Below are 62216 nucleotides of genomic sequence, written 5' to 3'. Positions count from 1 at the left end.
TGGAGTGTTTATGGAATGTTTAGATAATTTTATGGAGTGTTTATGCAAGTATTATGTATATTGATTATGCCCAATTTTAAGTAGAGGTCATGCCGAATTTTATACGAGTATTATATATATAGATTATGCTCAATTTTAAGTAGAGGTTATGCCCAATCTTATACATGTATATTATATATATATATATATATATATATATATATATATATATATAGAGAGAGAGAGAGAGGTTATGCCCAATTTTATGCAAAATGTATGCATAATTTTATATACATTTTATTCGATATATATTTTTTTTAAATTTGAAATGTATGTTGAGGCTTGAGCTCGGTTCGAAGCTTGGCTCGAACTCGTTGGGCTCGACCTCGATAACAATTTTAGGTTTGAGATGAGGCTCGGCTCGAAGCTCGACTCGAACATAAGCACGTTCGGGCTCGACTCGGCTCGATGCCACCCCTACCTACACCCTAATTCCAAACCCTAAACCCAAAAAACCCTAGAGCTTAAAAACACAAAACCCCCCAAAACCTCAAAAACCCTAATCCCTAAAATACCCTAAATCCTTAACCATAAACCCTAAACCCTAATTACAGGACCCTTAAATACCGAGCAGCAAACCCTAAAAATAATCCATACACGAATCAAGAATTTAGACTATAAACCGTAACCCTAAATCCCATAATAATGCACAAATAACCCCCAATTAGGCACTAAAAATAAATTTAAATCAAATAAAACACTAATTTAATGAAAAAAATTAGGGTTTAGGCATACCTTCTGAAATTTGGGGAAAACCGAAGCCAAAGGGTGAAATCGATACCTAGTTGAAGTAGAAATTAAGCAATCGATGCCCAAACGTCCAAAATCGAAGAAAATGGAAATGGAAATAGGGAAATCGAACGAAATCGGAAGGTATTTTTCGGGGAAAGGAGAATAGCTAGAGAGAGAAGGGAGTGGGAGGCCGAAAGGGAGAAGAGAGGGTGAAGACAGAGAAGAAAGAGAGGTCGGGAGGGATAAGAGAGAGAGAAGTGTGAGAGAGCGAGTCTGAGAGAAGAGAGAGAGTCACGGAGACGGGGGGGGGGGCGTGCGAGAGAGAGGGCGAGGCCGAGAGAAGACCAAGAGATGAGGCCGGAGACGAGAGGGAGCTGAGACGGTGGCTGGAGACAAAAATCTGATCGATTTTATGGCAGCAGCGACATCGGGGGAGTAGGGAGACGAGAGAGGGAGTGCGGGAGAGAGGAAGAAAAAAGAAGAAATAACGACGCGCGAGGGGGGGGGGGGATGCGAGGAGAGAGAGGAGAAAAAGCCAGCATTGCACGTCCTTCAACTCAAAGAAGATCAAACAAGGCCTTCTTCGAGATGATTGAAATTAAACCGTGGAGATGAAGGACCCCTTCATCCCTTGCATTGAGATGAAGCTTCATCTGCGCTCCACTAACGACTTCAAGTGTTGAAGGGCGTTATGCGGTTGAAGATCATCTCGTCCTTCAAGTTGACTAACAACCCCTAAGGAGCATTATGAGATACCATATATTTTAAAATTATTTCATGCTATGGTACTCACACAATTTGGTCAGAAAATAAAAATTCTCCGGTCTGATAATGCCAAAGAATACATTTCCAAAGATCTTGACTCTTTTTGTCAAGAAAAATGGCATTATTCGTCAAACATCATGCACCTACACTCCTCAACAAAATGGTGTAGCCGAACGGAAAAATCATCATATTCTTGAGGTAGCTCGAGGTTTGTTAAATGCCATGAAAGTTTCATACTTTTATTGGCCTCATGTCGTGCTTACGGCTTGCTTTCTTATTAATTGTCTACCATCTACTGTTCTTGGTAATAAATCTCCCTACTCTAGGTTATTACCGAATGATGATCTGTTTTCATTGCTGTTGAAAGTCTTTGGATGTCAATGTTTTGTTCATAACTCGTTGCTTTGACACAACAAACTTGATCCTAAATCTATCAAGTGTATTTTTTTGTGATACTCTCACACACAAAAAGGTTATGTTTGTTATAGTCCTTCTCTTCAACGTTTATATGTGTCTAGGGATGTCACATTTTTTTACGACTACTCATATTATTCTGATAGTGCTCCTTCTGGTCTATCCTCCGTACCAAGGTCCCCTAGACCAGTTGTGCCTCGTGATACAAAGATCATTTCACCCCCAGAGCAATTGGCCAACACCACACCTGCCGAGTTAACAGATCCACCAGAGGTAAGTCCTTCATCTCCAGTTATTTTTGGCCCTCAATATGATACTCACCCTATTGCTATTCGGAAAGAACCTCGATCATGCACTCAACCTTTACTTCTCATTCTATTTCCAATTTTGTGTCTCATCATCGCCTCTCACCTTTATGTTGTCAGTTTTTTTCTTCTATTTCCTCCATATCTGTTCCACAGTCATATCAGGAGGCTCTACAACATCCAAGATGGAAGGCAGCAACGGATGAGGAAATGAAGGCACTTAATGACAATCATACTTGGTCATTGATTCCTCTTCCCACAAATAAAAAACCCGTTGGTTTCAAGTGGGTTTATACTATCAAACATAATCCGGATGGGTACATTGCCCACCTGATGGCTTGACTGGTGGCTAAAGGTTATACTCAATGTTATCGAATTGATTATGAAGAAACTCTCTGTTATGGAATTGAGTCATTGGCAGGCACTTGAAAGAATACTACTATATCTAAAAGGAGCTCCTGGAAGGGGGCTTCTGTATAAAAACCATGGTCACTTCAACAACGAGGGATTCTTAGATGCAGACTGGGCCAGATCTCCAGATGATAGAAAATCTACTTCGGGATTTTGTACAATGGTTGGAGGGAATCTGGTTACATGGAAAAGAAAAAAAAAATATAGTAGCACGGTCAAGTGCAAAAGCAGAATACAGAGCTATGGGACACACTGTCAGTGAACTCATATGGATAAGATCCTTTCTCACTGAATTGGGATTCTACAGAGAAACTCCAATTGATTTGTACTATGACAATCAAGCAGCTATACATATTACATCAAATCCAGTTTTCCATGAAAGGACAAAGCATATTGAGGTGGACTACCATTTTATACGAGAAAAGTTCCTAAGTTGGTTTCTTATCTTTGTAGCATATTTCATCACAAAATCAAGTTGCACACATTCTAACCAAACCGGTCACTCACAAGATTATGTCTACCATATGCAGCAAGCTGGGCATTTATGATGTCTTCTCACCCCCAGCTTGAGGGGGAGTGTTACAATATGGGACCCACCATGGTACTCGAGCTGGTGGGATCCACCATAAGGACGTAGGACATCAAGAAGAGTCCTAGAGGACGTAGGACACCAAGAAGAGTCCTTGCCCAAAGCAAGCACGAGTTAAGGAATCAAGAAGCACAAGCTGAATTGATTTAGAAGACTTGAAGATCAAGTGGGACCCACAAATATCTCACGAGCTGGCACTCTTATCAAGATGCACTGGGAGATCATGAGGGAACCACAAGGATAAGGCTGCGAGCTAGCTTATCCTTTATATTCATGTGAATGAAGAAGGACTCCTAGTTCAACTCAAGTTAGTCTTCTAGTAGTTTAGTTTGAATAGACTTATATTAAAGAGTTAGAGTTGGAATGTAATTAGGATTAAAAGACAAGTTGTATAAGGATTTTACCTCCCCCTCTACTATAAATAGAGGTATTGTAATTCGGAATTAATCAAGTTACACATCTCATTCTCAAGTTACTCTCTCTCTCTCTCTCTCTCTCTCTCTCTCTCTCTCTTTGCTCTTTTATTTTTTCTTCTCTCTACCCGAGAGCTCTTCTTCCCTTTTCTCTTTTTTCTTTCTTCTTTCTCTTGCTCCGAATTATAGAAAAGGGTTCCTAAATCCAACATGTTGCTCGTCTCAAAACCCAACAAGTTGCCAAAGGGTATACTCAATGGTATGGAGTGGATTATGAGGAAATTTTTTCCCAAGTGGCTAAATTAAACTCGGTACTTATCTTATTATCTCCAACTGCTAATTCCTCTTGGCTAGTATTTCAATAGGATGTCAAAAATTATTTTTTGAATGAGGACATAAAAGAAGAGATATATATACATCAACCTCCTGGTTTTGTCGTTGAGGAGTCTGTATGCAAATTGAGAAAATTTCTATATGGGCTTAAACAGTCTCCTTGGACTTGGTTTGACAAATTTAGCCAAGTAATGCTACAGTTTGGATTCAGTCGGTGCTCAATAGATAATTCTATTTTTATCAAGAATACTTTAAAGGGATAGGTATTACTAGCAGTTTATGTGGATGATATCATTTTAACTGGTAGTGACAACATAAAAGAAATAAAAAAAAATATATGCCAAAAATTTTAAACAAAAGATCTTGGACTTCTAAAATATTTTTTGGGAATTGAGGTATTCTAGTCAAAACATGAGACTATATTATCTCAAAGAAAGTATTTCTTGGATCTACTAGAGGACACATAGATGATGAGGAGTCGACCTACAAATACTCTTATGGATGCTAATGTAAAGCTATGTGCAAGCTCTAGAGAAGATGTTGATATAGGTAAATATCATATGATCATGGGAAAAAAGAGAGGATACTAAGATATTTAAAAGGAGCTCCGGGAAAAAAATACTTCTCTATAAGAATCATGGCCACTACAACATAGAAGGTTCCTTAGATGCAGATTGGGCAGGATCATCTAATGACAGGAAGTCCACTTTAGGGTATTGTACCGTAGTTGGAGGTAACCTAGTTGCATGGAGAAGCAAAAAACAAAATGTTGTTGCAAGGTCCAGTGCTGAAGCAGAGTATAGAGCTATGACATACACAGTCAGTGAACTTCTATGGTTCTGATTCCTTCTTAATGTATTGGGATTCTATTAAGGAGCGTCTATGGAATTATATCACGACAATCAGGCGGCCATTCATATCACTTCATATCTAGTCTTCTCTGAGATGACAAACACATTGAGGTAGATTGCCACTTTATACAAGAGAAATTCTAGGCTGGTATCTTATCTCTCAGTCATGTTTCATCACAAGGGCAGGTAACAAATATTCCTACAAAACCAATCACTTTCAAGATCTTAACCACTATATGTGGCAAATTGGGTATCTACAATGTTTTCTTCCCACCAGCTTGTTGGGGAGTGTTGGAAGACACCTCAAGTGGCACAAAGGGTAATTAAGTGTTTTTCTCATAGGTGTAATTACTTAAGATAATGTATGTCTACTTATGTTTTTTCCTTTTGCAAGTTTGTAACCCTAAGGGTATTGTAGTCATTGTAACCTTCCTTCATAAACTATAAAATATAGGCTTAAGGTAAGGGGTATATCATTAAGTCTCCCATCTTCTCTCAAATTCGTCCATTGTTTCTCTCTTCTCCCAAGCTCTCTCAAGTTCCATCTCTCTTTAGTCGTCTCTCTCTTTCTCTCTTTTCTTCTTTATTCCTCTCCTTTTCTTCTCCTCTTCTTCTTCCTCTCCTCCTCCTCAACCTCTGCTGGAGGACCTTATCATAGGATCCTAAATCCAACACATAGGAACTATTTGTGCCACCATAGGAATACAAAACGATGGAAAGGTCATTTTCCTTTTGACTAATTGAAAAACTTTCTTACAGAAAAAAATTCCCTTTGATTGGTTTTCTTGTGTTTATGACACCATTGGAATCAATGAGAGAATTAGCTATGATGTTTGTATATACATTATAAATAAATTATTTTTTTATAAATAATAAAAAATAAGCTTAAAAGCAAAAGGTAGGTGATTAAGAATCACTTTAATACTTCTTGGTTTATTTTCCTGTTGGAGTAGTAAGAAGTGTTAAGGAATAGTTTCACATGGATTAGTAAGTACAAAGATCTTGAGTTTATTAATTGGAAAAGAGGTTTCTTAAGTTGGCTAATCATTTTGGTATGAGCCTTGGACTCAACTTCATATAATATTAGAACATGTACACATACGTGGGCTTCTACCTAAATTATCCACTTGTAGAACCATAAAAGTGGACCTACACGTGAGGGAAAGTGTTAAGGAATAGTACTACATAGATTAGTGAGTAGAAATATCTTGAGTTTATTAGTTAGATCTTTCCTAAGTTGGCTAGTCATTTTGGGATTGGCCCTGGACCCAACTTTATAAGAAGTTTATTTTCTTATCCTTTATAGAGTTTCTTAAAAGTAAGAAGAATCAAGAAGAAATTTTTTTTTGTTTCCAAAAATGACACAAATACTTGAATACAAGAAAATTTTGGTCAATGTAAAATTTTTCCTATATAACACACCCTTATAGTTTCCTATTGGCACTAACACACCCTTATAATCATGGTTTCTCTTCCGGATCCAATTATGAAGGTGGCCAATACAAAATTCGAATGTTATCTAGTCTCAAGTATTGCTTAGCCATACAACATGGTGGGGTTGGACTTGGGTTGGGTTAAATAAGGAACCTGACCCAACCCAACTTGATTTTTGTTGTGATAGAGTTTTCCCTTTGAGAAAAAAGCCAATGCAAATATGGGGTAAAACTATATTTTCTCATCCTTGCTTGAACTTGACTCGTGGGTTTACTTACATAGTGTATTTAAAAATGATATAATTTTAATAAAAAAATTATTATTTATTTATAAAAGCTAATTTAATAATATAGACTAAATGTTACAACAAATTATCATAGGTTTTATATAATTTTTAATTTATTATTTTCGTTGTTTACCCATAAACTTTGACTTGAAAGCCATCCATAAAGCCTAACAATACATGTAAGTTTACGAATCCGTGATGGATTGCCACGTCAACAGATTTTAGATCCACCTGACAGGTTTTGGTACTCTTAACCCGGAATTGAACTGCACCCGCCCGAATGTACACCGCGGTGTACGCTCGCACCTGTATTAGAGGAATTAGGCTATTTTCCATTTCAATGTTACGGGTCACCGTGATCTGTTGGCTAACCCTCGAAACCAGATAGTCCTCCTTCTGTAGCGTTTTTTTGCTTTCGCTACTGCTTTCATGGCTGCCAGTTCCATTGGAGGAGCTGCAGGTATTTCGCCTTTATCTAATTTTCTCTCGTTCTAGTTAGGCAGTTACTACATTGTAAAACCAACTCCGTTTGCTCTGAGGCCAAGCATCTCTTTGCTTCTCCAGTGGGCTGTTCGTATTCATAAACCAATTAATTTCATCTCGATTTCAACAGTTCTGGAGTTGAACCTAAATTTTCATTTTTTTTTCCTTTCTATTTTAGTATTTCTCAACTTTTGAGCAGGTACTTTTAACTTGTGAGTTTGTGTGTTCAATTGTATGCAAATTCCTAAATTTGCTAATGGCCACTGGATTATGGTGTCTCAGTCTCGTCGCTGAACATGGCGGCCCCTAGCATTAGAGCTTATGGATCAAGTGGAAGTCTTTCTTCGAATGTACTCCAGCCTTTTGTTTATGAGGCGGCTTCTTACCACAGAGTGAGTTACTTCTTCTTCGCTCTTATTGACATATTCTTACCTTCTCCACCTCTTCGTCTGCTGATATAATTCAAATAGGACCCCTTGATCTGTTGGTTCTCTGGTGTTTTAATGTTGAACATGTTAGTTTTAACCGGAATTGCATACCTTCTGATTCATAAGGAATCACATGATCCATGTCAACACAGAAGACATTTACTTCTGTTGAAATTCTTTGCATCGTGTCATAGATGATGGAATGTACTGGTGATTTAACGACATTTTGACAAGACTGGGCAATTCTCGAATCCCCGGTCAAAGGCCCTACCTATTCTTGGGAAAATCATGTGGAAGGCTTGCCTTATTTGCTGCATCATTTAAGAGGCAGCTTTATTGCTCGTGTGATTCCACCATGGCAAAAATCTGCGTGGTACTTCAAGGGCATAAGCTATCACTTTGCCAAGGCCCCTTCAAGTGGAAGGTGACTCCAAGGCTGTTATAAGTTGGTGCAAATCATCTCTCAAGCTTCCATGGAGACATTGGAGGTAACCTATCAAGAAATTTTATTGGTAATTGGTCGTACATCAACAGGTCTGCTAATGGCCTTGCTGATAATCTGGCCAAAGAAGGGGTTGACTGCCAATCTCTCGTTGTTCTGGTCCGCCCCTCTTAGTGCCTGCTTTGTAGGTTGTTTTTCTGTTCTGCCTGTGCCTCTTAACGAAATTTACCCTTTTTCAAGAACAAATGACAACAAGAAGGATCACACATCTTTATGAATAGTGGCTTCTGTCTTAATATAATGGACAGTACTGCAGTGTTTGACTCCCAAAAGATAAATCTGCTAAAGTATTTGAAAAACATCAAGAAGTAGAGAAGTAGGTGAAGGAAGAAGGAGAAAAGAAGAAGAGGCAAGAGGGAGAGAAAAGAGTGCATTGGAGCAGCACTCTGTTATGGCTGAAAATCAAGTCTTATCTATTTAAATATAACACTGAAGTGAAAAAGTTTCAAAAGTACAATAATGCCCCTCCAACTTGTCACAGTATGAAGAATGTTCATGCCTTTCAAGTGGTTTGGTAAATATATGACCAAGTTGGTTAGATAATTTCACATACGTTGTAACAACCTTCCCTTGCATTACAACATCTTTGATGAAATGACAATCTACTTCAATGAGTTTGGTTTTTTCGTGAAAAACTCGATTACTTTCTATAAAGAATGTTACTTGATTGTCATACTTCATAACCATAGGTTTAGTGAGGTGAAAACCTAACTCAATCAAAATTGATTTAACCCATGTTACAAGGTGGGACCCACCATGATCACACGAGCTGGTGGGACCCACCACGATCATGTGAGGTGGCATGATGAGTCATCACATGAGCTGACATCCTTATCATATGAGTTGAAGGATGTGGCAATCTTCCTTGATTAATGTAATCGATTTATTTTGCCTTGATCTATGTAGATTTGGATAATCATGATTGATGTAATTAAGGATCCTATCTTATCTCTAAATATGTAATGAAAATAGTATAAATAGGGCTCTTGGTTGAAGTGTTCAATCAAACTCTCCACTTTTCAACTCGTAAAGAATCTCTCTCTAGCCTAAACTCTTTTTCTCTCTTTTCTCTTCTCTCCTTTCTACCTGACCTCTCTCTCTCTCTCTCTCTTTGTTCTTTTTCTTCCCCCTCTCTCATCTTGCTCGAGGTTTCAATCATGGGGTCCTAAATTCAACGTGGTATCAGAGCATCAAATTTAAGATCCCCACGTCAAAAGAATACGCTAAGAAGTTATAATCAAAGCTACTCATAGAAGGCTCTTTGTGAAACATGATTGAAGTTTGTGAGATAAGTTTTTCATTCTTGTTATTATTACTTCACGCTCTTGGTTTTGGAATATTTAGAAGATGGTTCAGAGATGATTTTATTGTTGTCTTCATCTTATGAAATTATTGAAATTTATGCATCTCAGATTAGAAGAAGTTTACCAATGTAGTTTTGTCAGTTTGCAAGTTCTTGGCTGAAAATCAGTTTGTGTTGAGATTTTTTGCATAAAAGGTTGTAATTTTGTGGGAACAAGATTTTCCTGATGAAGAAAATTGTTCTTGAGCCTATTATGAGTGCTTTTTTATCTATTGGATTTCAGAAATCTAATTACTTAGCTTCTAGGCTAAGTTTCTCCATTAACTGAGTTGTTTGAAGAACTCTACTCGGTTTTGTGATTTTTTGGAGAATTTTTTGAGAGCCACGAGGTGGTTGATTCTTCTTGAAAAATCAAGTATCAAATATTGTGTTTTACATAAAAGGAATCAAGCACAAAATATGGTTAGTTGACGCGAATCCATTTGAAGCAAGATTGCTGTTTTTGAAGATCTTACAATATCTTCTTGATTAGGCCTGATTTTGTTTTATTTTTGATCAATTATATCTTGCCTAATTCATGAGGAACTGAATATATACTGGTTTATCCCAAGCTGGAGTCAAATATATTTTTGGAATGATCTTGGAAAGATCTAATTCGGAATTGCTACCTTACTTTACTTGATCTCATGCTTACTGATTGATTTTTGTTATTCTCTACAAGGAAGACTAGAGAATTAATTATATAAATTTTTGGCCAGCAAGTTGACTGGCCTAAGAGGGTTCCCTTCTTGCCTAAAGACTTGATAAGCTTGGGTTCTCCTCCCATTTACCCGAGCTAGCCTTGGCTGGTCTTGAATCTCCAAGCAGCTTACTTAGGCTACTTCAAATTTGAGTACATTATTATGTCAGAGTGGTTTTGTCCACTCTTGTAGGCTGTAGCTTTCCGCACCTAACAGATCGGTCTGTTGGGTTGTATTGGCTAACCGCTGCATGGTATCAAAGCTGGGCACGCCACGTCCCGCGTTCGAATCCCGTGAGAGGTGGTCAAGAATGGGCGAGGTGGGTGTTAGAGTGGTTCCGTCCACTCTTGTATTGGCTAGCCGCTATCATATTACCCTTGAATTGCCTCTTATGGCTGATAAATATATGGGTAACAAGAATGATATTCTCAAGATTGCTATCATACCCTTGCAAGGGATATCAAATTTCTTGAGCTGGTCCATATCGGTTCGACGGTTCTTATAACAAGGGATCTTCTTGGTCACCTCACCAAACTTGGGCCACCCATTGATGAAGATGATAGTGCTTATGCTAAGTGGTTAGAAAATGACACTTTGGTAATTAGTTGGCTCATCAACAACATGGAAGAATCTGTCTTTAACAATGTTATTCATCTCGACACTGCCAAACAAATTTGGGAGACATGTGCTAAGTTGTACTCTTGCTCTGATAACTTACATAGGCCATATGATATTCTCTAAAGAATGTTTAACACTAAACAAGGAGAAAATATCCATGAATATTTGACTTGTTTTGAAGGCCTTATTCAAGAATGGAAGCTAGCTCAGCCTGCCTCCACCGATGTCTCTGTCCAAGACAAGCAGAAGGAAGCCTTTGCCCCTGCTATTTGTCTAGCAAACATTAATCCATATCTCAAAGTTGCTAAAAGTCAACTCCTTAGTGCCTCTGCTATTCCCACCTTTGATGATGTATGTGCCACATTACTCCGCATTCCATACTCTTCTTCTCTTTCTACCACTAAAGTGTCATCCGCTATGTACTCCGGGCATAGGGTAACATCAACCAACCACGGTTGAGGTTGTGGAAGAAATTATAGAGGAGGATGAGGAAGAGGTTGAGGAATGGTTTTGTCAGAATAGATGGCAGGGAATGCACCCATTGTAGAAAATATGGCCACACTATGGATTAGTGTTCTAAAATCCATGGCATACCGGATTGGGTTAAGGCTAATCAAGCCTCAATACGTGATACAAAGGAGGACCAATCTACCCTATCAACAAAAAAGAAAACCCTTACCGATGATGAGTGTGACTTATTCCAGAAAATGAAAACACTGATGGTCTCTCCTCCAAGTTCCTCCTCAACTGCTACTACCATCACTGCTTTAGGTATGTCCTCTGCCACTTCCTCCTCTTCATCCTGGATAATTGACTCAGGGGCCTTCGAGCATCGCACAGGTAACAAAAATCTACTCCACTCAGTTTTTCTTTGTCTCTCGAATAAACTTGTTACCATAGCTGACAACTCCCAAACTAAAGTTCTCGGGAAAGGATCCACCTCTGTTACACTATCACTTCTGCTCACAGATATTCATTTTGTTCCTACCTTTCCCTTGAATCTTTTATCTGTTAGTTAGCTAACACAATATTTTAATTGCTCAATTACCTTGTCAACCATTTCTTGTGTGCTCCAGGATCTTATAACAAAGCAGGTGATTGGTGGAGGCCATGAACTAGGGGGGACTCTACTGCTTGGACGTCCCACAAATAAATGCCGTCTCAACCAAGGAAACTGAAACAAATCTATGGCACAATCGGTTGGGACATTCATCTGCACAATCTCTTCATCTTCTTTTCCCTACCTTTAAGGATAAATCAAATTTAAATTGTGAAGTGTGTCAATTGAGCAAACACCAGAGGACCACATACTCACCTTGTCCATAACTTAAAATTGTTGTTCATTTTTCATTGATCCACATAGATGTATGGGGACCCTTGAGCGTCTCAAACATTTCCCGAGTCAAGTACTTTATTACCTTTATTGATGATTTTACTCGTACCACATGGCTATTTCTTTTTAAAGAGCGATCTGAAATACCATTCATATTTAAATCCTTTCATGCTATGATTGTCACTCAATTTGGTAAGAAAATCGAAGTACTTCGGTTTGATAATGCCAAATAATATACTTCCAGAGATCTTTACTATTTTTGTCAAAAGAATGACATTATCTATCAAATATCTTGTGCCTATACGCCCCAACAGAATGATGTAGCAGAACGGAAGAACTGTCACCTTCTTGAGATATCTAACAACTTATTGTATACTATGAAAGTCCCATACTTTTATTGGCCGCATGCCATCCTTACTGCATGCTTTCTTATAAATAGGCTACCCTCTTCCGTTCTTGGTCATAAATCCCTATATTCCTTATTGTTTCCACACGGTGATCCTTTTTCGCTTGCCTTGAAAGTCTTCGGGTGTACATACTTTATTCATATTACCTCCCCACAACATAATAAACTTGATACAAAATTTGTCTAGTGTATCTTCTTAGGATACTCTCGCACATAGAAAAGTTATATTTGCTACAATCCCACTCTCCAAAGGTTACTTGTGTCCAGGGATGTGACTCTATTTGAAAACTCTTTGTACTACTCTGACAATACTCCTTCAGGTCTCTCTTCTGTACCAGCCTCTCCTTGACCGGTTGTGCCCCATGCTACGGAAACTGTTCAATCCCCTGAAGCATTGACTGACACCACACCTGCGGAGTTTACGGATCCCATCAAGGTAAGTCCATCTTCTCTTGTTCCTTTTGGACCACAATATGATACTCAACCCATTGCCTTAAGAAAAGAACCCAAAACATGCACTAAGCCCTCTAATTCTCACCCTATATCCAATTTTGTGTCTTACCATCGTTTAGCCTCTTCATGTTGTCAATTTCTTGCGTCTATCTCTTCCATCTCAGTCCCACAGTCCTATCAGGAGGCTTTGAAACATCTAGGGTGGAAGACAGCAATGGACGAAGAAATACGAAAAGAACCCAAAACATGCACTAAGCCCTCTAATTCTCACCCCATATCCAATTTTGTGTCTTACCATCGTTTATTCTCTTCATGTTGTCAATTTCTTGCGTCTATCTCTTCCATCTCAGTCCCACAGTCCTATCAGGAGGCTTTGAAACATCCAGGGTGGAAGACAACCATGGACGAAGAAATGCAGGCACTCTATGAGAATCAGACATGAGCTCTAGTTCCTCTGCCATCAGATAAAAAACTTGTCGCCTGTAAGTGGGTTTTTACTGTTAAACACAATCCGGATGGGTCAGTTGCTCGCCTTAAGGCCTGCCTCGTTGCTAAAGGCTATACCCAGTGTTATGAGATCAATTATGTGGAAACATTCTCTTCGGTGGCTAAAATGAACTCGGTTCGTATTTTATTATCTCTTGCTGTTAATTTTTCCTGGTCGGTCTATTAACTTGATGTGAAAAATGCTTTTCTCAATGGGGATATAAAGGAAGAAATTTATATGCAACAACCACCTGGATTTGTGGTTGAGGGGGAGTCGGTATGTCGATTGAAGAAATCCCTTTATGGTCTATAACAATCTCCTCGTGCATGGTTTGATAAATTTGGCCAAACACTCATACGGGCCGGATTTCACAGATGTTCCGTAGATCATTTCGTATTTCTTAAAGACACACCTAAAGGCAAAGTGATTTTAGCCGTATATATTGATGATATTGTCTTAACCGGTAGTAATCCCGAGGGCATTCAGGAAACCAAGGAAATGATATGCGAAGAATTCTAGACAAGATCTTGGACTATTTAAGTACTTTCTGGGTATTGAAGTACTACAGTCCAAACATGAGATTATACTATCTCAAAGGAAGTATGTCTTTGATCTATTGGAAGAGACAAGAGTGATGGGGTGTAGACTAGTAGAAACCCCTATGGATTCCAATACAAAATTATTTGCAGGCACTGGAGAAGATGTGGATATCGAAAAATATCAAAGACTTGTGGGGAAACTCATTTATCTTTGTATAACAAGGCTGGAATTATCATATGCAGTAAGTGTTGTGAGTCAATACATGCACAAACCACAACTTACTCACTGGTAAGCACTAGAAAGAATATTGCGATATTTGAAAGGAATTCTAGGAAGAGGGCTTCTCTATAAGAACCATGGTCACTTCAACATAGAAGGGTTCTCATGTGCAAATTGGGCCGAACGGCAGTAAATCTACTTCAGGATATTGTACAATGGTTGGAGGGAACTTTGTTTTATGAAGAAGTAAGAAGCAGAATGTAGTTGCAAGGTCTAGTACAGAAGTAGAATACATGGCCATGGCACACACAGTTAGTGAATTTATATGAATCAGATCCCTTCTCATTGAACTAGGATTCTATAAAGAAGCCCCTATAGATCTACATTGCGATAATTAGGAGGCAATACATATCACCTCAAATCCGGTCTTCCATGAGAGAACAAAGCACATTGATGTAGACTGCCATTTCATACGAAAAGAATTCCAAGCCGGCATATTATCTCTCAAACATATCTCCTCACAAAGACAAGTTGCAGACATTCTCACCAAACCAATCACTATAAGATCTTGTCCAACATCTACAACAAGTTGGGCATTTATGATGTTTTCTCACCCCCAGCTTGAGGGGGAGTGTTACAAGGTGGGACCCACCATGATCACGTGAGATGGCATGATGAGTTATCACATGAGCTAGCATCCTTATCACATGAGTTGGTAGATTTGACAATCTTTCTTAATTAATGTAATCGATTTATCTTTCCCTTGATTTATGTAGATTTGGATAATCATGATTGATGTAATTAGGGATATTAGGGATCCTATCTTATCTCTAAATATGTAATAAAAATTGTATAAATAGGGGTCTTGGGTGAAGGGTTCAATCAAACTCTCCAGTTCTCAACTCGTGAAGAATTTCTCTCTAGCCTAAACTCTTTTTCTCTCTTTTCTCTTCCCTCCTCTCTACCCGAGCTCTCTCTCTCTCTCTCTTTGCTCTTTTTCTTCGCCCTCTCTCATCTTGCTCGAGGTTTCAGTCATGGGGTTTTAAATACAACCCATATGAGCTTACTCACGATATGAACCATTGCTCTAAACTTGGCTTTTAGCAACATTTTCTTACTCATCCAATTGACCAGATTACCTCTAATAAAGCAACAATTATCTTTTGTGGATCTCCTATCCATCTTGCACCTTGCGTAATCTGCATTAGAATAGCCTAACATATCTATATTTTGTTTCTTACTCCAACTAACCAGATTACTTCCAACAAAGCAACAATAACCCGTTGTATATCTTATCCATCTTGCACCCTGCGTAATCTGCTTTAGACTAGCTAAACACATCAATTTTCTCATGAGAGGTATATAACAAACTTTTTCTTGGAGCACTTTTAAGATATTTTAGGATTCTACGCACAGCCTCCAAGTGTACTCGAAATGTACTTTGTGAGGTTGCTACATAAATTGGCTTATTACTCCCACTGCAAAAGATATATTTGGTCTTTTGATAGTGGCATAAATTAATTTATCCACTAAGCATCTGTACTGAGTTTATCCTTAAACTCAAGTTTGATCATTTGCGAAGACTAACATTGACTTCCATAGGAATATCCATTGGATGTGCGCTTAGAAGCCCATACTCATGTACAATGTCTAGAACTTACTTCCTTTGAGAGAGAACAACTTCCTTCTTGCTTCTTGCCACCTCAATACCAAAAAAATATTTTAATTGTCCTAAATCCTTCGTCTGAAATTGCTGTGCCAGATAACCTTTGACCTCACCAATTTCTTTCAAATCACTTTCCATCAACACTTTATTGTCCACATACATTACCAGAACCACAACTCTCGACTATCTTTCTAATACAAACATGGAATGGTCACAATGGCTTCATATAAACCCAAACTTCAGAACAATTGTATTGAACTTTTCAAACCAAACGCTAGGGCTCTGTTTTAGACCATAAATTACCTTTCACAACTTGCATTCCTTTCCCATTCTCCCCCTAAGCAGCATATATAGGAGATTACTTCAGATACATCTCTTCTTGTAAATCACCATATCAAAGACATTTTTTTATGTCTAATTGATGTAGAGGCCGACCCTTAATCACTGCCACAAACAATAGAATGTGAACTAAAAGTAAGACCAACAAGAGAAAATATTTCAAAAACATCAATTCTATAGGTGGTTTGGGTGTATCCCTTGGCTACTAACAGAGCCTTGTACCTTTCAATACTATCATCTGATTGATATTTTATGGTATATACCCGTCAGGTTCCAACAATAGCTTCTCCTTCAGGTGGGTGACAAAGTGTCCATGTACCCCGAGAAATCAAGGCATCCATTTATGCACCCATAGCTTGCCACTAGGGCCTCTTGCACTGTCCAAGGAATAGAATAAGTAGATAGGGCAAAGGTTTTATAGGAGGGAGATAAAAAATCAAGGGACACATTTAGTGCACGACCTTTTTTCTTTCTGGAGCGCAATAGCTAGAGTAGAATCTGAAGGTTGAGAGTCTACTGATGAAGAATCCGATGGTTGAACTTGAGGAGGCTCTTGTTGTTGTATGTGGCAACGTTGATACAGTTGGGGTGGCTTTAAGGGTGAAGATAGTGGTGGAGTAGGTTGAAGTGTACTTGCACTGGAGTCATCCATAACAAGTATAGGAATTGGATTGTCAACAACTAGATTATCACTAACAGAATGCAAAGGATGTGAGGACACATCTAACGAGGGAAAATCAAGTGGATTCTCAAAAAATGTGACATCTATAGATATATAAGTTTTCCTCGTAAGAAGATTATATGACGTAACCTTTTTGATACCAAGAATAACCTAGAAAAACACGTCTAATGGACCTAGGGGACAATTTATGGCTATTGGTATAAAGAGAATGAACAAAACAAGTGGACTCAAAAACTTGTGGACAAACATCAAATATCTTGCGTTGAGATTTTAGGGCTACAATAGGAACACGTCCTTGGAGAAGAGAGGATAGTATATGGTTAATCAAATAACACGACGTGAGAGGTGCATTGCCCCAAAATTACAAAGGGACATTCATTTGAAATAACAAAGTATGTTTGATTTCAAGTAGATGTTTATTTTTTGCCTTTAACCACCTGATTTTGTTGAGGGTGTAAGGACATGAAGCTTGATGTATAATACCGTGTAATGCGCAAAATGATTTGAATTTTTTATTAAGAAATTTGAAACCATTATTAGTATGGAAAGTGAGAATAGATGTCTCAATTTGGATTTTTATTTCATTAAAAAACTTGATAAATGCATCAAATACTTCTAATTTTTCCTGAAGGAGAAACTCCCAAGTCACTCTACTAAAGTCATCTATAAAGGACACTTAAAATTTGAAACCAAAGACACTTGGGAATCTACATGGTCCCCATACATCTGAATGAGCAATTCAAAAATACTAGTACTTCGACTCGAACTAACTAGAAAATGTGATCTATGATACTTTCCAAGCTAATAGGATTCACACTCAAAAGATAGATCATACAACAATGAAGGAAGGAAGTGACGAAGCTTAGTTGCAAATGGATGCCCCAAGCAAGTGCCACAAATATGAGGAAGTATGTGTTGATAAGGCCGTAGCTTTTGAATTATTTTTGTCATCCAGCAAATAGAACCCACATTTCTCGTGTCCAAAACCAATCATCTTCTTCGTCTACAAATCCTAAAAGAACATAGAAAGTAGGATAAAAAGTTACAAAATAGTTCAAAGATTTAGTAATGTTGCTAACAGACAAGAGATTAATCGGAAATTTTAGGGAAAAAAGACATTTGAAAGGGACAAATGTGGAGTGGTTTGCACTACACACTCACCATGGACCTATGAGGTGGACCCATCAGCTAGAGTGACAGTGTGGTAAGTGTGTGAAGGAAGAACTAATGAGAACAAGGTGGACACACCTGACATATGTATGGATGCTCTAGAATCAATTATCATGATGGACTAAAAAACACATGTAGTGCAGTCATACTTGAGTTTACCGTCGTGGCACTTGCAATGGATGAAGATTCGGTGTCTTGACTCGTAGAGGAGGATGACGTGGACGTCAACCGACTTTAAGTGCTGAAGCAATTGCTGAATTTCCTCTCGAGTTTAGTTGTTGGAACTTTCTCATCCGTAGCTGAATTAGAGTTTGCCCATGTTGGTTTTCCAAACTTATCCCAACATTTGTTTGAGAAAGATTACTTCTCTCACTGTGAATACATCTTTTGTCACCCCTATCACCACAACCACGACCACAATTTGAACTCTCACGACCTCAACCTTGACCTCGTCCATCCCCTCTACAACCTCTTGGGGTGTCTGATCTGGTATGGGTAGAATTGAGATTTAAGTGTTGATTCTTCAGTTGGTGCCATTTCTTTATCACCTTTACTTGCAATCACACTTTTTTCTTGAATTACATGGTTAAAGGCTTTCTCAAGGGTAGTTACTTCATCATCAGCTAACACCTGTGCTCGGGTTGCATCTTATTCTGGTCAGAGTCCTTCTAAGAACCAAACTACTTGAATTTGCTTCTTTTCTTTTCTAAGCTGCTATGCATTTGTGATCAACGGATGACAAACATTGATTTGTTTTAGTATACTCCACTTCTCGGTAAAATAATCGGTGACAGACCTAGTACCTTGTTGCATACTGAAAGATCTAGAATATAGATCATATTCCTTGCACAAATTACTCTCCTAAGACAAAATATTCTTAGAGGTATCACAACTCATCACCTGATTACTGAATCTTGTTCCATACTATTAAAACAGGCCAAGTCATGACTTGGCTGTCTTCTGCTTCTCAGTCCTCCATATAGGCCTAGGTGGATCTTCCTTAAGGTACTTTGCTTTCTTTTTTGCCTTTAAGAACATACAAATGATCAGATAATTTTCCCATTTAATTTAACCAAGGTAATCTGAATTGAATGAGAATCCTTATCTTCAGAGCTTCCAGAATGGTTAATTGGAATAATAACCTCAGCCAAGCAATAAACTAACCAATATTAATCACCACCAATTACAATTCAAAAAGCACAACAAGAGCAACACAAAATTGGCTTGGATAATTCACAGATGCAAGTGGATCCCATACACACAAAAAATTGAATTAGGGCAATCTATAGTATTTCAAACTAGCACCTTCAACTTCATTCAACATCAGTTAGGCATCAACTCTAAGCCAAATCCACAAAATATGCAACTGTCCATATAAGGCATAGATTGTGCAAGTCCGCGTAGGTATATGTCTGACCCAAATTCAGGTCTAGGTAGTAATAAACCCTCTTGGGGTATAAACAAACATAGGAACTGCTCAAAAGACCAGCACAAACCATCAAAAGGCAGCACAAGCCCTCAACCAAGTAGTTATGGCACAAAAAAGGAGGAAAAGATTTGAACCTTTACTCACTCAGATAGGGAAGATTGATTGACTTGAGAGAGGAGGAATATGACTGAAGAAGGCTTCCCACGCTTGCAATTCATTGCTATGATACCATGAAAAACATCAAGTAGAGAAGTAGGAGAAGGAAGGAAAAAAGAAGAAGAGGCAAGAGGGAGAGAAAAGAGTGCATTGTTGGAGCACTCTATTAGGGCTGACAATCAAGCCTATCTGTTTAAATATATCATAAGTGAAAAAGGTACAAAAGCACAACAATGCCCCTCATTACATTAAACTCAATTACTCTCTAAATACTTATCAGACTAACTCAAAACATGGAACATAAACTCCTATCATGATGCCAAACATACTGCAACACTTAGAGAGACACTCCTACAAGTAGGAAATGACAAAAATGCCCTTATACATGTATTTCAACGGTATTACTATTCATTGAATCATCGAATCATCATTACATTCAAGGGCCTTGGCCCCACAAGGTGGATCAGGTGCATGAATCCTTACAATTTTTGCAAGGGAGGGAGGGTGGTTAATCTAGTCAATATCTGGCCACCAAGACTTGTATTTCAGTAAGCAAATAAGACTTTGTGTCAGGCCTTTGCTTTGAAACTGTGATTCTAAAATGAGTGTTTTCTTTGGAAGGGGTCTTTTTTGACATAAGTGCACCTTTTCGGATCACAAAATTTTGGAGTTGGTATGCCCAATGGAGTGGTTTTTCTTTCAGAAGTCCATGTTCTGTGTTTGAAGACGAAAATAGTATTCTGCAAGGGTAGGAAATAGCTTCAATTGTTACTGCGGTTTCCCTCATTACCTAGTACAAGTATTGAGTTTTACAGTTTCTATGCAAAACACATTAAAGGTCCACTCCGTTGCCTGTCCAGCACTGCAACCCACCCACACACCAAAAATAAATTCAAAGCAATTGATGAGAAACCGTAGAGATAGCTATTCTTGCCTTATTTTTTGTAGTTACCAGAAACTATTCACCTTGTCCTTTTACTAGTTAAGCCCCTTATAGGGGCACTGCTGCAACTGCAAGGGCATTCAACTTGTGGACTTAAGACCATGTATGGGGGCTGATGCCTGCCCAATGCGGGAAGGTCAAGGAAGTCGGTAACCTGATGACAGCTGAGCCAGTGACCGAAGCCCTGGTGAACGGTGGCCGTAACTATAACAATTCTAACAATCGTTTTTGGAGATAGGCCCAGCTTCCCAACCATAAGAAAATAAATTGAAACTAATCGATGACGAGCCAAAGAAATAGCTCTACGGGTAACATATTCTTGCCTTAGTTTTTGCAGTTTCCAGAATTTAGTCACTAATGCTGGGCCTCTTCCTTGTCCTATTAATAGTAAACAAAACCTTATAGGAGATAGCACCAGTCACCTTTTGGACACCAAACATTCAATAAAAGAAAAAACATCTTCTATTACTTCAGCAAATTGCCTTTACTGCACGTGCTTTTCTGTTATCAATTGTTTTAACTCGGTGCTTCAGAGGATTCAATCCCTGTTTATATGCAAGATTTTGATATTAATGTAGTTCAGGGGTTTTTCTCTGGAGTGTTATTTGCATTTGAGATAACAATAATAGATTTTTCGAATGCACAGGGGGATCTACATAAGCCATGGAAGCTTGACTCCAGCTTGTGCATAAATCATCTTCAGTTGGACTTTTGGCTCTCATCATATATACTACCCAAAAAAAGTCTTCTAAGGAAGTCTTTGGAGCTGTCATGGAATGAAAGAATTGTACAAGCGTTATCTCATTCTTCTCATACAAAAACTTTGGTATCTAGTGAGTGCTTGCCAACTTAATTTTTAGAATTATGTCACTTTTGATGGTTGAATTTGACATAATATTCTTGCATGTTGACACTAATTAAGATGCCTTCCTGACGGATTTATAAAACCAGTGGGATGGAGCTTTAAAGTTGTTAGACTTCTCCTTAGTACTTGCTGATTCTAATTTGGTATTTATTCAGTATAGGTCCTTGTATTCTATCTTCACACCTTCGATCTTGGAGACCTGCAAAAGTGAAAAGTGAAGACACTGATGGTATTGCCAACAGTAAAGAAGACATGATCTGGGATGAGCAGGCCTTGAAGCAGGCCCTACATGTAGCCATCAAAGAGGAGAATTACACTCGAGCTGCAGAAATCAGAGATAGTCTTAGAAATCTTTATGAGGACAGTAAAATTTCAGTCCTCTCCGCTAACAACCGGTTCTATAATGCTTTCAGAAATGGAGACCTGGCAACTATGCAGTCTTTGTGGGCAAATCAGAAAAATGTGTACTGTATCCACCCTGGTGCAGGTAGAATTTTAGGTTATGATCTTGTAATTCAGAGCTGGGAAGTTGTCCTTGGTTTTGATTATGAGTTCCCTCTAGAGATTGAACTTCAGAATGTTGAAGCTCATGTTAGAGGTGATGTGGGGTATGTAACATGCATTGAATCCGTTAGGACCAAAGGAAGCAGTTGGGGAAAACAGATAGCTACAAATGTGTTCGAGAGGATTGACGGTGAGTGGTTTATTAGCATCCATCATGCCTCACATGTTGAACTGTGAACCTGGTTCTTGTGATCTGAACCAAGTCAATATCTTCCCAGAACTTCCGATTGATGTCTTCTTTCCTAGGAGCTGGGTATGAGTTCAATATGAATTGGTTTTTGAAAGTGCACAGTTGTGCGTCAGTGTTGGCTGTTTGCATCGAGTCAATTGGGTCTATTTTAGAGTCTCTGGTAAATTATAGTCCGGATAAGAGAGAGGTAAATGCATCTGAGAAACACCTACATTTTACATTGATATGGTATACCTCGTTCTACACTCTAGACGCAGGCACTGATTTGTTACTTATTACAAAAACGGGGAAGATTAATCGATTGTGTTCAAAATCATCTCTCTCGTAGTCATTAGACCCTTCCAAGAGGAGAAAGAGGTCGGTATGGGACAAACGTTTAGGAGCTTCTTCTCCTAGAGATTGGGGTGTTTTTTCTGTGTTCTGCTGTTACAGCCTCAACTGGAATTTTTCTCAACCAGGTGACAAACCTGAGGAAGACTCACTGGTTTTTTATCATGGAGGATTGCCACACAAATGGAGAAAGCTTGCACAGGAGAAATCAATGCACTGAACTCCGCTGAATAGAGACCCTCTTTGAGGGCTGCAAAGCTGAAGGCACGCCTGGTTGCTGGTGGTTTTCCCTGCAAATGAAAATTACAAGCAATGAATCAACTCTTAACTATCATTGCTTAATTGGAATAGACCATCGATAATAACCAATTTGCATAAATTCATGTCATGCACCTTTACGTAAAGATCAACCAGACTAGTGTCTTCAGAGGTTAAAGAAGCTTGAGGTAAACGCGAGCTTCGGCACCCGTCGTTGGTAAGAGCTGCTAATGTGCAACCCAGGTCCCAACCTCCACAATCACAAGATCCACCTGATCTCCATCGATCGATGAGAGGCGCTGGTACTCCTTCTGAAGCTGGCAAGCTATGAACACCACTTGGAATAAAAGCAGTGATACTCGAGGATTTTTTACACTCAGAAGTTGGCCCATTCTGTAAAATTTTCACCTCAGTTGCATCGCTTTCGTGGGCATTCTGTGGTTGCGGTTTTTCACTACTGATAACAATGGCTGCGAGCTCATTGTTAGGTAAGAAATCTAGAGCTTCATGAGCAGCCTCGCCGAGCTCAGCACCAAATAGCACAAATTCTTTCGTCCAAACCACAGCCTGAGAATCTTTTCCCTTCACCTTCGGGCATTGAAAAGACGAAATTTTCATCTGGCCAACAATGGTAGGAACATATTTTCTTTCTTTCCTGCCTTGGTTAATCCACCCCACGACTTTCTTCTTAACTTTGCGAACAGAATAAAACATGTAAATCCACTCAAGATCGTCGTCCTTTCCAGATGCGAGTATTTTATTCATTTTGGCTGCAAGAATATCGGCTCCTTCTTCTGGAGTGAACGTAAACAAAGGAAGCCCGCCATTATCCGTAATTTCCAAAAGAGCGTTCGTGGAGTGATTCTTATCCTTCTCGTCCTGAATCCCAGTTGAGAAGTTCAAGTTTCTCTTCAATGATTGAGAGGAGGTAAACGACTTGCGCAACCCGAGAGCAGGCACGGGTGGATCCTCTGGTCGTGGTTCTTGGGCATCACCGAATTTACTACAATTGGTAGGTGTCTCATCAAGTCGGCTCGTCTTGGGCTTCAGAACTTGTTCAATTATCCTTCTCAAAGGACTCTGCCTGGACCTCCCTGTACCATTAGCTTTGCTTCTGTTTGAATCAAAGGAAGCTAAGTCATTCTTATAGCAGTGGGTAGTCGAGTTAGAAGATCGTACAGAAGAAGCCTCTTGAGAATTGAAACTTTCACTCAGTCGATCGCAGCCTGCTGTTAATTTCGCCAATGGACCAATAGCAGACTCAGAGATCCGTTGCTTCAGAGACTCTGAAGAGGTTTTGTTCTGTTGTTCATCTTCATCTTTGGGTTGCACGGTCTGTTTTTTGTCAATATTTGAGAATGAGTAACGATCGTTGGAAAAAAATTTCAGAACCTCAACGCCAACGGGTGTTGCTAGGTCAATATCTGGCCATTTACTGCTTTGAAATTCGCAAGGGAGCAGACAAGAGTAAGGAATATCAGAACACAGAGCTGCACTCAGAAAATCAACGTCATCTGTAAAGCTATGGCATTTAGCTTCTACATCCCTTCCGTAGTCAGCTGTAGAGCATTCTAGCCTCGCTGCCCCACTACTTCTAGCTAGAATAGAACTACGAGAATCATGTCTGCCCTCGAAACCACAGTCAGGGGAGGATCTGCTCGGCTCTACCAACGGCCCTGCCCTGCTTTTGAAGTCACCACCTCGAGTCTTCCTTTTTTCCTTGACAGGATCCTCTGAATTTGGAGATGGTCTTGACTTCGAAGGTTTTTTTTCATTACTTGAAACAAAGTTCGAATTTAAAGTTTCCTTGGCACCATTCTCAAGTTTGATCTCCAAATGATCTTTGCCGGAAGATTTCATAACAGCTTTAGGCGGCATACTTCTTCTATCCGATACTGGAGCACGGCCTTCTTTTGCAGGCTTTTTCAGATGATTTTTCAAAGTAGAAGTTTTCCTCCTCTGACTTGATGAGCTAGTCGTTTCATCTTTGACTCCAGCAGTTGCAGTCGTGGATGATGGAGAGGAGTGGCTGCTTGATGCGGAATTTGCATTGCCACCTCTCACCGAGGCCTGACTGCTTGACGCAGAACTCCCACTTCCACTTCTCAGCAGGCCGCTTCTCTTCACGTTTTTCCACTTTTCCAAATGTCCCCAATCAAGAACTCCAAAATTCAAAGCCTTACCCTGGATATTGTCTCCTACCTCTGCTCGTTGGAGAAATGTGGGCAAGTTAGACATGTATTTCACAAGTTCTTCGGATTTAGCACCGTTATTGGCATCAGCAACGGTTGCGCTTTCTCGTAGCTTCAGGCTACTACTGTCTATAGAGGGAAAACTAGTCTTGTCTCTCTCTATTCTCAGACTTCGCTGCCGTGATGTCTTCATTATCTCAGCAGAGGACGCCATTCCCGAAATCGCTTTTGTTCGATCCGCATTATTTGCCTTATTCATCCTGGAGGCCATAATTGATATCACGCGCACGGAAACCAGCCAACGGAGTTCCAGTTCGCCATCGGATCGTTTTCACATTCCGGTGACCTGTGAATGCCTGACACAAGTAAACTGTGATAAAAAATGTGAACATGATAAAATATCCCAAAGAGAAAAACTGAAGAAACCAACTAACGATACGAGGGGAATCGCTCCAGATTCCGCGTTCTGTCTGATAGTGTAATGTGTTTCTCGAAAAAAATGAGTGAAAAACCAACAAGTGGATTCCCAATAGGAAGGGCACAGAAACCAGACAAACTAAGAGACAAAAAGACGCGGGTGAGGATGGAGATGGGATAAGATTTTGCGGACTTAAAATTCTACTTTCCCTTTCACACAAGGGACAACTTCCAATTGTACATTCAAAACCATTAATTCAGAAAGATCTTCCTCCAACGAAGAGAAATCGGCGGGATTTGGCAAAGGAAGAAGAACCCCATATCCCAATTTCCAATTGTCGTCGCCTCGTTCTCACACTTACCAACACCAGACGCGCATATCATAGAGCAGAGACGAATAGCCAAACGGCAACAGGAAGCAGACGACAGCCCACAAAACAACCACCTTACAATATGCAACTAAAAGCGAAAGCATTCGCGCAGGGAAAACAAAAAAGGGTCACGAAATTAAGAGAAGTGGATATACCGGACAGGCGTTGATCGACAATGTTGCGGATCTCGTGCGGCCGAGATGCTTTGGCAGCGAATGCGTGCGCTGTTGGGGCAAGAGTACACTGAAAGAAAAGAAAGGAACTGCAGGAGGAAGAGATGTTCAGGCGAGTCTCAGGGAGGCAGGCAGGCAGACAGACAGATAAAAGCACGACGATCCCCTCGGAATTCGTTCTGGGCTGCCCGCAGAGAAAGAGATGGAGGAGACGAAATTGCTGAGGTCCGTCTCTGATGCAGCCTAGTAGTGACAGGCAGAGACTTCAGTTTCGCTTTCAGTCTGATAGGAAAAGCGAGATGGCATTATCGGCCTTTCACATCGTCTGACCAAAGTCGACCGCTGAGTTCCGGGAGGTAATTTGGTAATTTTTCGATGTTCTGGTGTTGAACAGCTTCTCCTCACTCCGCACACCGATTCAGTAAAGGCATTTTGTGAAGGCGTCAAACGCTTCGCCAGAAATCAAAATTCACAGCTTTCATCAAGGACTCTCCACGCAGTCCCATTTAAAACTGAACCCAGTTTCTGAACCCAGCTTTCATAAAGGTTCCTCCTCACCAACCTACCCCATGAACGAATCTTTTCCTTGACGCCTGCCGCAGACGTCTCATATCTGATTCTCTTCTACCATAAAGCCAAATATTGAACACGAGTTGTTTGTTCGATTATATTTCCTGGCTGCCGCTACTATGAAAGACGAAAAACTAAAAAGAAGGAGACGCTGGCCGATATTCTTTGGAGAGAATCACCGATGATGATCAAACAAACCTTAAAGTCTCTAACATATATCATATTCTATCGCCTCGGTCACTTGCTCATCATACAATCTTTTTACTAAAGTGGGAGACTTTGCTTTTATGCTTAAATCCATTTTTAAGCTCGTGGTTAAGGTATAAATTCGGGACTAAGACAAGCCTTTAACATCTCTTTTTTGCTCATCCATGAACTATAAACGGACAAGAAAGCGAAGCATCTACGTCAAATTAAACGTATTCTCACTTGTTTTGTGCGGCTGAGTCCGCTAGGCGGCCTGGTTTTGTCCGGCGTCGAATACATGAAATTTGATTAAAAGGAAATGAACAATTGCAGATCGGTTTCTCTCCAGTCTCCGCGCGATGTGGGTCTCACCTTCCGAGTCTTTTGGACGGTTTGTGTTCCATCACAAATGTTCATCAGGTTTGAAAAATGTTCTTGCTGGAGAAGATCAGTGAAGGCGGCAAGAAGAAATTTACATACCAGTAAGCTGGATTTAGAAGGACTTGAGAAAAGAAAGCTTCCCGCGCCGATTTGGGTCTGTGTAGAAAAAATTCTCCACACCCAGAAAAGTATTGACAGAGTCATGATGATTTGATTGAACGTTTCTTAGAATGGTTGATGCTTTGTTTCATAATTGAAGACGAGCTCTGTTCTAAAAGGTGCAAGAGATGAGCGTATAATTTTCAGTTGAATATTTTCTTTGGCGTCTTGGCCACTAGTGAATTGAGTTCTTAGTTCAGGAAAGGAAGATAATTCAATAGCCAGAAAACTTATTATCGCCACGACTTTCTACCAAAAGCTAGAAACTCAAAATCCAGAACTTATAATGCATGGAAGTTAGTAACATTTACTTAAGAGAGATGGTGGATTGATGGGCATAATGTCCAGAATGTTGTTGGAAGCTCATGGAGAAAGGCGAGTAATGAGGAGATTGATGAGCCAGAAGCAACTTAGACATAGTTCATTGTTGTCAGACAGTCCCCTAAAGGCAGTTCCAAGTATGCACTAAAAAGCATAACTTCAGGATCCATTAATGCTCCTATGAAACATTTTCAGGTCGATGTTGAGTCATGGGTGGTATTTATATAATTTAAAATAGAGAAGATAAACTTTACATAATAAAATAAATATAACATGGGATAAATCCAATGGGATCTTATCTGATAACTGAAGGGATAATGCTTATCCTTTGTCATGCCCCTTCAACAGAGGTCATTTGTTAGAGAGGCTAATCTTATCTCGTAGCAACTAAAATTGTGAATTGGCACTTGTTATGCAAGGAGATTTGTTTCGAGGGTTCTTGGACGTAAAAGGACAGGAAAAACAACGACATTGGTAGTGGCTGGGGCGGACGGAATCACATCGTCCGGTGAAGAGAAGTAGAAGAGTAACAACATTAGTAGTGGTTAGGGTAACACATTGTCCCGTGAAGAGATGTGGAAGACCAGTAGCTGGGGTAGACAGAATCAAAGATAACCCATCATTTGGTGAAGAGATGTGGAAGAGCAACGACACTGGTAGCAACTGGGGTGGACGGAATCAGAGAAAATGCATCGTTCGGTGAAGAGATGTGGAAGAGCAGCTGCACTGATAGTAGTTGAGGTGGACGGAATCGAAGAGAACATTGTCAGCTAAGAGTTTTTTTCCTTCAATATCAGCAAAGAGTGAGATAACGACAAAAGAGGAGTGAGCCGCTCGGTTTCAGCTCGTTGGCTCGCGAACCGGCTCGTTTTAACGAGCGGTGATTCTGGAATCAGGGGGAGTTCTAAAAAAATTTCGGGACAGAGAGTCCCGTCTCTTCCCTTCCGTCCTACCGTATGGGAACCCATACTTCTCTGCCATTTCCTGCCATTTTCATGCCGTTTCAGCAGGATTTTCTCGCAGAAATCACTGTCCGTCGGTGGGTATTCATAGGAAACGGGGGATTTTGGTCTTCAAATCCCTCGTTCTCCCTCTCCCTCTCCGATTCCTCAATCTCTGTCAAAGACTTCGATTTTTTCGTCTTCCTCTGCAATTTCTTCCTCTTCTATCTTCTTCCTCTTTGATTTCTTCATCCGAAGTTCTTCCTCGCCGATGAACGAAAGCCACAGTCCGACGGGAGGTAAGATTTTTATTTAATGTTTTTTTTTGTGTCACCGACCTAACCCTAAGAAATTTCTAACTCTCGCTTCGTTTCAGCAATGATCTTTCATTCTTTGAAAGGTTTTGGAGATATCCCCGAACGGCGAACACTCTCTATTTCTGTAAGTTTTGATTTTTCTTTTCATTTTTATCTTCTGTATGTTTTCTTCCTCTGCGATTTTGGAGTTGATTTTTGTTTTTCATTTTTATCTTCTGTACGTTTTCTTCCTCTGCAATTTCGGTGTTGATTTTTTTTTCATTTTTATCTTCTGTACGTTTTCTTACTCTATGATTTCGGTGTTGATTTTTTTTTTTTCATTTTTATCTTCTGTAAGTCTAGTTAGCCTTTGGTTGACAGGACTCTGGGGTTCGTTGTATATGTTCCAGATAAAGTTAAATACATCATTTTAATAATTTTTTTACCTTTTTTCCTCAATCAATAAGTTTATCTCGTATCGTTTTCTATCATGTGGTTTTTTTAAGCATGAAGAGAATTTAGCAAACCATGTAGTTGATTATTATCTTATTACTCACAGGCCTAAACTTTGACCTTCCAATTTCCACCTATATTACTATCAGCGGTTTTGGTTTTAAATGCATAAAACTTTTGTTCTCTCTTAAGAATCTGTTTAAGCTGAAAAGGATCATTCATCCTTTGCTCGGCATTGCATTCTGTACAGTCGTTATTCATATGTTGTCCTACATTTGGTATCCTATACGATTTTCCTGTGGACAAAGTCTCAAAGCCCTTCTTCTAGTCACAATATGTGGATTATCAACATTTTCAATGTACAATGCACATATACTTTTGCTAGTTCACTACTTATATTGATCTCTGTTCATATAGATTGTGTCTATATTAATTGTATTTTATCTGGTAGTGGACTTTTTTATCCAAAATGCCATGATTAGTCTTTATCTTTTTTTTGCAGCTTCTATTGTGACTTGGTTCTATTTTTTTTTTGTTTCCAATAACTTGAGAGAATTAAAATTACGATAACATGATCTTTGAAGCAATTGTGTAGACAAAAATCATGTCCTAACTGCAAAATTGTAAAAAAAAACCTATATGGTGTGATTAGAGCTTGTTCTTTCTTCATGTGTCTTTTTCTTATTCCTATGGAACTCTTCCTATTCCTAAATATAATATTGTGGTCCATAAAACAACCATAATAATTAAATTATTGTTCACCAAAACAAAACTTTTTTTTATCCATATGGAACTCAACCCAATTATGTTATGTTAGACTAGTAACAAGTCTAGTAAGCATGTATTCATCATACATATTAGATCAGAACATTTTGGAATACAATACATAATTTTTATTTTTAGACCCAATATTTCGTTGAATTGATACGTTAGATACAAACGGATATAAATTATCTCTCTTTTTTGCAATCAATTTTTATCCTTCCTCTTCGATTTCTTCATCCAAAGTTCTTCCTCGCTGACGAGACGAAAGTTACGGTCCGATGGGAGGTAAGATTTTTATTTAATGTTTTGTTTTTTTCGTCGCCGACCTAACCCTGCAAAATTTCCAACACTCGTTTCGTTTCAGCAGTGCTCCTTCATTCTTGGAAAGGCTTTTGGAGATATCCCTGAACGACGAGCACACATTCTGTTTCTGTAAGGTTTGAATTTTTTTTTCATTTTTATCATTAATTTCTTGGTATTGAGGTTGAATTTCATCAGTATTAGAAGAGAATGTTGATGTGCTTATTTCTTTCTCTTAGAAGTTTTTAAATTTATATATAAAAAAGGATCGGTATGTTGGACTGGAAACTATTGGGTGTAGGGCTACAGGCTCAAAGAGACCCCGCTGCATTGCAAGGGTCATTCCTGATTGTCACAATGTCACGTACCTTCCTCTAAGAATAGACAAGTATCTTAAATTATGTGTAGGATCTTTGTTGTTTGGATAACTTTCTTTTTTCTATGTTTTTAATTTGTAATTTTGTTTTTTTGTAGAAGTAAGAATGTCAACACCTCCTCAATTAACATCAATAATTAACACTAGTTCTAGTGTGGCCATAAATAGTGACTCAACTCCACCAGAGTCACTACCATCTGTCATAGAAGTGGGCCCAGATGAAATTACCATAAATGAGGATGAAGGTGACTCTACCCATACTTCAAAATGACAAAAAAAGTCTCATGTATGGTTGGAATTCAAAGAAGTATCACTTAATGGTACAAAAAAGGCTCTGTGTGTTCATTGTAAAATCAATTTGAGTGTTATTAGTAGTGGAGTGACCACACATATGAGTCGACATTTGAAACTTTGCACTAGTAGAAAAGTGGAATGAGAAAACAAAAACCTTAAACTTTCAACCAGTGGGAGCGGGGTCTAATGTTGTTCAGAGTCCATCTGGACTTCCTTTTATAGGTTTTGGAGGAAAATATGATCAAGCTAAAATGAGGGTACTCATTGCTCATTGGATTCTTATGCATGAGCATCCATTCATGATAGTAGAAGAGAAGAGATTTAATTTTGTAATGAAGATGGCAAAATATGAATTATGAGAAAATATCCCGTAAGACTATTAAGAAGGAGTGTATGGAGGTGTATGAGGCAGCGAAAAAGAAATTGAAAATTTTGTTAAAAGAGATTAATAAGATTAGTCTTACCACGGATCTTTGGAAGTCCCAAAATCAAAAGATTGAATACATGGTTATTTCTGGGCATTTTTTTGACAGTAATTGGAAGCTACAAAAACGAGTCTTGAGTTTTGTGCATGTTCCTCCTCCTTGTCGTGACGTTGATATAGCAGATGCTATTTATAAGTGTTTGAAAGAGTGGGAGATCGAAAATAAAGTTTTTAGTATTTCAGTTGATAATGCTGCATATAATGATGTTTGTATCAGAGTTTTGAAACAAGATTTTTCAAGGAAAAAAATTTGGTGTGTGGTGGAAAGCTGTTTCATGTGCGTTGTTGTGCTCATATTTTGAACTTATTGAACTTATTAGTCCAAGATGGTCTTGTTCAGATTAAGGATATCATTGATAATGTGCGTGAAAGTGTCAAATTCATAAATCTGTCTGAGGCTAGACTTCACACTTTTTCTGAAATTGTACAACAATTAGAACTTGGTGAAAAGAGGTTGGTTATTGATTGTCCAACTCGTTGGAACTCCACTTATGACATGTTGTCTTCTGCATTAAAATTCAAAGATGTATTCTCTTGATTTAAAGCTAGAGAACCAACTTATGATTATTTGCCAAGTTTTGATGAATGGGAAAAGGTTGACATGGTGTGTGAGATTCTAAAAGTTTTTAATGCAGTTACTAATATAATTTCTGGGAGTGACTACCCTACTTCTAATTTGTACCTTAGTGAGGTATATAGGGTAAAAGCAGTTCTGGATTTTCATTCTACAAATGAAAATGTTTTCATTAGGACAATGGTTAGTAGAATGAAAGAGAAATTTGAGAAGTATTGGGGTGAATGCAATTTATTGATGGTTGTTGCTCCAATTTTGGATCCAAGGGTCAAATTAAAGTTGATTGAAATGTGTTTTTCAGTGATATATTCTAAGGAGGAAGCTACAATGAATATAAATTTAGTTCGACGTACCTTATATGAGATCTACGATGAATATATATCCTTTTATAATGTGGATATTAGAAATGAAGAGATTGTTTCAAGTACTAGCTCTATGGGTGTTTCCACAAGTCGTAGGCCTTCATCAAGTTCAGGTTGGTCAAAGTTAATGAGTTATATGAAACAAAAAGATATAGTTAATTCACCAAGGTCAGAATTAAAAATTTATCCTGAAGAAAGTGTATATAGTTGTGAGGAAACTTCACAATATGATTTTGATGTTTTAGAATGGTGGAAAGTGAATCATATAAAATTTTGGGTATTATCTAAGATGGCAGCAGACATCCTTGTAATTCCCATATCCACAGTAGCTTCAGAGTCTACATTTAGTGCTAGTGGTAGAGTAATAGACTCATATCGTTCTTCCTTGGCACCAAATACAGTTCAAGCTTTGATTTGTGGCAGTGATTGGGTTCGGGTTCTTCACGGTGTAAAGAAAAATCAAAAGGTGAATTTCTTTGATTAATTATTTATTATGATATTTTTTAGTTTTATTTATTAAAATTTTGTTTTATGATTACAACCTGAGAAGAAGAGTATAGAGATAATGCTACCAGCTACATGATTTTTCATGTTTCTTTCATCATGGTAATTTTAATATTTTTAACGACATGAAGTAACTAGTAGTGGAAGAGTATTTTTTTATCTGACAATAACTAATTTTATTTTTTTGTTTTTGTCATACGTGGAGATTTTGCTCATGCAGGGACATATATTATTTTCTAGCATTAAGAGAAACAAGTATAGTTTGTAATTTTATAATGGATTTGTAGTTTTTATTTGGGTGATTGTAAATTGATAGTGATATTTCATTTAATTTTGTTGTGTTTGATTATTGTATGGAGTTTATTTATAATGTTATGCAGTGTATGGAGTATTTAGACTATTTTATGGAGTGCTTATGGAGTGTTTATGGAGTGTTTATGCAGGTATTATGTATATTGATTATGCCCAATTTTAAGTAGAGGTCATGCCCAATTTTATACAGGTATTATGCACATAAATTATACTTAATTTTAAGAAAAGGTTATGCCCAATCTTATACATGTATTATATATATAGGTTATGCCTAATTTTATGTAGAGGTCATGCCCAATTTTATGTAAAATGTATGTATAATTTTATATACAATTTATTTGATATATATATTTTTTGAAAATTTTTAAATGTATGTTAAGGCTCGAGTTCAGCTCGAAGCTCGGCTTGAGCTCGGTTAAAATTTTTGGGCTTGAGCTCGATAACAATTTCAGGCTCGAGACGAGGCTCGGCTCAGCTCGAACATAGGCAAGTTCGGGCTCGGCTCGACTCGGCTCGAACATAGGCAAGTTTGGGCTCGGGTCGACTCGATGCCACCCCTATGTATAAAACCAATAAGCGGTGAAGTGTAAATTGGATTTTTTAAAATATGAATGAAAGAAGATTTACTGTGAAGTTTGACATGCTATCAGAGCAAGGTTGAAATCGCCATTGTTGATCTCTCCTATGACTATCCTTCTTGCGCCTCTATCTTTTTCCCCTTACTTTTGTCTTTGGCTCCTCTTCGTTTCTGTTTAATCTAGCGATAAATCATGTCGATCTGTCCGAAGATTGAAATTTGCCATTGTCCCTGGCTCAAATCTGTTTAAAGGCAGCCTACGGTCGCCAATGAGCCCTCTCTTTATTTTTCCTTTCTAATTTCTTTCCGCTGATCGAAATCAGGGGTCAGAGCGGGTGAGCTCTCTCGGCGATGATGCCTTCTCCACTCTATGACGATGACTACAGTAGACTTGTGTTCTCAAAAAACACTTTTGGGGCGAAAAACCTCTCTTCGACGATAGCTATAGGAGCGAAGGAGATGCAGGGACAATAGGAGCGAAGGAGATGCAGGGACAATGACCTTTCCTTGGAAATTAAAATCCGCCATAGCTGGATTTTAATTATGGACTGAGTTTAGAATCGATTCAACCCATAATCGAGTCAACCTAGAACCGAGTTAACTCAGAGCCAGCACCTCTGACCGGGCTCAGACCAAGACTCGGACCGAATTCTACTCAAATCAGACTCAATCAACTCTGCGACCGAGCGGGAAGATTTCTTGCGCTCATCGTAGGTTCTATTGTGCCTTCATCCATGGCCGATAAGACTTCCAGGCCAGTGAATCACCGCCCTCCTTTGTCCTGGTCAAGTTGACCACGAAAATGACTGAAGCTTTGAGAAAAGCTTCAACCCCGACCTAGACCACCGATATTACTACATTGATTGGAATCAAGTTGGATGGCATCAACTATGCACTCTGGTCCCAGGTTGTCGAGATGTGTATCTCAGGCAAAGATAAGTTGGGGTATTTGAACGGCGATCTCTCTCAACCTCCTCAGACGGATCTTACCTTTCGAAGATGGTGCACAAATAACTCTATTGGCAAAGGAAGGTTGATTAATTCCATGGACTCTTCCCTCATGAGCAACTTCATTCAATTTCCAATAGCTAAGATGGTCTAGGATGCCATTGGTAATATATATTTTGATGGCAGTGACACCTCCTACGTGTATGATATCCGATGACATGTGACACGTCTCAAAAAGTCTGGTGGCTCTCTTGAAAAATTTTACAATAATCTTTAGGGCCTTTGGCATGAAATAGACTTCTACTGACCATACCCGATGGAGTGCCCAACCGATATATAACGGTATAACACCTTGGTTTAAGAAGAGCGGGTATATGTGTTCTTGGATAATCTCGATGATCGCCTAGACCATATCCAAAATGATGTTCTCTAGATACAACATTTCCTAACCGTGGTGCAAGCCTACACTCACTTTCGTAGAGGTTGTTCGTTAAGCAATGATGACGACTGGTAGCTCCGATGATACACCAGGAGAAATTCTGGCATATGAAAGCTTCAAACATGGTTTGCACCCTCCGGTACACTTTGGGTCTATCTCTGTGTATGGTGGCAAATCCAGTTCCAACTCCAAATCACAAACCATTTCTGATGGGACTAGATGCTTTCACTGTGGGAATGTGAAGCATACCCGTGAGACCTACTTCAAGTTACATGGGTATTCTGATTCGTGGCACAAACTCTAGGCTAGAAAGCACTGGGATGCTGGTGGGAATAATGAAGGCACGAGCAAGGCTGCAATGGCTACAATAGAGCCGCATCTTTCCCTTGATGTGAATGATTTTTCTCAGACTTCTCCTCTTCGACAAACTAGTATTGCCAATGCTAATGGAATTATTTATTTGGTAATAGGTGCTAGAATGGCGATGTTGTCACCAACCCTTCCATTATCTAATACATTACTTGTGCCCGCTCTCTCCACAAGTTATTATCCATAAGTCAAGTTACTAAAGACTTGAGTTGTGCTTATATATCCTATAAGTGCTGCTGTCCGCCCACATTCTTCCAGTGACTCATCTTGTTTCTTTGCAGCAACTATGGCTGTTGACTTGGGACTCCTAGCAGTAAGGCCAGCCTCTCTGTGTCGGCCAGATGGAATTTGTTGAAATTGAGCTTCCACCTGCTCTAGGTGTTGCTGTGCAGCAACTATTGGGGCTGCTTTTGGGTTCCTGGCAGTGAGGCCAGTCTGTTGGAGTGGATCTCCACGGTACCCCTGTGTGGGAAACTGGTCCCAAGTGTCAAAAGTGAGCTGCTGGCCTGTAGCAGATGCTCGTTGCCTTGCAGCAACTATTGCTGCTGCTGGTAGGCTCTTGGCAGTAAGACTAGCAACTGGCAGTGCTGCTGCTGGTAGGCTCTTGGCAGTAAGACTAGCAACTGGCAGTGCTGCAGCAAGTGGAAGTGTTTGCCTTGTTTTGGATTTCAACAGGTTTGTGGTACCGGCCATCTTCAATGGCACGAAGTCCACCTAGGACCCCACCTTTGGCTGAATCTTGCTGAGCATTTGAACCTCTAGCGTGTATGTGACAGCAAGCCCGTCGCTGGATGTGCTCTGGTCCTTTTCATAAGGCTGTCCATAGAGGATCTCATTCTGAGGTGGAGTAATTGGAATGGTTGATGTTTGCTGCTCAACGGAAACCTTCTCGGTGGCAACAGGATGCTCATGCTCTGTGTTCAACCTTCTATGCCATTCAAGGCTAACTTCAGTCTTGCACCCTTGGAACGTTAAGTGGTGGCCTTTGAGCTCAAAACTCATGGTTAAAGCGGCGAAATCCCACAGAATCGGTCCCAACGTGTGGAGCCATTTAATTCCGAGAGCCATATTGAATTCTGCGAGAGGGGTAATAAGAAATTATGCCTCAAACTGATGAACGACAATGGAAAACATCACAACCTTGCTGATTCCATAACTTGGAAGTTTTTCTCCATTAGCCACAGACACTGAAGCCACTGGGCGTGGCTGCACCTGAAGCTACAACTGCTAGGCCGCGTTGAAGCTAATGAAGTGATGGGCACTCCCTGAATCAATCAAACTAAGGAGAGGTTGGTCATTGACGATGGCACATAGCTGCGTAGTTTTGGTAGATTGGAGGCTAGTAATGGTGTGGAGAGAAATTTCAGGTTTGTTCTCCCTCCACCTGCTCTACGTGTATGGGTTCTTCCTCCACATTATCCTCCACTTCTAGCCAAAACAACTTCTGACATTGATGGCCAAAGGTGTACTTTTCATCACAATTATAACACAACCCTCTGGACCTTCTGTCTTCCATTTCGGCTTTGGTCAATTTTTTGATAAATACAGGTTGATACGGACTGGGCTTGGGCTCTGGGGAAGGATTTGCAGGGGCACTGGGACGCCTTGTGCTACTAGAAGCTGATATGTTATTTTTCCAAGTAGGCCGACGGTTCTGAATTTTCTGTTTTGCCTCTAGTGTCCTGGCTAAGTTCATTGCTTGAGACAAATTTGAGGGAATGAGTAGCTCGACCTTGAGCCTGAGAGACTTTGATAATCCAGCAGTAAAGAATCCCACGTGTTGATCCACCCGAACTACTTTACCGACACTGGCTAATTTTTCCTGAAAAGCCTTCTGGTAATGTTCAACTGTGCCGGTTTGGTGCAATAGGATAAATCCCCTAAAGGATTGTTCTGAGTAGAAGGCTGAACCGAATTGTGCACAACTCTTTAAATTCTTCCCAGTCTAGGTTCGGATTTTCCATTTCTAACTGGTGGCCCCATAGTTGTGCTTCATCGAGCATGTGGAAGGCAACCAACCCCACTTTGTCATTTTTAGCTGTTCTTTGATGTGAAAAAAATTTCTCGCACCTATATAGCTAGATCAAGGGGTCCTCAGATCCCTTAAACAGTGGAAAATCCAACTTGGTATACCTCGGGATGGTCCCACCACCAGAACCTGAGTTCGTGCCATTCACTGTCTAGTCTGTTCGACCAACAAAGTGGTCGCCTTGCACAGCCGCAAGGCTCCTCCCTCCTTCACGAGGTGTGGGGTTTCTTACCCCCATCAATTCATCAAGTTTAGAAGCTATTTGTTGAATTTGAACATTTACCTGAGAAGCTCTGCTGTCCATCAATATCGTCAGACGCCTTTTTGTTTCATCCTGCTCGGATTGTATCATTTCCCACATGGTAGATCTCCAATCTTTATTGTTTGGTGGCTCTCCCATGTCGGCCTGCTCTGATACCAAGATGTTGTGGTCTCTACCCATGGACCGAGTAACTCGTCTATGGGAGAGATCGTTTATCGTTTTTGAGGCAGAGCCAGGTCACCGAGACCTCTCAGGTCTCCCTATGATGTCGGATTTGTGAGAAATCGGGTTGAGAAGGGATTTCGGTAGAGAGGAGAAGGAAAGGGTTGATGGAATAGAGGGATTTAGACTCGTCGAAGGGAGTCTACACCTTGGGTTCCAGGGGAACGCCGACCCTGGTTCCTTAGGGAGAACACAGATCCCGTAATTCTTTCTACCCCTTTTCCTTCCCTCTCGATACCCTCATAAACAAGGGCTCGAGCTCAAAAGTTACAGATTATTATAATACAGCCCTCGTGGGACCGCCTACTTACCAATCATGAAATAAGAAATACATGAAACATATAATGCCTAATGCTGCTTCATTGAGTTAGCAACTCGACCACAACGCCACTGGATGACTCGTTGTGCTATCGAGTCCTCAATAGAGTTCCAATTTTAACTCCTCATGCAACAACCTTGGCTCCCTTAGTGATATTCCAGGTAGCACCATTAAAAGTCACATTATGACCTTTATCATCAAGTTGCTCTACTGAGATCAGATTACGCATAAGTTTTGGTACATGTCTCACCTTGGGAATTTTCCACACTGACCCGTTTGACATCCTCCAATTGACATTACCAATACCGACAATATCCAATAATGAAATTGACTACTATTAGAATAGTATTTGGACTACTGGAAATTAAAGACTTGTACTTAGAGAAGTTGGATGTAAAGATAGCCTTTCTTCATGGTGATTTGGAGGAAGAAATTTACATGATGCAGCCACAGGGTTTCAAAGCATAGGGAAAGGAGAAAATAGTGTGCAAACTTCAACGGAGCTTGTATGCTCTTAAATAGGCTCCAAGATAATGGTATAAGAAGTTTGACACCTTTATAAGAAGTAATGGTTTTTTGAGGTGCCAGGCAGATCATTGTTGTTATGTGAAGAAGTTTGATGACTACTATATCATATTACTGTTATATGTTGATAACATGTTGATAACAGGTGCTTGCATACAAGAAATAGATAAGTTGAAATAGGAGTTGTCCAAGAAGTTTGCAATGAAGGATTTGGGTGCTGCAAAACAAATCTTTGGGATGAGGATTACTAGAGATACTGATGTCTTGAAACTGTCACAAGAAGAATATATGAAGAAGGTGCTGAGCAGGTTCAACATGAACGATGCAAAACTAGTGAGTACTCCTTTGGCTAGTAACTTTAGGCTATCTAAGGAGCAGTCACCTTTTACAAAGTAGAAGAGAGCCTACATGGCCAATGTGCCTTACGCTTATGCTATTGGCAGCCTCATGTATGCCATGGTGTGCACTAGACCAGACATAGCTCATGCAGTGGGAGTTGTGAGCAGATTTATGAGTAATCCGGGTAAACAACATTGGGATTACAAGGTCATGTAGATACTGACATGGCTAGAGATATTGGTGTCAGGAAAAGTACCACTGGATATGTATACACATTGGGTGGTACATCAGTTAATTGGGTTTCTAAGTTGCAAAAGATAGTTGCTCTTTTCACTAGTGAGGCAGAATATGTCACCCTGACTGAAGCCAACAAAGAGATGGTATGATCGCAGTCTTTCTGGGAAAAATTATGTCTCAAGCATGGGAAGAATGTGTTGTATTGTGACATTCAGAGTGCTATTCATTTAGCAAGGAACCCTGTTTATCATGCCAGAACAAAGCACATACAGCTGCATTATCACTTCATTAGATCGAGACTTGAGGATGGAGTATTAGTACTTGAAAAGATTCATGGGAGTCAGAATTTGGCTGATATGTTGACAAAGACTGTTACAATCCATAAACCGAAGTTGTGTTCAACTTCAGTTGAACTTCTCTCTGAGGATTGAGAAGTTGTTGCCGTTGTAGATGAGATATTGATGATGAATTAGTCTCCAAGTGGGAGATCGTTAAGTTGTGGAGCCTAATCAATTCCCTACGCTGAGTCGGTTCGTGGATTGACCTTCGCGGTAAGGTCATCGTGGGATTTGGAAGGGGGCGGGAAGCCCCCCTCCCAGGCGTGTGGGGGCGGAGCCCCCGCCACTCAGCGTAGGACGTTGATTAGGCTCCACAACTTAACTCTATAACGATGTAATTGAGTTGTAGTGAGTGAGAGTATTTTAGTGTTTATACCCATGTTTAAGCTATAAATATGGACTAGGGGTCAACAAAAACCCTAATCATGTGAGTATTGGCTCTCTTACTGCCACCCCCTTTCTTTCTGTTATGCACACAATAACATTATTAAGAGTCTAATTAATTTTTTTCTTTAATTTACTTTATTTTATTTCAGTTAAAGAATTAATAGGCCACATGGGTATATTTGTAATATTTTATCTAAAGGGGTATTTTTGTAACTTTTTTTTTTGAACCTTGTAAGATTGAACCCTATTTAAGGGGTAAGAGTAATGAGAAAAGACAAGCATTGATTTAGCATAAACAAGAGTTTTAATTTCTCCTCAACAAGCTCAGGGGTGTGAGTTCTTCTAAAAGAACCTAGGGTTTTCAAGCTTCCATTCAGTTTGATTTTCGTCTTTCTCTTCTTCCTCCCTACGAATCCATGTGTCAGATCCGGGACCGTAACAACTTTGTATCAAAGTTACGTAACGTGGGGAATTCCAGCAATGGGGAGTTAGAGTTCTTGATCAAAGGGCTGAGGGAGCACGCAGAGGCGCAGTTAGAAAACGAGAGAAGGTTTGCGCAAATCATGCAATAGTTGGAACAATTGCCAATTCTTAAGCAAAAACTTGACAAACTCGAAAGAGAAATACAAATGGCAGCGATGCATGAAGGGCCACATTCGAGAAGTATTTTTCCCATGACGTAGAGAGAAAGGTCATGGAGCAAAATTGTCTAACAGACGCTGTCTAGGACAGGAAGACAGGCCATGAACCAGAAAAATTAAAAATTTCCCAAGCAGGGAAATCCTCGTCCACGACGTCCTGCTATTCACCATCCAAAGTCGCTGTGGAGGATTTGGGTGCAACCTCAAATCTGAAACTGGGAACCATGAAAATTTCCGAGAAGGACTCAAAAAATCTGAAATCAAACCACTTGTGCTCAAGACAAGCAAATCTCCTTCCCGAATAGGAGAAGGAAAAATTTCCGACAACTCTTCCGACCAGGAAATGTTTCTAAGATACGACTCTCACGGGAATGGCTGATTTGGGTTCAGCATCAACAACCCCCTTCTCACGAGAACCAGAACACTTCTCAGACCATGAGACGGAAAATCCCCAAATGGAGAAGCCATGACATCCTGTTGTTCACCACCAGAGAAAGAGGAGGCTCCGTCAGACAAAATTCCGGTAGGATTTGGCTTTCGGACACCAACTCTCACTCTCAATCTACATCTCAACAGAACAGAGGGAACCCAATTTTCAAAATTGTTGGGGTAAGTCTTGGCGACCTAAAATTTGCATTCAATCTTTCGGAAAGATAAGAAAATTCTTGCAACGATTTGATGAAATGTCTGCAATACAAGATGAAATTCTTTTGGGGACTCCAGAAAGGGAAAAAAAATTCAATGGGTGTTGTTTTATTTTTCTTCCGCTGAGAACAACATCAGTGAGCCTGTTCTATGTCAAATTGACAACGTTGTGCTGCAATTTTTGGGCCCCATGTATGTTGGTCATGACCTGTTCGTAGAAATTTTTCTGTTCGGTGGGAGTTCTGAATACAAGATTGAAGTGTTTATTTTTTGGATGATATGTATGTTGCTCAGGCCCTGTTCGTAGAAAATTTTCTATTCGGTGGGAGTTCTGAACATGAGAACGGAGCCAATGTGGAAAAAAATGGAGATAAATTTTTTTTGGGTGTGTTGGGAATGGTCTTGTGGATGAATGATTTTTCTGTGGTTGGGTTGCACAGTCTGACTCAATTTCCAATTTCTGCTGCTATTGCATTCTTGGGTTGGATAGGAGAGCCATTTTCCATTTTTAAATTTGTTACTGCTGCGGCAATGCAGAAATGGAGTCAACAGAAAAAAATAAAACTGGTTAGAAGTGACGAAGATGAGCAACACCTAGAATATGTAGAAAATGAAAATGAATCACAGGGTGCATCTATAGCTCATGAGAATCAGGGACATGCTGCAGTGATTACTGCTATTCAGATTTGTGAACACAAGTTAAAAAACAAAATACTGATAGGTCCATCAGTGTTTATTGGAAGAATGGAAGTTCCACCTATTGTTCTAGCTCAATCCAATGCATTGCTGGATTGTACGACGCTATTTTGACACTGCAAAACACAGTGTTGCCAACAGTGCCACTGCTGAAAACAGTGCTGATAATTCTGCGAGTAGTAGCAGTAGTGACTTATGGCGCACAATTATCTGTTGTTGTGGGCACAACAGATACTCCTCTACAGGATGTAGCTAATTTTGGCTGGATAGGGACAACAACAAAAATAAATTCTGTTCTTACTGCATGTACCATTAGTGGAGCTCTTGAGCCCAAGATGATGCTGATATTTACTTTTGAATATGTTCCTCATTGATTTGGTGTCTCACCAGGAAAGATCAAAACCACTCTACTATTCTCTCCCATAACCAAGCTGCTGCAACAATTACATCAGTGGCTACAAAGATCATTGACACTAAAAATCAGGAGGACAAAAATGTTGTGCTTTCTGTGGATGATGGTTGCCTTCATAATGCATTTGTGTCTGACTGGGCTACGTGGATGATGGTTGTCAAGAAGGATGGCACAATCACTACTGGTAACTCGAGCCAAGTAGGTGATGGTGATGGTGCTGGTGCAATCCTCTTTATGAGAAGTTCAGTTGCAGAGTAGAAGGCATTACCATTTCTTGGAGTATTCAACAATTTTACTGTTGTTGGTGTGGACTCTTCTGTAATGGGCATAGATCAACCTGTCACAATTTCTACTGCAGTGAAGGTGCTGTCTGAGGAAGTAGTTCATGCATTCCATGTCATGGTGCTTTACCGTATTGGGGTGTGCTACAGCTAGCGATGTTGGCAGTGTAAAAAAAAAAAAAAATCTCGGGTGGAATGCTCTAGTTTTGTCGTCCAGAGGGCTGACACAAATACCATAAATGCTACTTGGGAACAGGTGGAAACGTCAGCACGGGCAAGCAAACCCTACCTTCGAGCTTGAGGACAAATTCTTTCTTCCAGGGGGGTGTAATGTTATGCACACAATAACATTATTAAGAGTCTAATTAATCTTTTTTCTTTAATTTACTTTATTTTATTTCAGTTAAAGAATTAATAGGCCATAGGGGCCTTTTGTAATATTTTATCTTGAATCTTGTAAGGGTGAACCCTATTTAAGGAATAAGAGTAATGAGAAAAGACAAGCATTGGTTTAGCGTGAACAAGGGTTTTGAGTTTTCCTCAACGAGCTCAGGGGTGTGCGTTCTGCTGAAAGAACCTAGGGTTTTCAAGCTTCCCTTCGGTTTGATTTTTGTCTTTCTCTTCTTCCTCCCTATGAATCCATGTGTCAGATCCGGGACCGTAACACTTTCTCTCTTCCTCTCTTTCAATCTTCTTTACTTCATTATTTCACTAAAGATCAATAGAAGAAGAGAACCTAGAAGGCCAATAGTGCTCCAAATCTTTTCAAAATTTGAACTAGAATATGCACACTTTATGCAGGGTGTTATGTAAAGCATTCAGTCTATTTTAAAATTTATAAAGTGACTACCGGTGACTGGTTAATGCATGTTTTAAACCAATTAAAGGTCCACCCTTAGAGCTCCATCAAAAGAAGCAAAAGTGATCAAATGCCGCCACACCTAATCAAAGCTATTATCTTGCATCAAATAAATAAAAAAAGGACAACAAGAAGAAGGTCAGTAGTGTTGGATGCTAAGCTTTGCATCTAGTTTTATGTGTGGAAGCTCAGGGTCTAGAAGATGGATGCCAAAATTGTAATCAACGCGAAATAAAAGAGATGATGAGGGTTTCATAGTAGCGAGCTCCTTTTCAACGTAATGGGGGGATTGATCGATTGTAGAACAATCAGAGGTTGGAGAGTCAGGGATGATGGTGGATCAGTCGAGGTTAGGTGTGAAATTTATTTGTTTGCTATTATCGTCTAGAGGAAACTTAATGTCAAGTGAAACATAAGGCACTCTTGGTTGGAAATTTATATCCCACTCAGAGCTACAAATGCTTTTGTTAGGATATACATTTCTAAGAAAAATTTAGTATTAAACCCTATTAGTACCTTACAGAGAAATTATATGTAAAAATTTAAATCAAGTAGTACAAAATTTAAATTACAGTTCTGTTCTTATTCTAAGAAAGGACAAGCTTTGATGTTTGGAGCTTTATGAGAAAGTGGCCTTCATAAAAACACTACTACAAAGGGCTACGACAAATTCTCTATAATGTCAATCCTTTTCCGTGTGTCAGTTTATGCTTCTTGAAAGTTCTGAAAGATGGGAAAGCTTGGCCTTTTGCTTATGTAGGTTTACAAATGGATGGATGTAGGCTTTGCTGGAACTTCACCAAGTTCTATGCATATATCTGTCAAATCTTCCAGCTTTACCTCTATTTGGTATCTTTTGGTCCCATCCCACAACACTGCATTTATAATGGACAGCAGGTCGGTTTTCTGGCACTTATGTCAGTTCTCCATTACTGCTAGAGCTGAGCATGATTCTCGAAAACCAAGTGCAAAATGGGCTTCCCATTCTTTTTTATATGCTCAATGCAGAGCAATCTGCAAACTCACAACCAAGAAAAATAAAGTACAAAAGGGTCTTCCCATTCTTTTCAATATGCTCTATGGTGAGCAATCTACAAAAGCAACAACCAAGGAAAACAAAGTTGCACCGGTTGACATTAACGCTCTGTGAAAGTATTTGCAAGAGGGAAACCTTCCTCTTTTATTTCAAGGCGAGTTTTCTTAAGGGCCATGAGTTATTTGGTTATCTAGTCTTGGGCCTTGTACACCGTCCTATATGTCCCATCCCCCACCTTCTCTAACTTCTTGTATTTCTGTCTGATCAAATTCATGAATTATTCTAATGAAAATCAGAAAAAGAAGTAATAGAAGAAAAGCATTGAGGACTTGGTTTTTGTTAGTTAAACCTTAACACAATCGAGAGAGAGAAAATAAGAGATGTGAAATGGGGTTGAGACTTTGGAGGTATACATTTCCTTGCTTTGGATTTTCAAAATGTTGAGAGGAAGGGAATGTTACGGTCCCAGATCTGACATAGGGATTCATAGGGAGAAAGAAGAGAAAGACGAAAATCAAGCCGAAGGGAAGTTTGAAAACCCTAGGTTATTTGAGGAGAACATACACCCCTGAGCTCGTTGAGGAGAAATCAAAGCCCTTGTTTACGCTAAATCAATACTTACCTTTTTCTTATTACTCTTACCCCTTAAATAGGGTTCACCCTTACAAGGTTCAAAATAAAATATTACAAAACTGCCCTTATGGCCTATTTATTCTTTAACTGCAATAAAATAAAGTAAAAATAATAATTAATTAGACTCCAAATAACTTAATAATATTATTGCGTGCATAACATTACACCCCCTGGGAGAAAGAGCTTGTCCTCAAGCTCGAAGGTAAGGTTTGTTTGCCCTTGTCGACGTCTCCACCTGTTCCCAAGTAGCATCCGCAATATCTGCGGTAGCCCTCTGGATGACAAAACTGGAGCATTCCACCCGAGCTCTCACTCGAGAAGAATTTTTTTTTTTTTTTGCCAACCCTACTGGTATCACTTGCTATAACACAACCCAATACAGTTAAGCACCATAACATCAAATGCAGGAACTACTTCCTCATACAACGGCTTCACCGCAACAAAAATTGCAACAGGTGGACCTAGGCCCATTATAGAAGGGTCCACACTAACAACAGTAAAATTCCTGAATACACCAAGAATTGGTAATGCTTTCTGTTATGTAACTAAGCTTCTCATAAAGAGGATTGCACCAGCACCATCTCTTACTTGGCTCAAGTTACCAGTAGTGGTTGTGCCATCCTTCTTGAAAACAGTCTTCAGCTTAGCATGGTCGGACAAAAATGCATTATGACAGGAACCATCATCCACAGAAAGCACAACAATTTTCTCTTCCTGATTTTTAGTGCCAATGATCTTTGTCGCCACTGATGCAGTTGCTGCAACAGCTTGCTGATGGGAGAGAATAGCAGAGTGGTCTTGCTCCTACCTGGTAACACCAATTCGATGAGGAACATATTCAGAAATAATGCCTAGAGGAAAAGAATTTGGAGCTTGCTAGAAATTCTTTAGCTTAGGGTGGATTGAGCCTTCCCATGCCATAGGATTTGGTCAACGAATCTAATCCAACTCCAAGTTCGATGTCATCGAAGCCAACTTGTATAACTGTAGCAACAGAGGTAACAACCTAAAGGCTAGAAGATCCTTGCTGTTTCATAGTTCTCATTGACACCATTTATGAAAAAATAGCATAGAATGCTTGCATCCTGCAAACTCTCAGGCCAACATGGGCTAGAAAACCAGTAGCGTCGTCTGTTTCATGCTGCATTGCCACTGTTTTCCACATTGGTTGCTGCACTGTCACAACAACTCTATTTTCTTGGCTGTCTGGCAGCACTATTTTCTCCACTGCTACAACAACACTGTGTCCGTGGCTGTCATTTTGTGACAGTGATGTTAAAAATGCATGTGCATAAGCAACAACAACTCGGGGTCCCATTGCAGATGCCAAAAATGCTACCAGAGCCATGATTGGATTCCCAGAGCTTTCCAACGGGATTCTGTTTCCATAATCAAGGACTTTTGAACAAGTCCCTTGAATATCGTAGTTACCATTTGACAATGAATTTTTGGAATCACTAGAGACATTAGATGAAATAGGAAGTTCAATGTTTTCCAATAAACCATCTTCCATGGGTAGACGAATGATGTGTAGAATGCATTGTGCTTTTGTTTTTGTGAAAATAGGATCTGCAATATCATTACAATTGTCATTATAATTCTCCAAGGCTTCAAAAAGCAATACATCTAAGTCATAAGCTCCAACATCCACACGCACTAAGGGCACAAAATACACATCTTCCAACAGATATATGCTTTTTGGCTTGTCAAAATGGATCAAACTATCAATGGATTTCAATGCAACATAAGAAACCTGAAGGGCCCCATTTGCCTCTTCTTGGATAACTGGACCCACAACCTCGGAGGTTGTAAAGGTGCAGCCATATAGTTGATAATTCCCCAGTGATCCAAACAGCGAGCAATTATGTTGATATCATGGACTTCATAAGTCATTGCTGGTTCTACTCTCAGAACTGTCAGCACTGTTTTCAGCAGTGCCATTATTGTCACCACTGGTTGCTGTAGTGCCTTAGCAGCATCACTTATACTATGTTCAGTCGCCGCCCATCATGTAATTTTTATCTCAGCAGCAGTAATAAAAATCATCCCCCACAACATATTTTCCACCATTTCCAGAAAAACCAAACTGCTAAGCATAGCAATCTAGTTCTCCACATTTCTTCCAGTGTATTGTGCTTCTTTACACACAAATTGCCTAGTTTGTCTAGCAGGACTTGTTCCACCACAAAGAGTTTCAAACCCACAATTCACTGCTAATGTGTTTCCATTGGTCATTTGCTCATTGGCTGCTAAAGTAGGATCAACTTCCATAATACTGGAACATACACCGCTCGACCCTTCCCCCAGCATTACATGCAAATTATGGCCAAGAGAACTTTCATCCTTGAGAGTCTCCCTATCTGCCAACAATTTCTCAAAAATCAGTTTGTCATTACTGCTTTGGAGCCCCGTTCTGCACTGCCATAGCAGCAAGTGGACAATTCGTCCTACTGTTCAACCCAGCCATAGAAAAATAATTCATCCCCATAGAATTTTGTCAACCATTCCCGGAATACCCAAAAAAAATTCAGCTCCAAAACTCACACTTGGTGGAAGAAATGACACGAACAATGGCCGAACAACATACATGTCACCCAAAAAAATACGCACAATGTTTTCAATTTGACCAAGAATAGTCGCATAGGTGCTGTTCGCATCAACAGAAAAACAAAACACCCCAAGAAATTTTTTTAGCATTCCTGGAATCCCCAAAAAAAATTCATCTCACGTTTTTCCGATGTTGGCTACCTTCTCATATCCAGAACTCCCACCGAATTGAAAATTTTCCACGAATTGGGCCCGAGCAGCATACATGGGACCCAAAAAATTAAGCCCAACATTACCAAATTGTTAAATAATAAACTCACTGCTGCTGTACTCAGCAATAGAAAAATAAAACCTCACCCATACAGTATTTTGTAAAACATCAACAGATTTGAGAAAAGAGAAGACGAAATTTGGAGAAATTTGTCTCAGAAGTTTACCCCAAATTTTTTCGAAGTTTGTTTTCCGCTGGACTACCGAGATCGAGATTGAGATTGATAGTGAGAAATGTCATCCTGAAGCCAAAGCCCACCGGAATTTTGTTTGACTGAGCTTCCTCTTTTTCCGGTGGTGAATAATAGCCCTTTGGGGCTTCACCACTGGGAGCTTTCTGAGACAGAGGTCTCCCATATTTTTTTTGTCTCTTGTTCTGGGAGACGTGTTTCTTCCCATGAGAAGGGGATTGATGCCGGACCCAAATAAGGACTTTCTGACAAGGGTTGAGCTGAATACCCCTTTGATTTTGATATTTCTGAGTCCCCGCCGTTTGATTTCCATCCTCAGGATATTGAATTTTTCTGGCCTATCGCTAGACTTCCCTGCTCGGAGATGTTGAAATTTTTTGGCCCATGGCCTTTCTTCCTGTTTGAAATAGCGTCTACTCGAGCAATTTTAGGTTGTATGACCTTCTTTTTTGCGGCAGCGAGATGCCTTTCAATTGCAGACCATTCCTCCGACATTTTAATGGAAGATTGATGCATATCTTGTTGCATCTCACATACCAGGGTGTGCACATCTTGATACATCTTACTTGCTGTTGTGCGTAAATCCTAGAGCATGACAAGTATTTTCTCTCGGGTTAAAGAATCCATCATTTTGTTCCCACTTTGATACCAGTTGTTACGGTCCCGGATCTGACACAGGGATTCATAGGGAGGAAGAAGAGAAAGACGAAAATCAAGCCGAAGGGAAGCTTGAAAACCCTAGATTCTTTGAGGAGAATGCACACCTCTGAGCTCATTGAGGAGAACTTAAAACCCTTGTTTAAGCTAAATCAATACTTGCCTTTTTCTCATTACTCTTGCCCCTTAAATAGGGTTCACCCTTATATGGTTCAAAATAAAATATTACAAAAATGCCCATGTGGCCTATTAATTCTTTAACTAAAATAAAATAAAGTAAAGTAAACAAAAACAATTAATTAGACTCTAAATAACTTAATAATTTTATTGTGTGCATAATAGGGAACAACATAACCAATATGGGGTTGAGAGGAGGAAGACATGTTGGGTGTACCAATATTGAGGAGAGGTAGAGGAGAGGTAGAGGAGAGGTGTGGAACGACTTTAGATTAGGTCAAACATGATGTTTATCCAAGTTTTTTGAGCATGTCTTTGTTAGAAAACCTTGGCTTGAAAATCATTTTGTTAAAGAGCAGATATGAAAGAGTCATACATGACTCTCATAGTAAGAAGTCTCACAAAACCATAATTAATATGGTGGAGTCTTATATGAGTCTCACTGGAGGTCTCACAGAAGAGTCTTAGTTAACAGTATTTTAGTTATGTTAATCTTTTATTTATGTTTATTTGTTTAATTATTCTAGGACTTATCTTTTAGAGTTTAACTTTGGGTGTAACTAGAACAAAGGTAGTTTAATTGTAATCAGAGTTTTCTACATGGAGAAATTGATATTTGAATTAGCAAAAATTTGACTGCAAAAGAGGTTCGAGTAGTAGTAGAAAGCTTCAATTTTGGAGGCATTTTATATCATAAAGAATGTGTTAAGAATTAAATGCCATAATTCCAAACTAACGAGAGCAATAATAATAAATGCAGAAGAAGGAAAAATCAAACACGAAAAAGATAACAAGATTTATATAAGTTCACCTCAAGTTGAGACTATGTCCTGTCTTTCGCTGCTGCGGTAATCCACTATGAAGATGAAATAGTTTACAAGAGAGATCACACACACTTACAAGTATTTTTTTTCTCTAACCTTGAAATGCCGCCCCCCCCCTCCCCTCCCAATTATAAAGAGTGTTGGATTTATGGAAAAGAGAAATACTTCATTGACTTATTATAATTAGAGTACATGAACCTCTATTTATAATAGAGGAAGTAGTAGAGTCAAACTACAATAAAACTACATTTATCCTAATTACACCCAAACTCTAACACTTAAAGATAAGTCCTAGCATAATTAAATAACTCAATATAAATAGAAGACAATATAACTCAAACTAGAACTCTTCTAGGAGGACGTGACCATAAGATAAAGATGCCAACTCGTGGCTATCTTTGTGGGTCTCACTTGATCTTCTAACCAGCTTGTGGTTATCTTTGTGAGTCCTTTTTGATCTTCCAACCAACTTGTGGTTATCTTTGTGAGTCCCACTTGATCTTCCCACTTTTATGATAAGGATGTCGGCTCGTGGTAATCATGGTGGATCCTACTTCTTATGGGTTTGTGCCCATCTTACAATACTCTTAGATATGTTGGCCTTCCTTGGTCGTGTGGGCTTGAGCCTATCTTCAATATGGGACGAGAAGTAAAATGGTCATGCTGGAAAAATAGGGCAACCGCTTTAACAGAGTGAAATTCTTAAACTACCCTTAATAAAACAACAGTCAATATATCGTGTACTGACTCATCTTAGGGAGTTAATTAGGCTCCACAACTTAACAATCTCCCACTTGGAGACTAATCTATCATCAATATCTCCTCTACATCAACAACAACTTCTCAATCCTCAGAGAAAAGCCCAATTGAAGTTGCACAAAACTTCAGTTTCTCAATCATAACAGTCTTTGTCAACATATAAACCGAATTTCGGCTCCCTTGAATCTTCTCAAGTGCTAATACTTCATCTTCAAGAGCCAAACTAATGAAGTCATAACGCACCTGTCTTTGTTTTGTTCTGGCATGATAAATATGGTTCTTTGCTAAATGAATAACACTCTGACTATCACAATACAACACATTCTTCCCATGTTTGAGACCTAATTCTTCCCAGAACAACTGCAGCCATACCATCTCTTTGTTGGCTTTTGTCACAACGATATATTTTGCCTCAATAGTGGAAAGAGTAATTATCCTCTACAACTTAAAGACCCAACTAATTGTTGTACCACCCAATGTGTATACATATCCAGTGGTACTCTTCCTGCCATCAATGTCTCCAGCCATGTTAGCATCTACATAACCCTGTAATCCCAAGTCTAACTTTCTGAAATATAAGGCTGAGTCTATAGTGCCTTTGAAATACCTGAGAATCCACTTCACTGCTTCCCAATGTTGTTTACCCGAATTACTTATATATCTTCTCACAACTCCCACTGCATGAGCTATGTCTGGTCTAGTGCACACCATAGTGTTGAATTTATGAAAAGAGAAATATTTCATTGACTTATTAACTTATTATAATCAGAGTACATGTACCTCTATTTATAATAGAGGAGGTAGTAGAGTCCAATTACAATAAAACTACTTTTGTCCCAATTACACCCAAACTCTAACACTTAAAGATAAGTCCTAGCATAATTAAATAACTCAATATTTATAAAAGACAAATATAACTAAAACTAGAACTCTTCTAGGACGTGACCATAAGATAAAAATGCCTTGTGAGTCGTTCTTGATGTTCCAACTGATAAGGATGCCAGTTCGTGGTAATCATGGTGGTTCTTACTTCTTATGGGCTTGGGCCCATCTTGTGGACCTTCCTTGGTAGTGTAGCCCATCATATAATACTCTTAGATATGTGGGCCTTCCTTTGTCATATCGGCTGGAGCCCATCTTCCAACACTCCCCCTCAAGTTGGGGGTGAGAGAACATCATGAACTCCCAACTTGTGGCAAATGATGTATTGAATCTTTTTGTATAAAATGGCACATCTTCCAATATGCCTTCATCTTCCAACACTCCCCCTCATGCTGTTGCGTCCTTCCTTGAGGCTTTGCTGGCACAATATAAGTGAGAGTAAAAAACACTCCTAGCCGGTAAGACATTGCTCCATACTTCATTCCTAATGTTGGATGTAGGGCACAATCCATCTTCTGTAGGTAGTGTGTCTATCAGCATTGCTCTGAAGTGTCCGCCACCGTGTCCCTCCACAGGACAACGACACTCAAGTGGTAGGAGAAATAAAGGCCATTACGGGTGGGGTGGGTGGGGGGGGGGGGGGGGGGAGGTGTAGGTTTATTATTATAATGGTGTCTCAATCCAAACACCGACTCTCATTGTATCCCAACCGTGATAGTTTTGAGAGTTAAATTTATTATGGTGTCCCAATCCGAGCATCGACTCTCATGGTGTTCCAATCGTGATATTTTTTAGAGTCAAATAAATTATGGTATGAGAAAAGGTACTGAGACCACCTCTTCTTCAATAATAATGTCTCATCTAAAGAGACATAATAGCAGCAGCTGTAAATGTAACACGAACCAAAATAATAAACCTTGTAGAAGGACCCATAAAATAATCATAATCCGATATAAATATTTTTTCTTAGATGCATAAGCTTCTTCTTTTGTGCTCCTCATTTCTTGAATATTTTGGTCACATGAACTTATACACAACATATGGAATAAAATACCTCTTTCTTATACTTCTTATACTTCTCCCCCTCAAGCTGGGATGTAATGGCAATGATCCCAACTTGAACCAAATATCATAGATGTAGCAATAAGACCAAATAACAGAGATGTAGTAATAAGCCCTTAAATCAGGGAGAAGTGAGATATTTTCCTGATATAGCAACTCAAATAGTGATGCAAAACAAATGGCATAAATTCGGATTTTTCAATATAACAGAATACTAGCATGACCTTTGATTTTTCCAATGCGAATATATATTCAAATATAGATTAGATTGACATGAAATTTTATCCTTTTGAAAACAGACTTAAATAAATTTAATCCAAGTATAAATTATCTTCATTAAATTTAATTATCAAAAAATAAATAATCTGATAGATTTCAGTCTCTGTCATCTGGCCGAAGTAAGCACTGCTTCTCCTTTTTTTCCAGCATGACCATTGATACTTCCAAGCTCAATATCTACTAATAAAAAATTCATACAGAGAATTGGTAGAATAGGTAAGAAAATAGACTTACATATTTTTATTTTGATATATAATTCTCTATATAAAGTCTCTTTCTTAATAGCATAAAATATCTAGGAAGTTGAAGGTTTTTGTTGCTGGTCGAACCTCTTTTGCAATTTGACATTTGTTGTTTCCAATATCGATTTCTCTTTATAGATAACACAGATAAAAAATTGATCGAATATTTAAATGAATATACTTACATATATTTTTTTTAATATATATTTCTCCATATAAAGTCTAGTTCTTGTAAGCATAAAATACCTTGGAAGCTAAAGCTTTCTGGTGCTGCTTAAACCTTTTACAATCTGACCTTCGCTCATTAAAGTAAATATATCTCTCCGTAGATAACTCAGATTGGAAAAAATAGTTTTTCCTTGGAAATTAGACTCAAATATCATTCCTTCAATATATAATTTATAATATGAAAATCTTATTATAGAGGTGAAAAAAGCAAAGAAAACTATGGGTGTAAGGACTGAAAAAAAAAACTACAAACCTAGACTTAGGGTTTAGAGTTTAGAGAAAATGATCACGTTACCTTTGTGGGTTGACCACGTCAACTCATAGAACCTGCTCTGATACCATGTTGAATTTATGAAAAAGTGAAATACTTCATTGAATTTTTAACTTATTATAATCAGAGTACATATATCTCCATTTATAATAGAGGAAAGCAATAAAGTCCAATTACAATAAAACTATATTTGTCCCAATTACACCAAAACTCTAACACTTAAAGATAAGTCCTAACATAATTAAATAACTCAATATAGATAAAAGACAAACATAACTCAAACTAGAACTCTTCTAGGATGTGACCATAAGATAAAAATGCCTTTGTGAGTCCTTCTTGATCTTCCAACTTATATGATAAGGACGCCAACTCGTGGTAATCATGGTGGGTCCTAATTATTATGGGTTTGGGCCCATCTTGTGGGCATTCATTGGTTGTGTGACTCATCTTATAATACTTTTAGATATGTGGGTTTTCCTTGGTCATATGGGTTGGAACCCATCTTCCAACACAAGACATATATGAGATTGCCAATAGCAGAAGCACAAGACACATTGGCCATGTAGGCTCACACTTGCTATGTAGAAAGTAACTGCTCCTTAGATAGCCTAAAGTGACTAGCCAAGGGGGGTTAGTCCAAAATGAAGTGGAATGAATTCCCCCCGCATTACCTAGTTCATCAAATAATGGTGTTAGTGTAGAAAAAATCGAATTGAAGTGAGATTACACCATTTCATTCACTTAGGTAAAAACGGGGGAAAGTTGTTTCATACCTATTTTGCGAATCAACCACTTTCCTAGCGTGATGCGTGTTGATTCTCCCCCCCCACCCCTTCGAAAGGAAAAAATTATCGTCATTCGCTATTCTCCTCTCCCTCTCCCTCGGCCTTCGTCTCCGGACGATTTTTTTCGCCCCATCTTATTCCTCTCATCTTCACTCTCTCTGCTCCCTCCCCCCCCCCCTATCGACCTCTGTCGCAGAGCACGAGAGGCCGGCTTCTCTTCTCTCTCGACCTCCCTCTCTTCTCATTCACGGTGTACTGTTGGAGCGCCGCCTCTATCGCCATGGCCCGTTGCCGTCATCGTTGCCCGCTGGCCCGCGGCTGAGGAAGACGACGCGCGCCGTGAGGAAGACGATGGTTTAATTTTTCCTAAGTTAAGGAAAAATTAAACCATCATAATAAGAATAATAATTTATATTTTTATTTATAAAATAATTTATTTATTTAATTAATATATTTATTTTATAATTACTATATTAAATTAGAGATTTAATATTCATAATTATAGTATTTTTAAAATAAATATTTGATAAATTTTTTTGGTTTAATTATCCCATTGCTATAATTAATTAAACCAATGATTTTAAATTTGTGATAATATATTATTAATTATTAATACATAAAAATATATATTATGATATTGATAAATATATTTATTTTTTAAATTAGTGAGTTTTAATGTTAAAATATTTCTTATGTTATTAAAAAATCATTTATTTATATATTATATGCACTTCTGTTATTTTTTACTTTTTTTTATTAATTTTTAATCATTTATTCTAGTCACACGTAATTATTGTATTAATTTATAATAAACTATAATCATTAAGTGATATGATATAATTTTTCGTTAATTAGGATATTAACATATTTTAATACTACACATTAAATCACTTATAAGTGTAGTAACCATGTTTATTTTGGTTAATTATCTATTTAGGTATATGTTCTATTTAAGTATATTATAAATGGTTACTCATTCTCTTGTTTATATTATACTTTTCATTTGGGGGCACTAACATTGGAATCTGTTTTCCAGTGCACTTGAACTCGTCTGCACTAACACCCAAGGATGAGTTGAAGTTGAATCAATTCATTTAAGTTCAATTCAATTCTTCACTTCAATTCAAGTTCATTGTGGACTAACCCCCCCAAAAGAGTACTCATTGGTTTTGCATTATTCATGTTAAATCTGCTCATCACCTTCTTCACTTATTCTTCTTGTGATAGTTTCAAGACATCAATGTCCCTAGTAATCCTCATCCCAAGGATTTGTTTTGCAGCACCCAAATCCTTCATTGCAAACTTCTTGGACAACTCCCTTTTCAACTTATCTATTTCCTGTTTGCAAGCGCCTGCTATCAAGATGTCATCAACATATAACAGTAGAATGATGTAGAGTCATCAAGCTTCTTCACATATAAGTGGCACCTCAAGAAACCATTACTACTCATAAAGGAGTCAAATTTTTTATACCATTGTCTTGGAGCTTATATAAGACCATACGAGCTCTTTTGAAGTTTGCACACTATTTTGTCCTTTCTTTGTGCTTTGAAACCCTATGACTGCATCATGTCAACTTCTTCCTCCAAATCACCATGAAGAAAAGTTGTATTTACATTCAATTGCTCTAAGTGTAAGTCTTCATTAGCCACTATTCCAAACATTGTTATAATAGTAGCCAATTTTAGAGAAAATCTTAGTGTAGTTAATGCCTTCTTTTGTTTAAAGCCCTTTACAACCAGTCTTGCCTTGTACTGCTTGCTTCCATCATGTTCATCTTTTATTCGGTACATCCATTTATTCGCAAGGCCTTCTTCCCCTTTTGGTAGCTCGGTCAATTGCCATGTCTGATTGGATAATAGTGAATCAATCTCATCTTGCATGGCCAACTCCCGCTTTTTTATTCATCAACTTGTACAGTTTCCTCATAACTCTCTAGTTCACCTTTATCAGTCAACATAATATAATTCAGTGCAGGGGAGTACCTTTGTGGTGGTTTGCTAGTTCTGGCAGATCTTCTGATTTCAGTCACAGGAATGTTCTGATTTACTTCTAGGGGTATGTTTTCCTGGTCTTCTTGAGCAATATTCTCCATCTCAATAACTGGAAGATCTCTCAACTGAATCACTTCTGACTTTTTGGATTCATCATTTGTGCCCTCAGACTCTGTTCTCAACCTGTCTTTGTACAAGGCACCTTCATTGAAGATCATAATATCCTTACTCCTGATAACCTTACGACTTTGGTCATCCCAGAAGCGAGAACCAAACTCGGTACCACCATAGACAATAAAGAAACATATCTTAGATTTAGCATCAAGTTTACTTCTAACGGCAGAATCAATACGAATATAAGAAACACAACAAAAAACTTTCAAGAAATAAATATTTACCTCTTTGCTGCTCCAGACCTCTTTTGGTATTTTGCAATCCAATGGTGTTGAAGGACCTCTATTGATCAAATAGGCAACGATGCTAATAGCCTTAGACCAGAACATCTTTGGCAATCCTGCATGTAATCTCATTCTCCTTGCACGCTCGTTCAAGGTCCTTTTTATCCTCTCAGCTACACCATTCTGTTGATATTTTCCAGGAATTGTCTTGTTCATCTTGATTTCATTATTAATACAGTACCGGTTGAAATCACCATCTATGTATTCTTCCCCATTATCTGACTGCAAACACTTTACCTTCAAATATGTCTCATTCTTAACCATTGCTCCCCATCTCTTGATCAAATAGGCAACGATGCTAATAGCCTTAGACCAGAACATCTTTGGCAATCCTGCATGTAATCTCATTCTCCTTGCACGCTCGTTCAAGGTCCTTTTTATCCTCTCAGCTACACCATTCTGTTGATATTTTCCAGGAATTGTCTTGTTCATCTTGATTTCATTATTAATACAGTACCGCTTGAAATCACCATCTATGTATTCTTCCCCATTATCTGACTGCAAACACTTTACCTTCAAATATGTCTCATTCTTAACCATTGCTCCCCATCTCTTGAATGTATCAAAGACATCAATTTTTTTTTTCATGAAATAAACCCATACCTTTCTGCTTGCATCATCAATAAATGTCACATAGGAAGTTGAACCACCAAGGGAGGTAACAATCGAAGGCCCCCACACATCAATGTGAACCAACTCCAATTTTGTTGTCTTTTGCTTATTTTCAAACTTAGAAAAGCTAACCCTTTTCCGCTTGCTGAAAATACAAATTTCACACAAATTGTTGTTTATAGTTGTCAACCACGGTAAATTCCATTTGGACTGAAACGCTTTCATTCCCTTCTCACTCATGTGACCGAGCCACAAATCAGAATCAGTAATAGAATCACCAACTGCAACCATGTCTCTGCAACTGAAAGTGATGTAAACATTTCCAGTTTTTACTCCTCATGCAACAACCATGGCTCCCTTAGTGACTGTCTAGAAAGTACCATTAAAAGTCACATTTTGTCCCTCATCATCAAGCTACCCTACTGAGATCAGATTATGCATCAGTTTTGGTACACGTCTCACCTTGTGAATTTTCCACACTGACCCTTTTGACTTCCTCAAATTGACGTTCCCAATACAGACAATATCCAAAGGTTCTCCATCAGCAAGATATACCTTCCTATGATCTCCAACAACATAATTCTCTATGATCTCACTGTGAAGAGTGGTGTGAAAAGATGCTCCTGAATCTAACACCCAAGAGTCAATAGGACTATCAACCGACAAGAGTAAAACATCTTTTACTTCTTCAGCCACCATATTTACAACATCACTTTTCTTTTCATCCCTCTTCGGTGCTCTGCAGTTCTTATTTATGTAACTAGACTTGCCACAATTCCAACACTCCATCTTCCTTCTGAATTTGGACTTGCTTCTTCCATTCCTTGACTTCCCTTCCATTCCTTGACTTCCCTCTGCCGTTACCCTTGTTGGAGTTCCTCTCAAAATTCCTATCCCTAGTATCGACATTTAGGATAGAATTAGATATTGACGATTCTTCGGAGTCCTTTCTACAAACTTCCTCTGCAAGAATAATATCCCAAACATCATTAAAGATCAAATTTCCGTTGCCTATAGAGTTGCTGACCGCATCTCTCATAGGTTCCCAACAATTTGGCGGAGACACCAAAAGAATTAAAGCACAAACCTCATCATCAAATTTAATCTGAACCGAGATCAATTGATTGACAATTGTGCTAAATTCATTCAAATGCATTGTCGTTGATGTATTTTCTGTTATCTTTAAATTGAAAACTTGTTTCATGAGATGTACCTTAATATTTGCAGAAGGCTTCTCATACATATCCGATAGAATCTTCATCATCCCCGTAGTGGTTTTTTACAATGCTGCATTATGAGCAACGTTCTTCGATAATGTTAACAAGACTACTCCCAACACCTGTCTATCAAGGAGATTCCACTCATCATCTTTCACACCTTCTGGTTTCATATCCAAAAGTGGTGACTACAGTGTTTTGATCTGCATCCTCTAGAACGCAAAATCCATACCATCAAACTTGTTGATTCCAAGTGTCGATCCTTCTCCGCCAACCATTGCTCTCAATCACGAACCAAAGCTCTAATACCACTTGTTAGGAATTGAACACCCTAATTTCAAACTAACGAGAGTAATAATAATAAATGCAGAAGAAGGAAAAATAAAACACAAAAAAGACAACAAGATTTAAAAATTTTTGCCTCAAGGTGAGACTACATACTGTCTTCCACTGTTGCAGTAATCTAGTATGACGATGAAATAGTTTACTAGAGAGATCTCACACACTTATAGGTGTTATTTTTTCTAACCTCTCTTGGCTGCAACTGATGCTCCTCGGATGAATGATAAAATCCTAATTGCGGCGCTCCCACCCCCCGCCCATTATAAAGAGAAAATTAGGGCAACCGCATTACAAGAGTAAAATTCCCAAACTGCCCTTAATGAAAGAGAAGTCAATATATCATGTACCGACTCATCGTAGGGCATTAATTAGGCTCCAAAACTTAATAGAATGAAAGTTTATAAGGATAACTTAATGTAAAAATATAGATATGTAAGGGTATTTTCTTACTTATCAAACCAATTCTCGATCTAAGTTTTCTAGAGGGAGATATCAATAGTGGAAGAGTCAATGGTCATTCAGGCCAAAGAAGCAAGAGTACTCAGTTCGGCCAGATTACAACGTCCAAAATCTTTCTGATTCTTTATCTCAAAAGAATTATATTTTATGAATCAATATTATACTTGGATGAAGAAGGAGAAAATTTCATGTTAATCTGATCTGTATGTAAGGAGATATTTGTATTGGAGTTAGTGAATAAAGAAAATAAAGAGGTCATAAAGGATTCAAGAGCAAAGATTTTTGTTTCAACATAGGGATAAAATGAAATCTCTTGGAGTCTAGTTTCTTAAGAAACAAAGGGTTTGTGATTCTGATATATATTATGAGAGATATTGATATCAAAAACACTGAAAGTCAGTTCTGCCAAAAATCTCTCCTTTTCTATCTATTTTCTCTCCTATTGCCTCTCCATGAATTGGCATGAATTGAGTTTCCTTTTCTCCTAAGATCCAATTTTTTAGTCAAATTTCTCTTCTAATTAGAGAGTTTTGGTCCGAATTAGTCACTCCATGATGTACTCGATCAAGGTATGCAAAAATTTCCCTCTTCGATGCTATTTTCAAGCTTTGCATTTTTGTTACTTGTCTGTTTATCTTAAGCATCATCAACTCCAAAAATTGTCGTCACCCCCCAAAAAAAAATTTCTTAGTCAAATTTATTAATTTCTACCGTTATTATCTCCCCTAGATTTTTTTTAAATAAAAAAGGTCATATTTTAGATTTGTTTGGAAGTATGAGTGTTGCATATTCACCTCCTTATGGATAAAGTTATTTTTCTCTAGTATTTTTTAAATTTTATCTTCTTGTGTTTTCATTACTTTAGAGCAATGCCTGGACCCACTACCTAAAAGTATAAAAGTGTGCCCAACATTCAGCTTAAATCAAGACTTTTATTCTTCACCCTAGAGGTGATTTATGTTTGAGTTACCCTTCAAAAGTGAGTAGTCTATTTGATAAGCCCTAAAGCTCGATTATTTTTCTGCCTTTAAAATTGAGGAGAGTGTGTTTTAGACTATAGCCATTGTGATTGACGTATGAAGCTTTATCGATGGCTAGGGGAGATTTTCTTCTCCATCATTGTGTTTTGTCCAAGTTGGGTCTCTATGTCCTTTTAATCCCCAGCTTGAGGGGGCGTAGTAGAAGAAGAAGTACAAGAAAGAAGTATTTTATTCCACATATTATAGTTATTTTTATGTGACAAAAATATTCAAGAAAAGGGGAGAACAAAAGATGAAGAATTTTGAATTTTTAAAGATTTTTTTCAGCAAAAGAAGATTGAATACAATTTTTTTTTCCTAGCAAACTAAAGTTATAAACTCCAGCTTGGGGGGGGGCGGGGGGGGGGAGTGTCGAAGAGCATATATGGAAGAGTCTTACATGAATCTCACAATAAGAAGTCTCACAGAGCCATAATTAATATGGTGGAATCTTACAAGACTCTCATAGGAGGAGGTTTCACAGAAAGTCTCAGTTAAAGGTGTTTTAGTTATACTAATTTTCTATTTATGCATAGTTGTTAGATTGTTCTAGGACTTATCTTTTAGTGTTTAACTTTGGGTGTAATTGGGACATGGGTAATTTAATTTTAATTGAATTATACTTGTTTCCTCTATTATAAATAGAGGATCCCTGTACTCAAATTACAACAAGTTATTGAAGTTTTTTCTCTTTTCCAAAAATTCAACACATATGATATTCCAAGAAACAACTTCTAGGTAGATATATATTTCCTTGAAAAATTAGGCACTAATGGTCCCTAGAAATGTGTTTCTACCTAGAAATACTTTTCCAGTGTTTCCTATAATAGGCACTAACATGGCCTAAAGGATTGGTAATGGGTAAACCCAAAACCCATACTTGATCCGTTCTTAACGGATGTCCATTAAGATACTTAATAGAGGTACCATAGACAGACAGTTTTGATTATGTTTTTTTTTAATGGGTTGGGTTTTAAGCATGGTTTTGTAGCTCACAATTGGGACCCAAATCAATGGCTCCCAATCCTAAATTAGATCTGATGAGTCAACTTCATACTGAGTCACCTAATAAATTTCTACTAGGCGACTTAGTATGAAATATTACTCAAAAATATAAAAATTACCAAAAAAACATTAAGAATCTTTATTATGATATATCATATGTCATATATAATTATATGAATACTATAATGGTTTTTAGCATAAATTTAGTGAGTTGTGTATAAGTACATATTGGTATGAGAAGAAAAACACACATATTAATAGTTTAAAATTAATTTTTATATAAGTTATAATCATTTTGATTCAGATTGGAGACTCAAATCACATACATGAAAATCCAAGTCGATTGACTGAATTGGATTGAATGAGCCAGATTACGACTAATCAGTTTGGTGACCAAATACACTCTTCCTACTACTCAAATCAGTCAAAGAAAGAGACTCAACTTGAAATAACATTCAACAAAATATTAAATACCCAAAAAATAACTTAAAAAATTCTATTCATTTTTATATTTAATATTTTATGTATAACTAGCTAAATATAGTAACAATTTTTTAGGCATAAACTTTGTGGGGGCATAAAACCGGTGATTGCTCACGGGGTAAGTTGGAGACATTGTTATTAAAACCAAACCA

General features: G+C 38.6%; 2 protein-coding genes across 2 annotated transcripts; one reads left to right on the top strand and one right to left on the bottom strand.

Annotated features, from left to right (window-relative positions):
* The first annotated feature begins 6883 nt into the window (after window positions 1-6883).
* Window positions 6884-22143, top strand: LOC137966184 (uncharacterized). The gene is made up of 4 exons (XM_068812729.1): window positions 6884-7032; window positions 7338-7447; window positions 21116-21302; window positions 21495-22143. Exons 1-4 carry the CDS (start codon window positions 7002-7004, stop codon window positions 22073-22075), a joined length of 909 nt encoding a protein of 302 aa, XP_068668830.1. The 5' UTR covers window positions 6884-7001; the 3' UTR covers window positions 22076-22143.
* Window positions 22144-22286: 143 nt separating this feature from the next.
* LOC137966182 (uncharacterized) lies at window positions 22287-26007 on the bottom strand. Its single transcript, XM_068812727.1, has 3 exons — window positions 25812-26007; window positions 22812-25224; window positions 22287-22708 (listed from the first exon to the last, which is right to left on the bottom strand). Exons 2-3 carry the CDS (start codon window positions 25137-25139, stop codon window positions 22523-22525), a joined length of 2514 nt encoding a protein of 837 aa, XP_068668828.1. The 5' UTR covers window positions 25140-25224; window positions 25812-26007; the 3' UTR covers window positions 22287-22522.
* Window positions 26008-62216: the final 36209 nt, after the last annotated feature.

The sequence above is a fragment of the Aristolochia californica genome, unplaced genomic scaffold (genome assembly GCF_029961685.1).
Source record: "Aristolochia californica isolate CCGP_79_NKW_82.1479 unplaced genomic scaffold, dmAriCali1.0.hap1 SCAF_5, whole genome shotgun sequence".
In the NCBI taxonomy this organism is placed as follows: domain Eukaryota; kingdom Viridiplantae; phylum Streptophyta; class Magnoliopsida; order Piperales; family Aristolochiaceae; genus Aristolochia; species Aristolochia californica.
Note: the sequence above shows the minus strand (reverse complement) of the source record. Positions and strands in the feature narration are given on the sequence as shown.

Excerpts from the sequence above, each read along its gene's own strand:
- LOC137966184 (XM_068812729.1), top strand. The coding sequence starts at position 7,002 with ATGGCTGCCAGTTCCATTGGAGGAGCTGCAG. Across the intron at positions 7,033-7,337 it reads TTCCATTGGAGGAGCTGCAG|TCTCGTCGCTGAACATGGCG; the intron begins GTATTTCGCCTT and ends ATGGTGTCTCAG. Across the intron at positions 21,303-21,494 it reads TACAAAAACTTTGGTATCTA|GTCCTTGTATTCTATCTTCA; the intron begins GTGAGTGCTTGC and ends TATTCAGTATAG.
- LOC137966182 (XM_068812727.1), bottom strand. The coding sequence starts at position 25,139 with ATGGCCTCCAGGATGAATAAGGCAAATAATGCGGATCGAACAAAAGCG. Across the intron at positions 22,709-22,811 it reads TGGTTGATCTTTACGTAAAG|GGAAAACCACCAGCAACCAG; the intron begins GTGCATGACATG and ends TTTCATTTGCAG.